This window comes from Centropristis striata, chromosome 1 (genome assembly GCF_030273125.1).
Source record: "Centropristis striata isolate RG_2023a ecotype Rhode Island chromosome 1, C.striata_1.0, whole genome shotgun sequence".
Classification (NCBI taxonomy): Eukaryota; Metazoa; Chordata; class Actinopteri; order Perciformes; family Serranidae; genus Centropristis; species Centropristis striata.
The window spans coordinates 1693111-1765199 of record NC_081517.1 but is presented as its reverse complement, the minus strand read 5'-3'; the positions used below and the strand labels follow the sequence as shown (position 1 = coordinate 1765199).

The 72089-nt window shown below is 37.2% G+C and overlaps 3 protein-coding genes across 3 annotated transcripts in view; all 3 read left to right on the top strand.

Annotated features, from left to right (window-relative positions):
• Positions 1-31999: 31999 nt before the first annotated feature.
• Positions 32000-38247, top strand: mafgb (v-maf avian musculoaponeurotic fibrosarcoma oncogene homolog Gb). The gene is given in 4 exon segments (XM_059348185.1): positions 32000-32111; positions 32516-32581; positions 32663-33028; positions 33030-38247. Coding segments are annotated over 4 exon segments (603 nt in total). The 5' UTR covers positions 32000-32060; the 3' UTR covers positions 33150-38247.
• Positions 38248-42892: 4645 nt separating this feature from the next.
• Positions 42893-62556, top strand: si:ch73-100l22.3 (uncharacterized). The gene is made up of 10 exons (XM_059327526.1): positions 42893-43021; positions 44858-44983; positions 45725-48248; positions 50331-50458; positions 55299-55400; positions 55882-55998; positions 58281-58385; positions 58544-58660; positions 60576-60658; positions 62397-62556. Exons 1-10 carry the CDS (start codon positions 42893-42895, stop codon positions 62554-62556), a joined length of 3591 nt encoding a protein of 1196 aa, XP_059183509.1.
• A 5387-nt stretch (positions 62557-67943) lies between these two features.
• The window catches only part of sirt7 (sirtuin 7), an 11163-nt gene continuing 7017 nt past the window's right edge, over positions 67944-72089 (top strand). Inside the window, exons 1-4 of the mRNA XM_059346807.1 lie at positions 67944-68085; positions 68226-68363; positions 71576-71680; positions 71761-71831. Of these exons, the coding sequence (XP_059202790.1) occupies positions 67981-68085; positions 68226-68363; positions 71576-71680; positions 71761-71831 (419 nt within the window). The 5' untranslated portion in view covers positions 67944-67980. The remainder of the gene's footprint in view (positions 68086-68225; positions 68364-71575; positions 71681-71760; positions 71832-72089) is intronic.

Below are 72089 nucleotides of genomic sequence, written 5' to 3'. Positions count from 1 at the left end.
GTATATATATATATATATGTGTGTGTATATATATGTGTATATGTGTGTGTATATATATGTATGTGTATATATGTATATATGTGTATATATATGTATATATGTGTATATATATCTATATATGTGTATATATATGTGTGTGTGTATATGTATATATGTGTATATGTATATATGTGTGTATATATATGTGTGTATATGTATATATGTGTATATATATATATATGTGTGTGTGTATATGTATATATGTGTATATGTATATATGTGTGTATATATATGTGTGTATATGTATATATGTGTATATATATGTGTGTGTATATGTATATATGTGTATATATATGTGTGTATATGTATATATGTATATATATATGTATATATATATGTGTATATATGTATATATGTGTATATATATATTTTTTTTTGTTTGTTTTTGTGTTTTTTTTTGTTTTTGTTTTTGTTTTTTTTCCTCTTTCCCATAGTATTTATCAATCTAGATTGTTTAGGTGTGAGTTGTAGAGATCAACTATAGAGATGTCTGAGTTTTTTCCAACATAATGGAACTAGAAGACTCTCAGCTTGTGTTGTTCAAAGCACCAAAAACTACATCTGAAAAGGAACTATGAACGTTTTGCTTTCTAGTACAGTTCCTACATGAAACTGCTGACAACGAGGTCTGTGGATTGTCTTGAGTAACTCGATCATGATTTCTGGAAAGAGACATTGCTGTTTATAGTTTTTCAATGCCGTCTAGTGAAGCCAAGCCAGACATCTCTACGGCCGATATCTCCATCCAGCACTTTGACACTCACACCAAACCTGTCAACACTGATGGATTTGCTGATTAACTGTCCCTTTAAGTACAGTACATGAATAAACATTTCCTCCACTGGCTGCTGTAAGCTTAGAAACTAAATATCACTGAGTTCTGAATTGGTGTGATAGTAGAGGACAGAAATGCAGTTACATTTTGGTGTGTTGTGAGATTGCAGTAGCTGCAGCAGACTTTAAGTCTTGAAGTACTCCAGTCTAGATATTTGGGCCCATTCCTACGCTCCAGGCTTTGCTTTTTTACATTTTACATTAACAGATGCCACTTTGTGTTGGAATGAGATAGGCCTGTGGGTCTATTCACACAACGCACAGGTGCATAATGGCGAAGTAAAAAATGATGGAAGAAAAGTGATGGTTTGTGAAGAGCCATGTCCTCATTATAATTGAACAATTTGTAGCTCTTGTAGGATTAGTTTATTTTCCTTAAACTAATACACACACCAGTGTCCCTTGATTAAATTGCGTCCCGCATGCTCTTACTGCACTCGGGCTGTTTATTTGTGCGTGCAATGGTCTTTCCTGCGCCGCTGAAGTGTCTCAGTAATCCCTCTTTTATTGTGAAAGGTTATTCTCCGCATGCTCCTGCCTCTGTCTGTTAAGATTAGCCATTCCTGGAGAGACTTCCATTTGCCTCTCATTATTAGTCTTCTGTTACCTTTCCGTCGGTCAGGCAGCTTGGAGCACCTCTCCTCCACCTCAGGTGAAGAGGAAGTGCTCTGTGTCAATCATCCTGACACCAGCAGAGGGTCTAGGATGGCAGTTCAATGGCAGATAATCCTGAGTGGAAAGTTTTGGACTGTGTATTCCTGTGTGAGTGTGTGTGTGTGTGTGTGTGTGTGTGTGTGTGTGTGTGTGTGTGTGTGTGTTTGTCTGTCTTCATATAGTTGTGAGGACCAACCCATGGCAGAATACCAACATTGTGAGGACATTTGTAGTTGTGAGGACATTTTTTCCAGTCCTCACAAAGAAAATGCTAGGATAGCCTCTAGAGCAGGGGTCTCAAACTCAAATTACCTGGGGGCCACTGGAGGCAGTATCAAAATGACCAAAAAAAGACACAAAATGACAGAAAAAACACTAAATTACTTAAAAAGACACAAAATGACCAAAAAAGACAACATTACTAAAAAAAAGACAAAATGACTAAAAAAAGACACAATGAACAAATAAAAACGACACAAAATTACAAAAAAAAGACACAAAAAATATTTTAAAAAGTCACAAAATTATTAAAAAAGACACAAAATGACCAAAAAAGACACAAAATTATTTTTAAAAAGACACAAAATTATTAAAAAAGACAAAATTACTGAAAAAAAGACACAAAATGACCAAAAAAGACACCAAATTATTTTTGAAAAGACACAAAATTATTTAAAAAAGACAATTATTAAAAAAGACACTAAATGACCAAAAAAGACACAAAATTATTTTAAATAAAGACACAAAATTATTTAAAAAAGACAATTATTAAAAAAGACACTAAATGACCAAAAAAGACACCAAATTATTTTAAATAAAGACACAAAATTATTAAAAAAGACACAAAATGACCAAAAAAGACACAAAATTATTTTAAAAAAGACACAAAATTATTAAAAAAGACAATTATTAAAAAAGACGCAAAATTATTTAAAAAAAGACACTAAATTACCAAACTCTCATATCAAGGTGGGGGCCACAAAATATCGTCACGAGGGCCGCAATTGGCCCGCGGGCCGCGAGTTTGAGACCCCTGCTCTAGAGGCCTTAATTAATCATCTCTATGAATTTCAGGGAAGGTCCTAACAGAGATGGTAAACCCTGAAATGTGTGTGTTGGGCTAGGGGAAGTGGTGGTCCTCACAACTATTAAAGACATGTATGTATGTGTATATGTGTGTTTGTCTTCATATAGTTGTGAGGACCAACCCATGGCAGAATACCAACATTGTGAGGACATTTGTAGTTGTGAGGACATTTTTTCCAGTCCTCACAAAGAAAATGCTAGGATAGCCTCTAAAGGCCTTAATTAATCATCTGTATGAATTTCAGGGAAGGTCCTAACAGAGATGGTAAACCCTGAAATGTGTGTGTTGGGCTAGGGGAAGTGGTGGTCCTCACAACTATTAAAGACATGTATGTGTGTGTGTGTGTGTGTGTGTGTGTGTGTGTGTGTGTGTGTGTGTGTGTTCGCGCTCCGGCCCAGCATGGGATTTCTATCCACAGGTAGGCCAGATGCTACCTGTCATCTCCATTCAATCAATGTAATCACTGACCTTTGCAGTAACATGGTTGTTTGCATATCGTATCAAGGCCAGAGGGAGCGCCAGAAACCAGGAAGAGTGACTAGATGGACTTTTTTTTATTTCTTCTTCTCGTCCATCACCACCACCAAACATCCACCTAATCCCCTCTAAGGATGAAAAACTTGAGGCAACCGAGCGACTGAGACAAAAGTTTTAGAACACACCAACTTTTCCAGAATTTAATTGAAAATGATGCAGTTTAATGTCTCAGTCTACTCTGAAATTAATGCACATTTAAAATTCTTTCTTGAGCATGATAGTGTTTTGAAAATAAAAAAAAGATTCAAAATCACATTTTATGTTGAACTAAAGGACAAAAAAAAAGACAAAAAATGACCAAAAGAAGACACAAAATGACAAAAAAAGACACCAAAAGACACAAAATGACAAAAAAGACACCAAAAGGACTAAAAAAAGACACAAAATGACCAAAAAAAGACACAAAATGACAAAAAAAGACACCAAAAGACACAAAATGACAAAAAAGACACCAAAAGGACTAAAAAAAGACACAAAATGACAAAAAAAAGACACAAAATGACTTACAAAGACATGAAAAGAATTCAAAAATGGACAAAATAGCCCAAGACTCCATAGAGTTAAGTTGTTAACCCATTTCTTGTTCCCTGAAAAAGGCCTACTTGTATAATTCTGAAATGTACATTATTTTTTAGTTTTGGTTAAGCTTACCTTTTTTTATTTACCTTTGTGAGAATATTCCTCTGTTTCACTGTTTGTGTACCACTGTATTGTCAGCCAGTGGCGGTTCTAGACCAGTTTTACTGTGGGGGCCAAGTAGGGGCCAGTGTTTAATCAGAGGGGCACATTAAAAAACGTCAGGATGATATTTAAGCATTCAAAACCTTTATTTTAGCTTATTGAAAAATCTCAGTTAAGTATATTTGGAAGACACAAATACATTGATTGCAGTGGTGGAATGTAACTAAGTACATTTACTCAAGTACTGTACTTAAGTACAAATTTGAGATATTTGTACTTTACTTGAGTATTTCCATTTGATGTTACTTTATACTTCTACTTCACTACATTTTGAGGCAAATATTGTACTTTTTACTCCACTATATTTAGCTGCCAGCTTTAGTTACTTTTCAGTTCAAGATTTAACATAAAAACATAATTAATATGAAATGTTTGCTAACATGTTAACATGTTTTAAATTGAACATCATAAGAGTATATTAAGTTGTTAAAATGAGCCCTACCTTGAGAAAATTAAAGCCGTCTGTACATAAATGCATCAAAAATAATAACCCAACAATATATTTTTAGAATATATGAAACAATCTGAGTGGGTCCATTCTGCATAATGAGTACTTTTACTTTTGATACTTTAAGTGCATTTTGATGCTGATACTTTTGTACTTTTACTTCAGTAAGTTCTGAATGCAGGACTTTTACTTGTAGTGGAGTAATTTAACAGTGTTGTATTAGTACTTTTACTTAAGTAAGGGATCTGAATACTTTTTCCACCACTGATTGATTGAAAAAATGAGACAGACTCACCAACAATAGCAGTTATTTTTGTACGACAATGACATTTCTCATTTTTGTGCTTTTATTTTGAAAGTGCAGTACAGTGAGAATGATCTTTATATATATATATATATATATACACACACACACACACACAAGCTTTTATTGCACTATTTAACTATTATAAAATGTACACATTCTGGATTCCTTTTGTCTACAATGAGATATTGTTTAAACAAAAAATAGGTAAGCATTGTTCCGACGTTCATCGTTCATTGTTCTAAATCAGGGGTCTCAAACTCAAATTACCTGGGGGCCGCTGGAGGCAGAATCAAAATGACCAAAAAAAAAGACAAAATTACAAAAAAGGACACAAAATGACTGAAAAAGATACAAAATGATTACAAAAAAGGACACAAAATGACTGAAAAAGATACAAAATGATTACAAAAAGAGACAAAATGACCAAAAAGAGACACAAAATTAAAAAAAAAAGACACAAAATGATCAAAAAAAGACACAGAATTACCAAAAAAGACACAACATTATAAAAAAACACTAAATTGCTTAAAAAAGACACAAAATTACAAAAAAGACACAAAATTATTTAAAAAAGACACAAAATTAACAAAAAAGTTAAAGAATTACCAAAAAAGACACAAAATTATTTTAAAAAAGACACAAAATTAACAAAAAAAAGACACAGAATTACCAAAAAAGATACAAAATTATTTTTAAAAAGACACAAAATTAACAAAAAAGACACAAAATTAACAAAAAAGACACAAAATTATTTAACAAAGACACAAAATTATTTAACAAAGACAAAATTACCAAAAAAAGACACAAAATTAACAAAAAAGTAATTAAAGGGACCTTCCACACACAACACAGTAAAGTGCCATTCATATAAAACTCACATTTAACTTTCATATCAAGGTGAGGGCCACAAAATATCGTCATGAGGGCCGCAATTGGCCCGCGGGCCGCGAATTTGAGACCCCTGTTCTAAATTGATAGTTTTATTATTAATTTGACACAGGGGCCACAGCAGGGGCCAAAGGCTTCTTCACAGGGGCAGTGGCCCCTGGAGGCCCCTGTGTAGAACCGCCACTGTATTATCAGCAGCATGTGTGTGTTTCAGAGAAATCCCACACCGCTCTGATCTCCTGGCTGATACAGTATCAGTTTGGTGCAGCTGTCTGGTGAAACGGTCGCAGAAAGAGGAAGTTCTGACAGTTACCACACAGAGGATGAATCTGCAGTCTGGGCTTCCCTCTCATGGAAACACGCCATGTACAGTACAAAGTTCAGAGGATTCTTTAGGGACACAGCTTTAATCTACTGATGCTTACCTTGGAATCAGACATGCACAGTGTTTAGGAGCGTGTGAATATTGTCATATTCACATCTTTTACTTTAGTAAAAACAGCAATCCAATCCCCTTTATTTATATAGCACAATTTTAGCAAACACAAGGTTTCCAAAGTGCTGCACAAACAATAAATACATAACACAATACAAAGGGATGTAGTAAACAATAGATCAATAAGATGCAATAAGATGCAATAAATTAAAAATGGGATAAAAATAAATAAAATAAAATGTAAAATGTACTGCCCGCACAAAATAAAATATGCATGAATATAATAAAAACAATACAAGTATGCTAAACTTGTACGTATACAAAGGCCTTTTGTCTGTCTTTGCTCCATTGTTAGTACAGTAAAATATAAAGAATATACAGCTGGATTCTTTTTTTTTGTGTGTATTTATTTTTATTGTTTTCATAACAGAAAAATATATACAAATTATGTATGCAAATTAGAGATAAATGGTGGAGCTACACAGAACAATACATGTTTTTTTGTTTTTTTTTGACAGTTTTTGACATTAGACAAACAAAACAAGGATATAACATAAATGGCACAGCAACAGAATAACACTCATTCAGTTTTTAGACATTAAATCAAGAAAAGGTTGCCATATTTTAAAAAAGATATCCTCTTTAGTAGATATTATGTACCTGATTTTCTCCAAGTGTAATACATCTCCCAGCTCTCTCAACCACATTTCAAACGTAACACTGGCCCCTCCTTGGTCCCCACAGTAAAATTGGTCTAGAACCGCCACTGAATATAAGCAATTCTTGAAAACCACACCAGTGGTATTTCAAATTGTATCTTGACTTTCAGCAGGCTGGCAGAGATTAACATTGATTTGTTAAAGGCTTGTGAATGCCAGAATGGAGACAGCAGTCATTGAATATGTGATAGCGGCTATTTTTCATAAAGTGAGTCGCATTATCCAGAAATAGGCTGCTAATATTGGTTGAGTGCTTTCACTTCTTCTATTGAAAGTCATTAGTTCCTTAGAAATTGATATGGAGTATTGATAAACGACTGTACATTTGTCCTAATAGTTTTGTTTTTAAATTGTACTGTAATTGAGAATGGATAGTGTATGCTGTATGATCAGTTTATATTGAAGTTTATGGCTTTCAGTCAGCTTCTGAACTAAAAACAGATTGGAGTGGGATTTTAAAGGTGTCAGGTAGCTGAACAGACAAACGGCAAAATTACTCTGAATAAAATTAAAACATTAGTTAGTATTGAGTATGAAATCTGAAAAGCATATTTTAATTTCACAGTGCTATACTGTTACATTGTAAAGGCATGTTATTTACCACTTGATGGCCTCAAAAAAATGTTAAACAAGCATTTTTTGTAACAGTAAAAAAGGTCATTATCAACCTGAGCCAGGAAATCAGCATTTTTTACTGCAATATCACGTCCTTGTTTTAGAGGAAGTACAACAGTGATATTAATCTGCATGTCAGTCAGATGTTTCTGGAGATAAGTTTAAAAAACAAGACCAATATCGTAAATTGTGTGTAGCAAATAACATCACTGTGTTAACAAATGTTTATTGATTGATTGATTGATTTTATTTGACCATTCTTGATATAAAAATATGAAACAGCAACCTGTGTCATACGTAATATAAATAGATAAAAAATAGTCAGGGATGACACAATAAAGCCCTAAGGCTTATTTCCATTGTGGTCCCTTATGATATCGACATTTTAATTCGATTTTTTAATACAAATAAGTAAAGATAGATCGATAGATAGATAGATAGATAGATAGATAGATAGATAGATAGATAGATAGATAGATAGATAGATACATAGATAGATAGATAGATAGATAGATAGATAGACTTTATTTAACTATCCCAAGCTGGGAAATGACAGTGTAGCAGCAGCATTACACACAGAGACAATAACAACACAATTAAGTAAAAAGAACAACCTAGGCATACTTCAAGCAATAAAATATAAAAATACAATAAAATATAATAAAAAATAAAGTGTCTAAAGAAGGAGTAGGCTATGTATTAAGGAGTAGAATAGAATTCCAGTGCAGAATAAATATGAATATACGGTATAAAAATGTTGGTGCTATGAAACAAATAAGGTGCAATGAACAAAAAAAACGGGGGAACAAATCAGGCCACATAATCTTCAACTCAGGTGTCATATTTATCTTAAAATATGTGTAGCTACATTTTCTAAAGCTGGTGGTGATCAGGAGGAATAACAGCATCAGATGTTTACTTATTAATCTGCATGTCAGTTAGATGTTTCTGGAGATAATTTTAAAAGACAAGACCAATATTGTAAATTGTGTCTAGCTAATAAGATCACTGTGTTAATAAATGTTTATTGATTGATTGATTGATTTTATTTGACCATTCTTGATATAAAAATATGAAACAGAAACCTGTGTCATACGTAATATAAATAGATAAAAAATAGTCAGGGATGACACAATAAAGCCCTAAGGCTTATTTCCATTGTGGTCCCTTATGACAGCTATTCTCAACCTTGGGGTCGGGACCCCAATTGGGGTCGCGAGATGATTTCTGGGGGTCGCCAAATCATTTTGTAAGTCAGCTCTGTCTCCACTGTGTTAAAGTGTTCATGTGTTTTACTCTTTTTTGTCACTTAATGTCTTTTTTTTCGTCATTTTGTGTGTGTTTTTCGTAATTTTGTGTCTTTTTTGGTCATTTTGTGGTCAATTTGTGTCTTTTTTGGTCATTTTGTTTCCTTTTTTTGGTCATTTTGTGTCTTTTTTTAGTAATTTGTGTCTTTTTTTGGTCATTTTGTTTCTTCTTTTTGGTCATTTTGTGTCTTTTTTGGTCATTTTGTGTCTTTTTTGGTCATTTTGTGTCTTTTTTTTGTCAATTTGTGTCTTTTTTGGTCATTTTGTTTCCTTTTTTTGTTCATTTTGTTTCTTTTTTGGGTGATCTGAACTGTGCATGTGAGATTCTGTTCAGTGAGCGGGGGTCACTGAACAACACAACATGCATGTTAAATTGGGGGTCGCCACTCAAAAAGGTTGAGAACTACTGCCTTACGATATTGACATTTTAATTATATTTTTTAAATACAAATAAGTAAAACAGGGGGAAAAAATCAGGCCACATAATCTTCAACTCAGGTGTCATATTTATCTTAAAATATGTGTAGGCTACATTTTGTAAAGCTGGTGGTGATCAGGAGGAATAACAGCATCAGATGTTTACTTAATAATTTCATCACTCTGTATGCTGCTATTGTTGGAGCCAATCAGGACTTCAAATGTTAGCTCTAAGTTTAGAAATGTGCACACAGAGGTGGGGCTGTCTCTTGTCACACTTTCCACACTGGCTGTTGTTCCAACAGTCCATCACACAGTAGTAGAGTCTCATGTCTCTTTAAATGCGGGTTGCGTAGATCCTTCATGAATGAAACCATGTGATCCAAACATCATTTGACGTCTGGCGCCTCCGACCATAGACTAAAACAAGCGAGGAAGGAGTGGATATATGTAGACCTGCGAGAAGGCGTGAGCGGAAAATAACATTTCTCCAACTGGCTCCGTCCGCACCGGGTCGAGCGGCCGTCGGAGAACCCAAAACCTTCGGAGGAGCGCAGGGCGAAAGGCGCCGGTTTGACTTGTGGTGAGTCAGCTCTGTCGGGATCAAAACTGAAATTGCTTTTTTTAAAAAGTGCTGAATATAGAGGTGTTGTTTTGCTGAGTGTGCACCGCTGCCATGCCGTTACCGCCGCCCGCCGCTTGTGTTGCCGCTCGTCCCGCTGCGCGCCGCTGCCGCTGCCGCTGTCCTGCTCAGCCGAACTCGCAGCACCGCCGCTCCGCCGTTTTTAAAGGGCAGCTGCAGACCGGTTTAGTGCTGAATCATCACGATCCAGCAGTCATCCAGACCCGCACATGCTGTTCCGACACCGGGTCGGTTGGAGCGAGCAGCCACGCCGACCCAGCAACCCGGAGGTTTCATAATAACACAGACAGACAAAGGGTGGAGGCTCCGGTGCGCACGGCTGTCAAGATTAAAAAAAACAAGCCATGTGTCGGAATTAGACCGAGCGGGGAGTCCGGGAGCCAGGCGGCTCTCTGAGCCGCTGGTGTGGCCGGGGATTCCCTTGTTCTGTCGCTTTATACATGGCGAGATATTTGGAAAGGTGAAAGTAAGGAAACCAGGACCGGTTCTAGGCAGCATATATGTGAGGGGGCAGTCAGGAATGTGAAGGGGGCATCATGTGGACACATCATGCTCCAGCACTTTGTTGTTTCTGTGCTTATAATAACAATGCTTTCTTAATTGAAAGGGGTTTTCTATGTGTCCAACCCCAACCTGGACAGGTGGATTACACTTTGTCAGGCCTTTATACCTGCAGACCTGTCCAGGTGTCCCACCTGAACACTGAGCTCCTGCTGCTTTTTTAGCTCTTAAGGGCACAGAAACCCCCTGACCACAATAAGGTGGCAACCCCTCAGGGGGAGGGGGGGCTGAAAAATAAAAATAGGCTAAAATAAAAAATCATCCAGATTTCAACCAACAATCTTATATCGTGTGTCACCTTTTCCGCTCCTGCAGATAATTTTCTAAGCTTATTAAAATGTGCTTTCTTAACTTCTAAAATTCAGATTTAAGGGGGTATAAGACATGCATTTCAGGGGGCTCTGCTCCCTCTTATTGCCCCTGCATAGAGCCGGCCTTGCCGTAGACTAGTAACAACTTAGGACAGAAGCAGAAACCCTCCAACAGCACCAGCTCCCTCCACTCTCCTCTTTCTTCCTGCGGGGTGCTGAAGCGGCAGCGGCGGATCAGACTGGGAGCTGCTGTCGCTTCACACACCGACTGGTCCGTCGCTCCTTCAGGTAAGATGAACCGGCAGCTGCTCGGTAAGTGTGCCGGGGGTAGTGATCTGTTCTGCGGGCGGTTTCACGGACTCTTTGGGGGTCTCTCTTAACCTTTTTGTCCAGTCGCTGCATGCATGCTGAGTTGGCAGTGTGACAGAAGTAAAATGTGTAACGGATACAAGCCGGCGACAACAATAAACAGCCCCGGCTGCCTGTCATTGTGGTGTATTTATAACTGTCAACGGTTCCAGGAGTTAGCCGGAGCCGGCAGATAGAAAAAGCAGGGGTGACTCCGCTCCAGAGACTGTTTTTGACATTTGCTTTGTGTCAGCGGCTGTTCCACCCACAGGCCTGTTATTATTATATGGTGTTAACATTTATACGTTTTAAATGACTTGTGTTGGAGCTTCAACACAGTGGGGCTGTCTATTTCCTGGCGTGTCCGGCTGTACGCCGGCTGGGCTCGCGGCAGAGATGCTGATTCATCACAACGTTGTTATTTCTCAACGTTAGCGCGAGCGGAGCGGAGGCATGAGGGAGCCATGGCAACATGGCACCGGCGGCACGCGGGCGGGCGGGCGGACAAAGGTCTGGCGGAGGGAAGGAGCGCTCGGTTTATATTGGGGGGGGGGGGGTTGTTTGGCTCCGAAACAAATAGGCCCGGTCATGTAGTGGATGCTGACGTGTTTATGGGATAATTAGAGCTCGTGTGGGCTGCGGAATGTGTGTTTAAGATGTCATTAGTGCTAAATTTGCTCATTTCTCTCCCAGTGAGGTTTGGTTATTCAGCCAGATCAAATAAGTCAAAGTGGATTTAAGAATGTGCACTCAGGCATGATGCATATAATACTGTAAATTATTCAGTTTATTAACATTTCTTTTTTTTTTTAAATATATATAAGTTTTGGTTATGACTATTTTTACAGTCACAAGTAGTGAACCAGTTGTATCCTGAGTTGATTAATTGGTCGTTTTGGTCATTGTCAACTAAGACTTCATAAGTCAATTACTCCTTTTTAATGCTTTTTTTTTTAATGCCAGATGACTTATTAAAAATATGAACACAGCTCTGGTAAACAACATGCTTTTTTCTTTAATTGACAACATCAAGTCAACTGAGATTTCTTTAGTCAATTACCCATTTTTTAAAAATGTTGCTTTGGCATTATTCTTTGTGGAAAAACAGCTAATCATTTAGTCAACAACATAGTCTGAATGTCAGTTGATTAAGGATTCCTTTAGTCATTTTGCTCATTTCTCTCCCAGTGAGGTTTGGTTATTCAGCGAGATCAAATAAGTCAAAGTGGATTTAAGAATGTGCACTCAGGCATGATGCATATAATACTGTAAATTATTCAGTTTATTAACATTTCTTTTTTTATATATATATAACTTTTGGTTATGACTGTTTTTACAGTCACAAGTAGTGAACCAGTTGTAGCCTTAGATGATTAATTGGTCGTTTTGGTCATTGTCAATTAAGACTTCATAAGTCAATTACTCCTTTTTAATGCTTTTTTTTTATGCCAGATGACTTATTAAAAATATGAACACAGCTCTGGTAAACAACATGCTTTTTTCTTTAATTGACAACATCAAGTCAACTAAGATTTCTTTAGTCAATTAGGCTACCTATTTTTTAAAATGTTGCTTTGGCATTATTCTTTGTGGAAAAACAGCTAATCATTTAGTCAACAACATAGTTTGAATGTCAGTTGATTAAGGATTCCTTTAGTCATTTTGCTCATTTATCTCCCAGTGAGGTTTGGTTATTCAGCGAGATCAAATACATTTAAAGTCAAAGTGGATTTAAGAATGTGCACTCAGGCATGATGCATATAATACTGTAAATTATTCAGTTTATTAACATTTCTTTTTTTATATATATATATAACTTTTGGTTATGACTGTTTTTACAGTCACAAGTAGTGAACCAGTTGTATCCTTAGTTGATTAATTGGTCGTTTTGGTCATTGTCAATTAAGACTTCATAAGTCAATTACTCCTTTTTAATGCTTTTTTCATGCCAGATGACTTATTGAAAATATGAAGTCAAGTCAAGTCAAGTCAAAGTTTATTTATAGAGCACATTTAAAAACAACCTCAGTTGACCAAAGTGCTGTACATTTATTAAAATAGAATAAATCATACACAACTGGGTATAAATAAAAACAATAAAAAGTAAAATACTAAAAACAGTAAAAACAATAGAATAAAATAGTAATAAAAACTCAATCCAAAACAGAGTTAGAGATACAAAAGAACACAGCTCTGGTAAACAACATGATTTTTTCTTTAATTGACAACATCAAGTCAACTGAGATTTCTTTAGTCAATTACCCATTTTTTAAAATGTTGCTTTGGCATTATTCTTTGTGGAAAAACAGCTAATCATTTAGTCAACAACATAGTTTGAATGTCAGTTGACTAAGGATTCCTTTAGTCCTACTTCATGTCTTGTAAATAAGCCTTGCACGTAAATATTAATTATATTTAGACAATAACAAATGAAAGCTGGAGGGGAAGGCATTCCCATGACAGTTAATGTTGAGGACTGACTGCTCATAAACCCACATAGAGAGTTGTGCTAAAAAAAGATTGAACTCTAATGTGTTGCAACAGAATCTCCTGTGATTGATCTCCTGTAGATGGGCCATTACCTGCTGCCTGCTAACAACCTATGAGCATTGCAACTCTTAAACACTGAAGAGTAATAGGGAAGCTCTGTGGGCTCAAGAAAAACAGAAACTTCACCCCCTAATGACTCCATATCAGCAGCTTTAGTTAGAGTCAGCACTCTGCGGAGTGTATCAAAAGTATGTAGTAAGCAAGTTGGCAAGTACTGTAATAGAGGGTCATAATGATGAAACAGTTGTATCAGTATTGGAGAGAAGAGCAACCCCCCCTTACTGTCTTTCTCTCTTACACACACACACACACACTTTCCCCCATTTCCTTTTCTCATTGTGCACACACACACACATTCTTGTTTTTCTATCTTTGTGAGGGCCCTCATTGGAATAGTAAATTCCCTGGCAAGGTTATAATAGTTTGGGATTTTTCATTAGTTTTGGTTTTAATTTTCGCTGTCAATTTTCGTTTTCAAATTCAGTTCGTTTTAATGAGTTTTTAGAGTGCGTTTGCTAGTTTTTGGTTAGTATTTTTATTTTTTAAATGCTTTAGTTTTAGTTTAGTTTTTATTAGTTTTAGTTTTTTTGTAATGGGGTTTTATTTGTTGGGTGGGAGATTAAAAGAGGTCACAGTAAATTTAGCCTTTATTTCCTTTGCTTCATTATGTATGAAAAAAGTTGACAAAGACGAAAACGAAGGACATTTTCACTATAATTTTAGTTCGTTTTGGAACCACACAATACAGTTTCAGTTAATTATCATTATCGTGTAACCTTTAACCCTTAAAACAAAGTCTGAAATCTCAAAAAAAAGCCTTTAAAGAAGTGAGGACCGGCCGAAATGTCCTCACTTTGCAAAAATGTCCTCACTCTGTTGGTTAAAAACGTGTTCCGGTCCTCACTATGTAGGAACACACACACACACACACACACACACACACACACACACACACACACACACACACACAACCAAGGGGCTAAACTTTTTTTATACTTGGTATCAGTATTTAATCAGTGCTTGAAGTGCATTTCTCTGTCAAGTACTTTCCCCATCCTTCCCTGGTGTTCGCGGTAATTGAACGCTGACCAATGCTTATGTGTGCAACTTTGCTGATGGTGGCGGAGCGGCAAGGCGCGCGGAGCAAGGGGGATGAAGGAAGAGGGAGGAAGAATGAGAGATGGGATTTGCGGAGAGATTGAGAACAAGGACCTTTTTGTCTTCAAGGCATTCCCCTGAAAATGCTGAGGCGAAGCAAATGCGCTCTCGCTTGACAGATGGCGTTTTCACTTGTTACTTACCACAGCTAGTTTCTTTGCCTTGCCTTGCTGTGAGCATGTGTGTGTGTGTAAGTGTGTGCATGTGAGAGAGCAGGAGATATAAAACACCTATAAGATGCTAAGATCTAGTTGCTTTAGGGGCTGTGTGTGTGTGTGTGTGTGTGTGTGTGTGTGTGTGTGTGTTCTTGTACTTCCTACATAGTGAGGACCAGAACACATTTTTAACCAACAGAGTGAGGACATTTTTGCAAAGTGAGGACATTTCGGCCGGTCCTCACTTCTTTAAAGGCTTTTTTTTTTTTAGATTTCAGACTTTGTTTTAAGGGTTAAAGGTTACATGATAATGATAATTAACTGAAACTGTATTGTGTGGTTACAAAACTAACTAAAATTATAGTGAAAATGTTCTTCGTTTTTGTCTTTGTCAATTTTTTTCATACATAATGAAGATGGATCAGACAAAGGAAATAAAGGCAAAATTGACAGTGACCTCTTTTAATCTCCCACCCAACAAATAAAACCCCATTACAAAAAACTACAACTAATGCATTTTTTAAAAAAAAATAAAAAAACCTAAAACTAGGAAACTCACTCTAAAATATCGTGAAAACGAACTGAATTTGAAAACAAAAATTCACAACAAAATTAAAACTAAAACTAATGAAAAATCAAAAACTATCATAGCCTTGGCAGGGAATTCACTATTACAATAAGGGTCCTCACAAACATAGAAGTACAAGAATGTGTGTGTGTGTGTGTGTGTGTGTGTGTGTGTGAGAGAAAGAGAGCACAGTAAGCACCAAGGTTAAAATGTGTGTGTGAGAGAGGGAGAGAGCTCATACACTGTAAAACCCAATGCTGCGTGTTTGTTATCATAACTAATTTTTCCTTTTCAATACAACAAAGATATGTGCGAAAAGTAATTTTAACTTAAAATATTGAGTCAAATATCACGATTCATTTGAGTTAACTCAATTATCTTTGTTGTCTTGACATAAAATTCTTTCGCAGCATCAACATTCGTTGATGTTTAAGTTGAAACAACAAGGTTTTACAGTGTAGCTGCACTTGCAAGATGTAGAAAAAAAATGTAGCAATGGGAAGTGATTTTACTATCAGTTGGCCATTACAACATTTTGCACTTGGCCCGTTGATTCCATCTTTTAACAATGTCTACCCGAAGCTTCTCTCTACATCACTGTTTCACCACATCAGAGCTGTGTGTGTGTGTGTGTGTGTGTGTGTAGTTGTGTGTGAGTGCTGGTATAAACTTGTTTGATTCTCTGCATGTACAGGGGTCAAGTTGATGTAACACTGTGTAAAACCTCCTCTAGGTGTGTGAGGAGAGGAAGATGGGACATGCAGGAGCTTCTGAGTTTCTGTTTTATCCCACTGGGAGGAAAAGATGCACTCATGTTGAGATCTGGAGCAATTAGTTGATTAATCAATTAGTTAGTTAGAGAATTAATTGGCGAACCATTGTTTAAGCCCCCCCAGCCCTCCCTTTTTTTTTTTTTTTTTAACCAAAAAGGTTTTAATAAATCCCTGGTTCAAGCTTGTAAACTGTAAATATTTGCTGTTTGTTTTTATCGCTGTTTTTTTTATTATATTAACTGAATATCTGTGGGTTTTATATTGTTGGTGAGAAGCTTTGAATATGGCAGCTCGGGGGAATTGTGATGGTGTTTTTCACTAATATTGGAGGCATTTTAGGCTAGTCCATTATGAAGAAAATAATTAATTACTGATAGAAATAATGGTTCATAAATCTGTATATCTTTAAACCTAGTATAGTCTGTCTTATTTTGACCAGAAACTCATTATTTTCATTATCAATGAATCCGACATGTCCTTTTGATAAACCGGTAATCGTTTAATCTATGAAAAGTGAAAAATTGCTCATCACTGAAGGTGATGTCTAGTTTTTACGTCGACCAAAAGTCAAAAATAAATAAATATTTGTTTTCCAATGATACAAGACAAAGAAAAACAGCAAATCCTCTCATTTGAGAAAGTGGAATCTAAGAATATTTGGCATATTTTCTTCAGTATTTTTGCTTAAAAAATGACTAAAAGTGAAACTTTGCATATTTTCAACCTAATTTGTGTCATTGCAGTGTTTGTAGTATATGCAGATTGTCAGTTGTCAGCAGGAGAGTGATGCCAAACAACCGTTTAATCTGCAAATACCACCACACTACACTACACTGACACTAAAACATAGTTGGATTAATTGATGAATGGTTAGAGCTCTAGTTCTATTAGAGGTTTCCAAGGGATAGACACTTAAAAACATGATAAAAAGAGTCTTGACAGAAATGTCATTCTTGTGAAACTTTTGTCTAACTCAGTAGTTCTCAACCTTTTTGAGTCGCGACCCCCAATTTAACATGCATGTTGTCCGCGACCCCCACTCACTGAACACAATCTCACATGCACAGTTCAGATCACCCAAAAAAGAAACAAAATGACCAAAAATAGGAAAGAAAATGACCAAAAAAGACACAAATTGACCACAAAATGACCAAAAAAGACACAAAATGACCCAAAAAAGAAACAAAATAACCAAAAAAAGACACAAAATGACCAAAAAAGAAACAAAATAACCAAAAAAAGTCACAAATGGACCACAAAATGATCAAAAAAGACACAAAATGACCACAAAAGACACAAATTGACCACAAAAGACACAAATTGACCACAAAATGATTTAAAAAAAAGACACAAAATGACAAAAAAACACACAAAATTACCAAAATGACTTCCAAAATGATTTGGCGACCCCCAGAAATCATCTCGTCCCGACCCCAAGGTTGAGAATAGCTGGTTTAACTGACTGCTGAAGGTTAAGATATCATCACTTTTTGATACCAGTGCCTTGGATATATACAGTACCTTCTAAAACACACACAAAGACAGTATTTAATCTGATAGTTTACTTTAATTATTATAAAAAATGTTAACAAAACAAGGTAAGAAATGCATCCTTTTTTAATTTGTCTTACCACTCACTAAGCAGCTGTACGGGAACTACCTAAATTAAAAATGTTTGACATTAGGAGAGTTGAAATGTCTCCCAGGAGAAGTCTAATTAAAGAATAAAAATAACAAGATGAAGAAACTGAGCAAAAACACTGCGGTAATTGACAGTTTTTGATATTTGGTATAATTTAGAGGTGGTTAATGATGTTTTGGTCTTAATGAACAGCACAACAGTGTAACATGCCTGTTGTATGGTTTCTCTTTCTATCGCCTGCATCATAGAAGAAACTTCATAAAGCCAGCCTTTATTGCAGAGCTATAGTACTGGATTGCAATAGATTGCAGGTGTTCACTATATTGTGTCCACCTCCTGTGTGTGTGTGTGTGTGTGTGTGTGTGTGTGTGTGTGTTTGTTTGTGTATGCGTGAGAGAGAGAGTTTGGTGTTTATGGAGATAATTTCTAAGTAGCGTCTGCATGTTTATGATCTTGTTTACTACTGGGATCCATTTCAGAAAAGTCTTGTTATGTTTGCAAATTTCCGAGAGTGGGAGAGAAGTAAAAAGAGATAAGTAAAAGCAGGAATAAAAGACGGGATGGGAGAGTGGGTGAGGGAGAGAGAGAGAGGCAGAGAAAAGGAAGCAGTGGGGCAGATCAATAGTTGAGTGTTTTTTCTCCACAGTAATGATGAAATATGGTGTAAGCAGATCTGGTGCATAATCATTGCTGTGCTCCACTGTTTTTTTCCGCTTCCGTGTGAGTGTGTTGCATGTCCTTGTGTTATTTTGACTTTGTGTGTGTGTGTGTGTGTTTGTGTGTTAAATTGTAACCTCCCTCCACAAGTGGCTTGACTCCTTATTTACATAACCTTTCTGAGAACCGAAAAATGTATGAAACTGAGATAAATCCCATTGCAACACACACGAGAATTCAAAAGGATTAGGAAATCGAAAACAGTTTTAAGTTCAGTTTAAGTGTCTCAAATGACACATGATCCAGCCTTCTGTCCTGAAATGTGTCCAAACACTGATATTATAATAAACCTGCTTTTTCTCTATCAATAATCACTCTGTGATCAGAATCCTCATGTATTCCCTCCAAGGACTTTTGCGCTTATTTTGGAGCTTTTTTGAGAAAAGCTCCGGTTAAAGGCGACTACTCATTCCCACACACACACAAAGAGACACATAAACTCTGTACCAGAGCAGTAATTTTGTTTTGCACGCAGTGTGGAGATATTGAGAATGTATCCGTGAAGATGCAAGGCCCTGGTAACAGGAGTATGTGGTTGTCTACCAGTTGCATCATCTCTATGCGCCAAATTGCCGCATTTTTTAACTGCAGTGTGACGATCCCAGAATTGTGGTATGAATTTCTGAACCTTTTTAAATAAAAAAACACATACGCACAAAGTGTGTGGATCAATGCCAAGGAGCAAAGAGAGGGAACAAAGATATAATGTGCCTCAAATGTGGAACCAGCTCTTTGCCTTCACCTGTGGCATGAAATGATTTCATGCAGCAACAGTTCTCCTGTTCAAACCAAAAGCTAACTTCAGAGAAACACAACAAAGTGGTGCATCTTTAACCCTATAAAGCCAAGTGTATCATATTTGATACACATGTTGTTGAGACCTCTACATCATTAGAGTGACATATTTTTTTCCTGAAAAACCTGATGTATACATGTGTTGGAGATTGAAAACAAACAAACTGAGCAACAAATTGCACAAAAATACCAGATATAGCAAAAATGATACAGGTTCATTGCTGGGTGAAAACTTCATATCAGCAGATAAATAATTTTTTTCTTGCATATTTGAATTAAATGTTAAAAGGAAAGTCTTAATAGGATAAAAATGTTAGGTTTTATATTTTTGTTAGTTCAAGTAAAACAAACTGTGAGCAACAAATTGTACAAAAAGACCTGATGTATCAAATATGATACAAAGTAGAATTCATATATGCAAATTGATTTATTTTTTTTGTCAGCAGGTTCAATAAATACTCAAGTTTTCACAATCAAATATCTCAGGAGCATTTTTACTCACACTGTAAAAAAACCCTGTTGTTTTTACGGTAAAAAAACGGCAGCTGTGGTTGCCAGAACTTTACCGTAATAAATACGGTAGAACTTTTTTTTAATATTACGGTAAAATGATATTAGCACTGTTGATTTCACATTTAAGATTGCCATTTTATTACATTTTTTATTGTATAGATAACGTTTTTCCTTTAAAAGAAACGCTGTTCTGCCATATAATTGACAAGAAAATACTTTATAAATGCTGCATAAATTAAAGATTTTACCATTAAATATTACAGTCTATTTCTGTTGGTGTTTAGTGCATTTAACAGTTAGGAAAAGTATTTTTTACAAAAGATAAATGCAAAAATTACAGTGATGACTAAAAATACTGTTTTGGCTGATACATTTAAGGTGTTTCATTGTTAGTGAAACTGAATTTATCATTTTACGGACTTTTACTGTCATGGTTTAGCAGTTTTTCACTGTAAAATCTACAGACATTTTTTAGAGTGCACCTTTTGTATGTCTGTTTGTCTCTGTAAACAAAAGCTGACTAGTGCTGCAGCTCATTATAATTTTCATTGTAGATTAATCTGCAGCTGCCAGAAAATACATTCATCACAAGTTGATCTTTAGATATCTGGTTTTGTACAACTTAAAACTCAAAGATACTCGACTTACTGCCAAAAAACCTGAAAATATTCACATAAAAGAAGCTGGAACCAGTTTTTTCCTACATTTTTTTCATCAACAATGAACTTAATTGAATGTCAAAACTGCTGTAGATGAACTTTCAATTGATTGACTCATGGACGATTATGAAAACAAGATAATAAAGATACTATTATTGTTACACATTGCATATGCCCTTCACAATGAAGCTCTTGTTTTGTCTTGTGCCATAAATCTAGTGAACTCTTTTCCTTTACGCTGCTGCACTTCAGCAGGTTTTAACCAACCGAATATATTGAATAAAGTTTACTAAAATGTCCGACATATGTTTAGGAGTTTTCAGTTGGTTGTGGCAGAGAACAATGACAAAGCTGATCATTATTTGTATATTATTCATTTAAATATGCATGTGCGTATCGTATCTATAGTTGTGTATACCGGTATATGTTAGCACTATATATTTAAAGCCCTATACAAATAAAACATATTATTATTATTATTATTATTATTAAAATAATAAAAAAAAATTAAAAAATTAATAAAAACAAGATAAATAAGATAAGTAAATAAAATTATATATATATTATATTTTTATCTTATTTATTTTATTATTACATTTTTATTTGTTTTTCAGTTGACCAAATAATATGTTTTATTTGTATAGCGCTTTAAAAGGTACTCAAAGACAATAAAAAAACGCAAGCAAACAAAACCCCAGTTAAACATACTCATAATCATATCATAATCAACAACTAACAACAGTAAAAGCAGTATTAATAAGCATTATAATATGTATATTTCCAGTAAATCCAGTATTAAAACACGATGACACAAAACAAAGTAACTCTACACTGTAAAAAAAAATCTGTAAAATACCGGCAGCTGTGGTTGCCAGAACTTCACCGTAAGAAATACAGTGAGCGTATGTAAATGTAAATATCAGCAAAAAAACTAATTTATACTGAATAATCCCATTACTTTTTGGATAATTGTGTCATCATGGTATTTCTCCATTCATTTTACATGAAAATTGTTTATTTTTACAGCAAAACTGTGTTTCCTACAGTTTATGACAGTAGAATTTAAAGTTTTATGCTATTCTTTGATTTACAGTAATTAAAAGTATCTACTACGGTGATGTACAATGTTCAATTTTACCACCTATTTCTGATGCAATTTGACAGTGTTTTACTGTCATTTCTACAAACATTTTTTACAGTGTATGGAGGAAGACAGACATTGTTAGGACAGCAGAACGTGCTCATCCTGAGCTCCGGTGTGTATTTCTGTGCCATAATGCCATGTGTCATACCATCTGAAATGAGCAGCAGCAAATGTGAAACCTTAAAATGGTCACCAGGAATGTCCCGGTGTAAAAGGCCAGCGCTCTCCATGACACGTCCACGAGCTGCCAACACACCTCCTCTTGTTTCTTTCTCTTTTAAATGTTTGTTTCCTCATTCATGTGACTGATCATGATGACTCCAACACCCCCGCAGAGTCACGTCATGTTGACTTTGCTGCTGCAATAAACCAGTAACACTTTCTATGAAGACTACATCTATAGTGCATTATGAGCGCATTCATAGTGAATTATAATACTCATTATAATCAATCATAATGCATTATGACTGCACTCATAAACACATATAAAGCTTCATGATGCACTATATCAACAGTTATAAATATAGCTTATAATGACTTATAAATCCAAGTGTCTTATGAGTGCTCTTGACTGGTTATAAACTACAGGCTGACTGATGAGGCTTATAATACATTACAACTACTCATACCCCTCTATACACACACCTCAACAATCAATTGTTATAAGGACTCATAGGATGCCATAAGTATAAATAAATGATCAATGTATGCTTTAAGTAAAGTGAGGGTCATATAGACGCATCTATAATGCATTATAGCTAATCATGATGTTTCATTGTTGGCGTTAAGTAATCATGATTAGCTATATATAGTGCATCATGAAGCTTTATATGTGTTTATGAGTGCAGTCATAATGCATTATGATTGATTATAATGAGCATTATAATTCACTATGAATGCGCTCATAATGCACTATAGATGTAGTCTTGAGTTGCTGACCGGAGATGTGCCACACAGCGTCTGAGGGAAATAACCCGAACATTAGCGGTGTGCCATATCGTATCGTTCACAATAATATCAGTATATTTTTTTTATGGTTAAAAAAAATGCATATCATGATATTGGCAACGTTCTTACTTCTTGATGTAGTGGTTAAAGTTGTTTTAATCACAAAAAGCTACTTACTCCCTGTCGCTAAACACATGCAGCTTTCAAAATAAGAGCACATGGATGTGTTAGCAGAATCCACCACAGAATTTACAAGAGGAATGTCAAAATAAAATGCCTTAAATAAAACATACAATAACCTTTATTCCCCTTTACAAAATGTCATTAAAATATGCCCCTGGAACCCCTAAATCAGGGGTCTCAAACTCAAATTACCTGGGGGCCACTGGAGGCAATATCAAAATGACCAAAAAAAGACACAAAATGACCAAAAAAGACACAAAATGGCAGGAAAAAAAACTAAATTACTTAAAGAAGAAACAAAATGACCAAAAAAAGACACAGAATTACCAAAAAAAGACACAAAATTATTAAAAAAGACAAAAAGTTATTAAAAAAAGACAAAATTATATTTAAAAAAAAAGACATAAAATTATATTTTAAAAAAAAAGACATAAAATTATGTATTTTTTAAAAAAGACACAAAACTATTTTAAAAAAGACACAAAATTACCAAAAAAAGGAGTCAAAATGACCAAAAAAGTAATTAAAGGGACCTTTCACACACAACACGGTAAAGTGCCATTCATATAAAACTCACATTAAACTTTCATATCAAGGTGGGGGCCACAAAATATCGTCACGAGGGCCGCAATTGGCCCGCGGGCTGCGAGTTTGAGACCCATGCCCTAAATGGTTATTTATTATTTGCTTGAGTCAAGAGTAACTTTTTTGTATTTGGCAACTGTTGAGATTTGCACTTCAAACTACATGTTAGATTTTTATTTATTCATACAGACTAAAAAAAATCATATTTTCTATATCTTTTTAAGTATTTCCCTACTATCCTCAAGAATATCGTTATCGCAAAAATAGCCTGAAATATCGTGATATTCTTTTAGGGCCATATCGCCCAGCCCTACCTAACATGTTGTTTAGCTTATCGCTGTCTGTTTGTTCCCCACACACACACACACACACACACACACACACACACACACACAAAGAGAGAACCAACTTAACCTACGCTACATGCTTTCCCTCCTCTTACAAAAAAAAAAAAAGCACTTATGAAAAAAAGGCAGCCAGAGCTCAATTGCCTGACAGTGCAGTTTTTTTTTGCTTGTGTTGGGAAATTTGTCATCACACTCCGACTTACTACCTGGAATGGGAAAAACGTGTCGACGCCAGGACTTTTTCTCGCCTTTAATAACACACTTGCACAAACACTGTCTCACGCACACGTTACCAGCGCGCACACACTCAATATCCCTTTTTTTGAACTATGAGAAAAGTGTGAAAGTGATCACTCTTCTCTCTCCATATATTATAATATGCATATGAGGGGCCAGGCGCTCCTTTGCTCCTTTTGCGAGCCTTTTCCTCGCCCTCTCCTTGTGTTTTCTTCATCTCCTCTGCTCCCCTCTCTGTCTGTGTTATCATGCTTATTTCACGCTCTGCATACCTCCCAGTTAATAGCCTCCTGCGCCTCCTCCACACACACACACATGGCTCAAACTGGGGTGTCTTTTCTCTTTTCTCCCCCTCTTCTTTCCAGCTCCTCACCCTCTCCCCATGGCCTCTCTGTGAGCCTGCCCCCTCTCTATACACAGGTTGCCATTATCGCTGATCTGATTCCTAATTCTCAATTAGCCTCCACACAGTGCTCATCGTTAATTATTTACCAACTCCCTCAACACCCTCGGCCCACGCTAGATCAATGCTCCCTCTCTTTTTTTCCCATTTTTTCTCTTAACAAACCCGAGGTGGACGGCAGCCAGGAGCCCAGTTTTGTGGCGCTCTGACGTTTTAATTCACGCTCCTAACATTTTTTTGCTCTCTTTGTGTCTTTCCATCATGTCCTCTCTGTGTCTTCCCCTCCTCACTCGGCTGCCTTCCTTTGTGTTCTCCATTATTGCTCAGAGAGTTGCCTGAGGGAGGAGGCGCAGTTAAGGCAGTTGTTATGTTGGGATTATTCAATAAAGACAGACTTGCCACTGCATCACAACCGACTTGTGACTCTCAGTCTATTCTTGATCGTTCTCTATATGCTAGCTTGTTTATGCTGGCGTACACCCACACACACACACCAGCCCCCGGGTCGTTTTTGAAGCGTCTAATCTGGCTGTTTATTTTCCTCTCTCTCTCTCTCTCTCTCTCTCTCTCTCTCTCTCTCTCTCTCTGTATGTGTGTATGCAGCATGCCACCAGCTTTAAGTAGGAAGACTCTTTCTAAGAAATTCCGCTCTGTGTGGCGGTAGTGGCTGGAGCAAAAGGTTCTCTCAAACAAGATTAATTAGAGCTCTGTCTGAAGCCAGACGTGCACACACACACACACACACACACACATACACACACACACACACACACACACACACACACACAGGGTTCATCATCCTGTTTGTCTGCACTACATGAAGAGAAAGGAGCTGTGCTGCGTGTCTTGTGCAGTTTCTTGTGCTCTTTAATCTATCTCTGTAAGCCCCATGATCGCTGTGTTCACCTTCTGCCACACGATTACTCTTGTTTTCATCTTTTCTTCAGGACTTGATTTGTCAAGAAGACTGGATGCGGAGCTTTTTCTCTGTGTGTGTGTGTGTGTGTGTGTGTGTGTGTGAGACAGAGAGCAGAAGGTTTTTTTTGGGGGGGGGGGGGGGGGTAGAGAGAGAGATGGTCAGCAGTAGTTTCATTGCACTGGATCAGCTTCAGAACTTTTCTAATTGGAGGTTTTAGTCGTGGTCGTTGCTGAGTTCAGGGTTTTTTTCGACCCCAATCCCCCTCCATCCATCCTCCCTCCCTACTCCTCTCTCTCTTTCTCTCTCTCCCTCCCCCCCCCCCCCCCCCCCCCATCCCCCCGTACCCAACAGCTAAGCTCTTACAAATGTGTTGAGGATGCATTTTCACCCAAACGCTTTCCCACCCCCTCTTCTTCCTCCTCTGCTCCCCCCCGTCCTGTTCCTCCTCATCGCCGTTCCTCCCTCCATCCCCACCTCGGTCCCCCTCCTCTCCTCTCCTCCTCCTCCGTACTCACTTGCCTCTCTCTTTTTCTTCTCTTCTTTCTCCCTTGTCATTTGCACCCCCCACCCCGTCCTCCCTCCATACTCAGCATTTTTCCCGGCTGTGGGTGTGATGTCTCCGCTGTAACGCTAATCAGCTCTGGAGACGTCAGCATTCTTTCAGTCCTCCTTCACCACCACCACCAGAACCCCTCCACCCCTCCTTTTCTCCTCCTTTCTTACCTTTCTGTCTCCACCTTGCTATCTGGCCAACTTCTCACCTTCTTTTCTCCTCACTTTTTATCTTTTCTTCTCTTCTAGCGGTGTTTTATTCATATCTACCACTTCTCACCTCTCTTTCCATCCCCGTCCCCATCCCGTCCTCTGTGTTTGAGAGGGTGTGTGTGTGTGTGTGTGTGTGTGTGTGTGTGTGTGTTGTCTCTCCACTGTAACCGTAAGCAGCTCTGCTCTTGAGTTGTCAGCGTTCTTTCGGTTGCTCCATAAAAATACAGCCTGCCACAGCAGAAAAGCTGTCTGTTGTAGCAACAGTGGCTGTGGCATTGACCACACCGCAGCGACCACCCCGCAAGCATTATGGGAAGGACACCTCTGGCACTGTGTGTGTGTGTGTGTGTGTGTGTGTGTGTGTGTGTGTGTGTGTGTGTGTGTGTGTGTGTGTGTGTGCCTAAAATGAATGGCGATGTCTTTGCTCAGCAGATGATCCTTAACCTGGGTGACTTTACATGTGGCCTAAGCTCTCAGACAACACTGACACACACATTAGTTTATTGCAGTTTGATGTTGTTGTGTAGGTCATGTTGTTGTTGTCTAACCTTGATTAAATAGCCCCAAACTTAATATACTGCCCTGTTTTCTGTAGTGCAGACTACCAGCACCACTGCTGCTGCTACTACTCTATGTACAACAAGTCATATTCCAAATCAAATCAATTAGTTCAAGCTCAAGTGTGAAGAAATCCATCTTTCTCTACGACAGGGATTCCCAAAGTGTGGTGCGTGGACCCCTGGGGTTGCGTGAGCTGCTGCTAGGGGGTGCGCGAGATGAAAAATGTAATGGCGGTCTGATAATGACACAATTAAATTTTTTCCCCCCACACAATAAAGACGTGTTATTGATTAATTAATAAATACAGGCTATTCAATTTTGTGTCATTTTTTGTTCATTTTTGCTTCTATTTTGGTCATTTTTGCATCAATTTTTTGGTTGTTTGGTAATTTTTACATTTATTTGTGGTCAATTTGTGTCTATTTTGATAATTTTGTGTCATCTTTGGTCATTTTTGCATCTATTTTTGGTTGTTTTTGATCTTATAATGAAGCGTAGAAGAAGTTATCTTCTTGTTCTTGTATCATTTTTCCAACCTGTGTTGTGATGACGGGGTTGTGTTCACTCCACGCTCATTTAAATTTGCTACAATTTTTGTTCAACGCAGCTCAAAATATTATAACATTTTCCCAACTGATCTGCTTTCTGCCTCTGATCATCATCCTCCACCTTTAATATGGCTGTAAAAACTCTTATTGCATTTTGTTTTTTTGAAGGTGTGGGGGATCGGGGGTGCGTCAACCCGGAAGAAGAAGGGGGTGCACGACTAAAAAAGTTTGGGAACCGCTGTTCTACGATATTAAAGGCACAATTAGTATGATTTGGCCATTGTGGTTTTTAAACGCATCTTTCAAAGGCCGTTCAGTGACACCTGAAGCCCTCGGCCCCTGACCACGCTCCCTGAACTCCAGGTTCACTCATAGTGGAATGAGCTTTGTTGCTTGGCTTCACTATATTTGTGTTTTTTTTCTGCACTGTGTCCACCATTTTCATCTTCTTGAATGCATGCTTACGATCTTGCACACTGTAAAAAATGTTTGTAGAAATAACAGTAAAACATTGTCAATTTGCATCAGAAATAGGTTGTAAAATTAAACATTGTACATCACCGTAGCAGATACTTTTAATTACTGTCAATCAAAGAATAGTAAAAAACTTTAAATTCTACCGCCATAAACTGTAGAAAACACACAGTTTTGCTGTAAAAATATACATTTTTCATGTAAAGTTAATGGAGAAATACCACGATGACACAATTATCCTGAAAGTAATGGGATTATTCTGTATAAATTACAGTTTTTGCTGATATTTACATTTACATACGCTCACTGTATTTTTTACGGTGATGTTCTGGCAACCACAGCTGCCGGTATTTTACCGTAATTTAAACAGATTTTTTTTTACAGTGCACCTTCAAGGGCTCACATGCTGCCAGCTCTGGCTGGGGGCAACACATCCAGAGCCCAAACATGCTTACCAAAAAGAGAATGCCTGAATGCAGAAAAATTAAAATAAAAGAGAAAAGACAGGCTGAGGGCAGGGTCTCTGCAGGTACAGACACTGCCACACATTTCTATTCAGTCATAGGTGATGTCTGAGAGGGAGTTAATACGTTTTTTAAGGAAAAATCCTACTTAATCTGCCTTTAAATTTAATATCTATAATATAGTAATATTTTAAAAATTAACATTGCAGTTTGAGATTAGCATTTTTCACACAACATTTTATCAGCCAACAACTGATCCTTAATTGAAAAAATAATTGTCAAACTTTAAAGATATTTCAGGGTATTTTATCTTTACTTGACAGGAAACAAAGGGACTGAGAGGGAATTATGACATGCAACAGCTGCCTGGAAACTGTCCCAAGGAGTTTGTGGTTATGTGGTATGCAGCTTGACCAATCCGCTACGAGGACGCCCTAATAAATGTCAGATGAATCTTTAAAGAGAGTAATCATTAGTTGTAGTCATAGCTTAGCTGGAATAACTTTACAAACCACACAGTGATTGTTGTCATTTAAAGAAAACCAAACTATTTGAAACTAAGTCATTTGCAGACACTAACTACAAGAGCACTCTGAGAACAGACAGAAAATATGATGGGTTCCTCCTTGGCCCATGGGTTAGGGTTAATAGTTTTTCTGTAATCCTGTTGACAAACAGAAAAAAACTAACTGAAAACCTACAGTGGTGGAATAAGTATTCAGATCCCTTACTTAAGTAAAAGTACTAATAGCAAACTGTGAAATTACTCCACTACAAGTAAAAGTCCTGCATTCAAAACTTACTGAAGTAAAAGTACAAAAGTATCAGCATCAAAATGCACTTGAAGTATCAAAAGTAAAAGTACTTGTTATGCAAAATAGACCAACTGAGACTGTTTTATATATTCCAAATATATTATTTCATTATTATTATTATTGATGCTTTTATGTAAACAGCCTTTTAATTTTCTTAAGCCAGGGCTCATTTAAACTACTTAATATACTGTTATGAGTCTAATCACTCTAAATTAATCACATTTTTTGCGTTAAATCTCAACCTGAAAAGTAACTAAAGCTGTCAGCTAAATGTAGTGGAGTAGAAGTATAAAGTTACATAAAATGGAAATACTCAAGTAAAGTACAAGTACCTCAAAATTGCACTTAAGTACAGTACTTGAGTAAATGTACATAGTTACATCCCACCACTGAAAACCTCTAGGTAAATATGGCTATGAAGGAGCTGTATCAGTATGTGTATCGATACTACAATTGCACTTTTGTGCACCTGCAGTAATTGTATTTGCTCGTTGCTTTTATCTAAGATATTATAATTATGTGTTGTCAAGTAAGGAATAAAACCTCTGAACCGTGCATGCACAGTAAGCTCAATTTCCGCTCGTATCAAGTATTGTTTAGCACTTTAAACATAACTACATTTGTGTACTTGCAGCCAAGCGTTTTACGTGTGGGTTTTATTGTGCCCCACTGGCATGGCGGCGGGGGAATGTGTATGTGTGCGTATGTGCTTGCTGGCATGCTTTTTGTTTGTATGTAGATGTAGATGGGGGTTATGGGGGGTTGGGGTTTGGGCACAGGGGAAATAAACCAGTGCCTGGCAGGGAAAAAACCTCCTTTTTGCCCCCTCTGTTTTCCCTCCTCTCTTCTGCACCCCCACCCCCACCAGCCACCCTCAGTCTTCATGTCTTTGATCCATCTATTGTGCGATGATGCACCTCCAGCTGTGGGAGGCTGCATCCCAACAAAATGCAAGACTGCAGTGGTACATGAGGATGAAAGACTGTTGTTTATTGAGAAGAAGCTCCACATGCACACAGATAAATGAAAGATCATATTAACCCTATAAAGCCTGAACCGTGAAATAATTGCCAGAAAATTCTAAATTTTCAAAACTGGAGTGTTTGTTGAACCGGCTAACATTTTTTCTAATTCAATATCAATTTTCATGTATGAATTTAATTTGGATCATATTTTTGATCTTTTTGTGCAATTTGTTGCTCACAATTTGCTTTTCTTGAACTCACATAATCACATAAAACCTAATGTTTCTAACCAAATAAAACTTTGACTTTCCTTTTAACAATTTCCTCAAACATACAAAATATTTTTTTCCATATAAAACAACATCATACATCTGCTGATATGAAGTTTTCACGCAGCAATGACAGATCCACCAGTGGAACCAGCAAATCTTTTTTGTTACATCTGGTATTTTTGTGAAATTTGTCGCTCAGTTTTTTTAATCATCAATTCATGTATTCATCAGGTTTTTCAGGAAAAGAAAATATCACACTGATGATGTAGAGGTCTCAAAAACATATGTATCAAATATGATACACTTGGCTTTATAGGGTTAAATGGTGTGTTTGAAGTCAAATACTTTAAGTGAAGCAGTGCTGTTCAACTCCTGGTGAAGTGTAGCTAGCATCACTCTTTTTTTTTCATATTCTTAATAATTCCTCGAAATTTCTGACAGAATTTTCTCTCGCTGTGCATTTGACACACATTATGTGCATGCCCATTACTTGTATGTGATTGTAGTGTAGGTTTTTCTTTGATCTACAGCTATTTATAACTGTAGGATTTGTGGCGGCGCTCGCACAAACACTCACGCAGCCTCACAGAGAGACAGACAGAGGTGCATTGTGGGGGAGGTTCGCTGGCACGCTCGGTGCCGTGTCTTCTGACAGAAACGAATAAGAATGAAAGGAGAACAGACGCGTTGCCTCATGTCATCACTTCCCTAAACAAGGAGCTTTTTAAATAAACTCCTGAGTACTTCTTAATCTTACAATGCGGCCCTGATGTGGAATACATAAGGGAGCATAAATGCATACAGGAAGACAACAGACTGTCTTTAATCAGCAAATTGGTTTTTCGCTAAAGTTCTGATTCAGCACTATCAGGTGTGGAGGTTTGGCTGAAAAGCAGGTGTTCTTCTGCTTTGAAGACAGCAGCGTTTCACTGTTCGTTACACAGCAAATCACATGCAAGCACGTCCTCTCATTGACCCCCTGGTGGCCTGGAGGCTTTTTTTTTTTTTTTTCTTTTTTTCAGCCTGCAGCTATATTTTAGGCAATCCCCTCACCTTTTAGGAAAGGATTTAGAGGGTTGTAAGTGGTGTAAAAAAAAAGGAATAAAAAAAAGGAAAGGGGGATAAAAAGTGACAGAGGAGAGCAGAAATTTGCGCGGCAGGAGAGGAGAGAGAGAGAGACAGACAGAGAGAGACAGAAAGAGAGAGAGAGAGAGAGAGACAGAGAGAGAGAGAGAGAGAGAGAAAGAGAGAGAGAGAGAGACAGAGAGAGAGAGAGAGAGGAGGGGGACGGTGAGAGAGTGAGATCAGGAATCTGCTGAGTCATCATGACTGGTCTCATGATGATCGCTCAGCAGCAGCAACAATAGCCGCCCTTTATCGAACACACACACACACACACACACACACACACACACACACACACACACACACACACGCACAGGTCTGAGAGATGAGAGCCAGACCAACGCACCACACAAAGCGTCTCATTGAGAGCTGGTGGAGATGCTCATCTGTGGAGCTGTGCGCTCTAAGGACTGATCTCATCTTTTGCACTTCCAGGCTCGCTCTTTGTTGACTTCTGATTCACACTGTTTTGTGTCCATCCCTTTGTTTCTTGTTTCCCCTTTGGTACAAACGCATATACATAATTTATTTCGGTTTGCCTTCATTTCTTATGCCTCGTAGGTGTCTGTTTTTCTACTTTGCTCTGCTGCCTCGACACTACATTCTTAGGTCAGGTGTGTGTGTGTGTGTGTGTGTGTGTGTGTGAGAGGTCTAACAGTTGGTTTTCCCCTGGAGTCCTTCCCATAAACTTTACCACTTCCTCTTCATTTTACGCTTATTTCATTCCTATTGGCCTGAAGCCAACCAATACGAGTTCAACAACACGAAGGTGGTGGGCACTGTCGGTGTAACCACCAGGAAACAGGAAGTCAGGGAAATTCTAAGAAAAGTTTTTGTGTCACTTTCACTCACACACTGTGACACGGATGCATGACACGCTAACATGCTCACACAACAGTGCTCCACCAGTAGATTAAAATCTGCACTGATGCCGGTGGGTATTATTGACACACACTCAGTATGTTGTTGTTCATCTCCGCTACCGTTTTAATCCTGAAACACAGTGATCGTCTTTTTTAACCCATTGAAGCCTGGAAAGCTGATACGTCGTTTTGTAGTATTTGTATAAGCTCTCAAATACTTTTTGAATTTCATTTCTATCTGCTACAGAGGCTGAAAAATCTATTATTTAGTAGAAGAGTTGACACTTCTGTTGAATTTCCAGAAAAACTTCAGGTTTTAGGGGCTTATTTTAAAATCACCCAGAGGTTTTACAGGCATTTTAGGCGTCAATGGGTTAAACACTATTACCCTGTTAAGTGGCTTTTTAAACAGGACTTTAGCTGTCTGTTATGATGTTTCCTTGCTTATGTTTTGTACTCTTCTGCGTCTCTGCAGGTCTGTTCAGAAGAGCAAGGCACTTGTGGCATGACGACGACTAACAAAGGAAATAAAGCCTTGAAGGTAAGAAGCTGCATGATTCTCTGTTTATGGTTTGTTGTTCCGTCTCCGTCTCACTCCTTGTCCTCCTCCTGTCTCCTCCAGGTGAAGCGTGAGCCGGGGGAGAATGGCACCAGCCTCACGGACGACGAGCTGGTGACCATGTCCGTGCGGGAGCTGAACCAGCACCTCAGAGGGCTCACCAAAGAAGAGATCCTGCAACTTAAACAACGGCGGCGCACCCTGAAGAACCGGGGCTACGCCGCCAGCTGCCGGGTGAAACGAGTCACCCAGAAGGAGGAGCTGGAGAAGCAGAAGACCCAGCTGCAGCAGGAGGTGGACAAACTGGCCAATGAGAATGCTTCCATGCGTATCGAGCTGGACGCTCTGAGGTCTAAGTACGAGGCGTTACAGACCTTCGCCAGGACTGTGGCACGGAGCCCCGCCGTCGGGGTCGGGGTGAGGGCCGGAGGGGGGGGGGGGAGGGGGGGGGATGGCCTCATCAGTCATTGGTCCACTCATACCAGGGAAGATGGCAACAGCCACCAGCGTGATTACAATAGTGAAGTCAAAAACAGATGCACGGTCTTGAGGGAGGGGAAGATAGATGAGGGAGTGTCTGGATGGAGTTCAGCTGCGACAGAGTCGTTCTTCTTCTCTGCTCGCCACCTATCCTCCACCTGCACCAACCACAAACAGCTGGCCAATCAGCATGCTGCTGCCAGCCGTCTCACATCTGTGCAGGTGGAGGAAAGGATGGAAGCAGAGGGAGATTATTGAGACTATAAAGATGCAAGTCCTTGGTCAGCGCATGATCATTTAGCACAGGACAGACACAGATAACAGGGTTCCTACGGCCACTGAAAGCCTGAAGAAAAAAAATCAAAGATTAGTTTAATTCCAGGCCAAGCAGAAGAAAAAAACAAAACATCAACGCCCTAAACACTTTTGGACAAATCATGCAATTTTGTTAATTTGCTATTTACATCAGTCAAGTGTTATCTAAGTGCATAATAATCCCACCACACATTTGCACGCTAGATTTGAAGTCATATCTATGAACAGAATTTAGGCAGCAGGACAAAATTTTGGTATCAGAAGTGTCTGCATTTGTAGTCTGAGCATTATTTACCAATCACGGCTTTGGTTGACTGCAGGTAAACTGTCTGTGTAGAGAGGAAAGAGGCAGAATGCATTGGCCGAAGGCAGTCTAGGAACCCACTGACTCTAGTCTGACAATGATTTACTTTTATAGTAGCTGCAAGCTAACTTAGTTGAACCGGCTAGTTGTTGAAGTTTAGCAACTCCATTCTCAAGTTGCTAATCTGACTGTAAACAATGGCCGACACACGGCAGAGAAAGTCTTTGCCCAGATATCGGCTGGCTGCACCGCAACCACAGAAATACCAACCTGGTCTCACAGAAATCTGTGAAATAGCCACGGATTTCGCTTAACTCAAAATCTGTGGAATAGCCACGGAATCACTCAAATTTCCGTCAAACTGACACGGATTTCGCTACAATGCAAGTTAATGACAGTCATATCCCGTGGCTATTCCATGGATATTTGTTCCTATTGGTTTGTTCCAAGTCACGTGACTTTCAAGGTTCCGGCGGTCAGAACAAAAAACATGGCGGACAGTTCTCTCACTTTTAGTGAAAAAATCAATATTTTGACTTTGTTTCTGCATAAAAATGGATTTTGATCACATTTCTAGCGAGAAATATATGTTTTATTTTCTAAATATTCACTCAGTGAATGTACATAATCACTTTGTGGTGAAGATCTCGCCAGAAAAATATGACTGTCATTAACTTGCATTGCAGCGAAATCCGTGTCAGTTTCACGGAAATTTGAGCGATTCCGTGGCTATTCCACGGATTTTGAGTTAAGCGAAATCTGTGGCTATTTCACGGATTTCTGTGAGACCAGGTTGGAAATATCTGTCTCCTTGTCCCCAGATGCTAAATCATTGTGAGACCGATAGCTGCTGGGTTCTGAGATCGCATTTTAATTGATTGTTTGCTTGAACCAAGTTGTAGATCATTTAAATTCGTCGCACCAACAAAAACATTACACAGGCTGACATTATTGTGTCAGCTAAAGAAAAGTCACTGGATTAGATTGACACAAAGAGCTCCCAGCAAAGAAAACTCCTGATTTCATGTGACCTGCTGGTTTCAGTGGCTGAAGAGAAGTCCCATCATCCTCCACCCAGGCCAAGAACTTTTTCAGAAAAGTACTATAGAAAATATATATATTACACAATGGTGGTAACTGTATTTCTACTGTTTTGTACTGTGTTGTCATTCACATGAGGTCCAAAGTGTATTCTCTGTGTGTCAATTGTTATATATCAGGAATTCTGTGAAATTCTGTGGCGAGTGTTCGTTTTGGTATTGCTATATTTAGTTAGCTGTATTTTTTCTACGGTCTCTTCACTTTCTATGTCCAACTCTCTTTCTCTTACCTATACTTTCTCTGTCCTTCCATTTTCCAATTCAAGCTGGTTTCCATCATTACACACAGAACTTCCTGGATCTAACAGAAAGAAGCGGGATATGGCAATTTGTACTTACCAAAAAAAAAAACACAACATACTATAGAGAAAAGGAGAAAAGTTACCGAAAGTCACTGATTTTATCTCAGTTTGTAGGAAATTTCAGGGAAATGGTCGTTTGAACACCAGAGCTGAATTAAGATAAATCGTCTTCTGTCTGTTTGAGCTTCTGTCTCAAAAGTACATCAAGAAAATTGGAAGGGCAAGTGCCTTGGTCTCCTAATGATACGCATCAAGAAGAGGATATGAGGAATTGTTAAAGGACGGTGGAGATTCAATGCAGGTGTTTGCTTAAACCTGTGCTTAATGTGAAACTCTGACCAATCAGGAATCAGGTCGTGGCAGCATTTAACTCGTTGTGTGTGAGCTGTGTAGTAGCAGGATTAATAATAATAATAATAATAATAACACCCATTTATGTGACTTGGCAGTTCATTCACTTCAAGAAAGAAACACAAATGTCAGTAAAACAATTTTCTTGCACAGAACACGCTTTTTGGAAAGGTGGTGTTCTGTTTTATGTTAATGACTTGGTTTGCATGGATTTGATTGGCTCCTGACTCAGAAATCTAGGTTATTACACCTACAGCCTCAAATCAAAGTGGTTTCATCCTTTTCTGCTTTCAACCACAATGCTCTCTTTGCAAGTGTGATTAGTAAGATTAAAGCCAGCCAGCAAAGGACAGCAAAGATATTTCTCTGAATTTCCAGTCACACAAATGGGATGTCATTTCACAAACCATAAAGTAGTCTTATACGTGGTGTTCTATACTCCAAGAATCGTTGTCTATGTACGGTAGAGTCTGGAATTTTATAAAGACAATTATCTTTGCATTGTTTGTAACGACCTGTAAAAAAAAAAAAAGAAAAAAAAAGGTATAACAAAGTCTGTTTGATATACAGTATCTCTCTATTTTGCAATTGTACCAAAAGTGGCTTAACTACTGAATAGCTTTGTTTTTTCTCTAGTGACTAGGCACGTGTGTGTAACCGTGAACTAGCGTGTGGTGTGCTGTGTAGGTATGTGACGAGGTATAACTATAACGTTCACTATTTCGTGGATATGACTTTGATCCTTGTTTGATTTCAGGCCGAAGCGGGTGATGACACTGTGGGTAACTGCACTCTTTCTCTAATCATAAGATCTTTGTCCTCCCGGGCCCCCATCATTCAGCTCCAGCACTGTTAGATCGTGGGTTTATCTGCTCCTAATCTGCATTCATGATTTGTACATTTTAATTTCACTCCGGCAGACCCATTTTCCCGTATTTCTGAACAGGTCTCTGTGGCTTTTTACTCTGGTCCTTGCAGCGGTGAAAGCTCGTGATTTGCAGATAGAAATGGCCGATAAATGAGGAAGTGTTCTGGTTAACCTCACCAGCTTCAAGGTATTGTGTATTCAGGTCATCTGGCAAAGTAACAGAGATGTGAAACTCACCCCTACCCCCTCGATAAGTTATTTTTGTAGTGTGTGATCAAAAAAAAATATTTGTTTTTGCTGTGTACATTTTATATAGTTCTGTATATATAATGTTCCTGTTTTGTTTGTTTTTGGAATTGTTCTGTAAGTGTCAGGGAAGTGAAGCAAATTTGTTAATGTATTTGGTGTTTTATGAAGTGAAAAAAATGTATTCTGCTATTTAATGGTTTGTCTGTCAAAGAGTTAGGTTTACTTCACAAAGTACAATTGCCTCAAATTGTTTTTTTTTGTTGTTTTTTTTTAACTAATGAACCTGATTTAAATAATTTAATGAAATAGAAGCAATTACATTATTTGAAAAAAAAAGGACATACATGCAGCCTTTCACCTGAACCGCTACTTTTCCACTGTGAAGAAAACGGGGTAACTACTGCTGTGCAGTTATTAAGATGAGCAAGGTGTGTCTCTATCTGTCTCCGATAATAATATGAAATCAAACAGGTGAACAATGAGCAAATGCATTGGAAGGGAAATGGCTTTTAGATTTAAAAATATTAATTATTACATTCAGTCGACCATGAAATCAGAGAGCTACAAATGTCATAAAAGAAAAAAAAAGAAATCAGATTTTTTTTTTTAAATGTGTTATCACAGGAATATACTCCATGGTATTCAGCTACAGGCAAATATAGCTATCACATCCAGTATATTAATGTATGTACTCTGTATTATTGTTTTTAATGTGACCTGTTTTGTATGGTCACAATTTCTACTTTATTTTTACTGTTTTTTTTCCACGTTTCTTTCCATTTGCTCGTTGAATGATGTGTTTTTGCTGGCAGGTCCTGTGTGGTGTGTGTGAAGTCATGGTGGTTAAAAATAGGAAGAAACACGACTAAGGTCTATTCGGTTGTGTCAAGTCGAAGCAAAAATATGAAACTTTGTGTCGTGCTGTATGTTTCCACCCAGTCTGTATTTCTCTGCTGCTCTTGTTTAAAAAAGGATGCATACTGTTTAAGCATACACGGTGGCTGCTGTTCAATAGACATCTTTAATTATGCAAAGTGTGTAGAGCAAAATTAGACCTCCTGCCGCACTGTAGCAGTGATGCTTTCCGTAGTCGTCGTGTCAAGTTGTCTGTTTTATAATTGCAGGTACTCGTGTGATGTGACAAGGTTAAAGAGCTTATATACAGAGTGTTTAGCAATTTATTCTTGGTTTAAAAATGTCACAACCAGTTTGTCTCTGTTGAAATTTGACTTACGTGTTAATTAACTGTGAAAACATAACATCATTTAAAGGTTTGATCCATTTCCAATTGAGACAAAGGCAAAAATAATATACTGTAGCTGTATGAAGGCCTGCAGTCAGACTGATAGAATCATTACGTTTGTCTTCCACACTTGAATATCTTGTTATTGTTGTATTTTTTTCAGTGTTTCAAGCCGTGTGTCGGGTCAGGGTGTTTAAAGTTTAACCCTATAAAGCCAAGTGTATCATATTTGATACATATGTTTTTGAGACCTCTACATCATCAGTGTGATATTTTTTTTCCTGAAAAACCTGATGAATACATGAATTGATGATTAAAAAAAACTGAGCAACAAATTTCACAAAAATACCAGATGTAACAAAAATGATTTGCTGGTTCCACTGGTGGATCTGTCATTGCTGCGTGAAAACTTCATATCAGCAGATGTATGATGTTGTTTTATATGGAAAAAAATATTTTGTAAGTTTGAGGAAAATGTTAAAAGGAAAGTTTTATTTGGTTAAAAATATTAGGTTTTATGTGATTATGTGAGTTCAAGAAAAGCAAATTGTGAGCAACAAATTGCACAAAAAGACCTGATGTATCAAATATGATCCAAATTAAATTCATATATGAAAATTGATATTGAATTTTAAAAAATGTTAGCCGGTTCAACAAACACTCAAGTTTTGAAAATTTAGAATTTTCTGGCATTTATTTCACGGTTCAGGCTTTATAGGGTTAAAAGTGAAGCATTACAGAAGTTTCTTCCTCATTTTCACCCTGCAGGCATCATCATCAGTTGAGAATCAGACAGTCAGGCCAGCTCGGTGGCTTTTCATAACAGAGTTTATGAGCTTGACCTTATTTCCTGCTGCCTGTACAGGGGTCATAGCCTCCTTATGAACAGGCATTTCATCACAAACCCAACAGCTCCTAAACCACATCTATAAATATTTTACCGAGGGAGAAAGGAGTGGTGGTGGAGCGGCACATCAGATAAAACTCTGTCCCACTACACTTATCCCATCCCCTTTTTATTTATTTTTTTACAAAGTGTCTGTGAGTTAACCCAGCAGGCTGCCGAGCCCTTCTTCAGAACATGCCATTCTTCTAGAAGATGCAAATCATTAACTCCTTATCGTGCTGCTTGACCAATCGGTATGCAGTCATTCAGTTGTTTTCCTGTCTGGTGAATCACGCCACTGGACTCTAAAAGCCCTTTCACCCACCTCCGATGCCGATCGATGAGAGTAAATGAACCGAGGATTCCTTTGATCGTTTGTTTGGTGTTTTCATCAATAATAATGTTGGTTTTTTTTTTTTTACCCCCTTCTGCTGCTCTCTTACTCTTCTCTGCTGCCCTTATCAGTTACACAGCCTCGAAAATTCTTACCCACATTAACCTTTTTTTGTTGTAAAAGTCTCCCTATTCTCTATTTGGCCAGTACTCGCAGAAATATTTTTGTGTTTCTAAAAGTATCAAACAGTCAGTTTAAAGCGATAGAAAAGTAGTGACTCTGTGTGAATATGGCATAGCCTATTCAGAAAAGCCCTTGTAATAGGAAATTCTGTGTTTTGTAATATTTCTGTATGGGGTGTAATAAATTATTCTACGACAGTACTTTATATGGGAAAATACTTAAAATGTGACAGTCTTTGTAAGTATTTATCTTCAACTAAATTATTGTACTTTTTTTTTTTTGCAATTTGCAGTTTGTAGATACGTAAGTGATGATGACAAGGTATTGGTAATCATGAAATTAACTGTTTCATCATCGGTCTGATGCATCTTTTAATTTATTGATGTATATACTGTATGTTTGTTGATAAACAGCTTACTTTATTTTGTATATGACCAATAAACATGTTTTGAAATGGAGCTGTTTGAATGTGTCTTGTCTAATTAATGAGCAATAGGGGTAATATTATATAATAGTTGATATTATCAGGGTGCTTAGGAAATATTAATATTTAAAATGTTTTAAACAAGTTAATATTACAACTTGGAGGCTACTAGTTAATTAAAGAAAGCCACTTAGGTCGATTATCTTTACTGGTATAATTAATATAGCCAAAGTAAAATATTTCGCAGATTTTATTCAGTCACATTCAATTAATCAGAAAAAGTTTTGTCATTCCTATGCATGAAAATATAAAGAATGAAAAATTTACCGCATAAAACGAGCCAATATAATACTGAATAGACACATTTTTCTAATATTTCATAAATGCACTACATGCTAAATAATCCTTCTAAATGATTCACAATTTAAAAAACCAGACACCTTATAGACTTTTGTGCTTTTTACTGCTTTGAAAACTTTTAATTTCTGGTGTAAATTTTTTTTATTTGGATGCATTAACTTGCTTTCATTTGAAACATGGAATGGTGCATGACAGTATGACAATACAAAACAATATTTTTAGAGAGACTAATGGTTTAAGAGATAAAGAAAATATGGAACCTACATATTTAAAATGATGTATGATTAATTATTTATATGAAAGATGTGGGCCAGAACTCAAGGCTGAACTGCAAAATTTGTAAGAAGATGTTTTATATTCAGTGTTACATAAAAAGCCACACACTAAGGTCAGTAAAAAGGTTTTTTTGTGACATAGATGGTAGCTGTTTAAAAAAAAAAGTATTACTATTTGTTTATATTTTTCTTTAAATCCCTTAAAATCAATTAAAATCTACGTTAAAAAAAGGATAAAGACTGAGCCTTCTGATCAAAGAAAAGATGCTGCAAGTCAATATAATGAGAAACTTTCTCAATAGAATTACTTAGTATATCAAAAAAGAATGACTATATGATATATTATTTCAAAATACTGAGAAACTGTCTCAATATTTCCACTTAGGCCGACCATGACACACTAGTGCACACTAGCTTATGTTTCTCATTCCAAGATATGCAAATCATTGTTTTTGTTAGTTTTTCATTATTTTGCTGCACTCTTTTTTCTCTTCTTCTTGTTTTGTCATTTATCCACTGTACAAAACACAATGCCATACATTCCTCTATATTTATTTATCTATATCCATCCTCCATACAGTTCTCTTCATGTATTTATCTGATCTTTTTTGACTTATTTACTTTAATAGTGTATTGTTTTGTTTACTGTCAATTGTTTATTTTAATTGCAATTGTATTTATATGCTACTGGAACTTCAATTTCCTTGAGGGAGTCATCCCAAAGGGATCAATAAAGTGCAGTCTAAGTCTAAGTCTAAGTCTTCTCAACACTACCATTTTGATAATTATATTATATTCTTACTTTGGGTACTGTACTATTTATTTCTTCCCCTTTTTTTGCAGTTTTTTTGCAGGGCGGGAGGGAGGTTGTCTATCTATTTTTCATTATTATTTTTATTATTATTATTATTATTATTATTATTATTATTATAATTTTTATTTTATTATTTTATTTTTTTTCTTATTTTTCAACACTCAATATTGTTGATATGTTTGGTTGGTAGTCTTGCCATTGTTATTTATTTATTTTTTGTTTGTTTGTTATGCTACACTACCATTTATCTTCTTTGTTGCTGTTGCTATTATTGCCCAATTGATGCTTGTTTGTTTGTTTTAAACTAAATGGAAAAACCAATAAAAATGATCACAAAAAATAATAATCCTAATAATATTATATAATTATATGATAATAATTACTTTTATTATGTCATCATCATCAGAAATGTTATTGAGTAGGATAAACCCCTTGAGAGGAATCCTCTCGTTTTCGAGGGGGTCCTAAAGTACATTACAAAACAAAACACTCAACAATTTACAGACATACAACAACAAAGACAACAGGCATCAACACAAACATAACAAACAAAAAATGAACACAAGAATAATCACAACCTCTCAATGGCCACAAGTTGGCCATAACATTAGCCTAGTAAAACTGAAAGAAGTAACATAATATTATTGTAAATCGAAAAAATAAAATAAATATGACATAATATTATCTGAAACATGTGCAGTTTAACTCAAAATAAGAAGACAGGGCATATTTAAAACTATGAAAAGACGTCAATGATCGTATGTTTAAAGGAAGATTATTCCAGTCCAATGGCGCTTTGAACTTAAATGTATATTTTTTTTATCACAAGGTTACATTTTCATGATCTTTTTTTCTTTTACTGGTGGCATTGGGCTTCCACAGCTCTGTGTTTAGCCAGTCGCGCCTGTAGGTGGCAGTATCAAGTTATCACCAGCTCCCTCCGGCTCCATCAGGTCTGGATCCAGTGAAAACATGGAACCCGGAGCATCTGAATCCTTAATAAAACAAGCTTCGAAGCCCCTTCATTGACACAGAAGAGGAGGCTTTATTTTTTAAAAAGTTATTCTGACATGAATCTTTGCGCATTAAAGTCGTTTGGTGTGTTTTAAATCGGCATTTTCGTTGTTTAATCTGCTAAATCCATCCGCGGAGCTTTAAATCCACTCCGGGTTTTCAGAGTGCTTCGGCGTTTTCCAAACTGTCACTGTGAAAACATGGAGCGCCGGAGCATCTGAATCCTTAATAATACAAGCTTCGAAGCACTTTCACTGACACAGAAGAGGAGGCTTTATTTTTTTAAAAGTTATTGTGACATGAATCTTTGCGCATTAAAGTCGTTTGGTGTGTTTTAAATCGGCATTTTCGTTGTTTAATCTGCTAAATCCATCCGCGGAGCTTTAAATCCACTCCGGGTTTTCAGAGCGTTTCGGCGGTTTCCAACTGTCACTGTGCTGTTGCTCCGGGAAGAGAGGCGGGTAAAAATGTAAACAAACATCCCTCCCAGCGGAGATAGTGTGTTTGCTAGCTCGCTAGACTTTGTTTTGTTGCTGTTTTATCAGAATAACCCTGCATAGCTGCTCTACGTTTGCTTTTCCAACCTCTTTTTTTAGTAAGCCTTGGATATTAGCGTTACTCTACCGTCAGTTTAGTTTCAACATAACAAACGGCAGCTAATGCTAAGTTAGCTAGCTAGCTAGGCATACATCTCAGCAGCTAGCATTTACAAAAACCTGTAACTTGAGATATCGTTAATATTTAGCTTTAGCTTTAACTAGTCTTTAATGCAACTGTCCTAATGCAGCTTGATGGAGGACTACGACAAGTTTGTGCAGCATCGTCTCTCCCATCTGAGGATCTGTGAGGAGGAAGACAACAGACCTCCACCTTCATCCTCTCTCATCTACTTCTATGGACGCCCCATCCTTCCTCCCCTGGTACCAGCTCACTTTTATCTCTTAAAGTCAATAACTGGGGTTTAGCTAACAAAAAAACAAACAATTGGAGGCTGTACAGTAGCACTTTCGTGTCTCTTTGTTGTGTGTTAGATAGTCTTGTTGTGCTGTCATCGTGTAGCTGAAGTTTTTTCTGGAAGTCATTTTTGGTCAAAATTGTTGTTGTTTTTGCCTAAATCATCTCCTCATAGCCACCTATGGTAAAATCTCCTCCATCCTCAGTTGATCAGATCATGTGATTTTACCCCTTTAACCCTCCTGTCGTCCTTCCGGGTCAAATTGACCCAATCTGTTTTGACGATTCCTTCTTTCCTCCCTCCTCCTGTCTTCCTCTCTTCTTTCCTCCTTCCTTCCTTCTTTCCTTCCCTCGCCCCTCCTTTCTTTCTTTCTTTCTTTCTTTCTTTCCTTCCTTTCCTCCCTCCTTCCCTTCTTTTCTTTCCTCCTTCCGCTATCTCCTTTCCTTTCTCTCTTCTTTCCTTCCTCCTGATTTCCTCTCCTTTCCTCCTTCCTTCCTTCTTTCATCCCTCCTGCCTCCATTCCTTCCTCTATCCTCCTTCCTTCTTCCCTTCCCTCGCCCCCCTTTCCTTTCTTTCTTTCTTTCTTTCTTTCTTTCTTTCTTTCTTTCTTTCTGCCCTCTTTCCTTCCTGCCTCCCTCCTTTTCTCCCTCCTTCCTTCTTTATTTTTTCCTTCCTTTCTCTCTCCTTTCCATTCTTTCTCCTTTTCCTCCTCTCTTCTTTCCTTCCTCCATCCTTCTTTCTTTCCTTCCTTCTTTCCTCCATCCTTTTTTACTTCCCTTTGCGTCCTTCCCTCTTCTTCCTTCCTTGACCCGAGGACAACAGGAGGGTTAAGATCATCACTTCTTTGACAATTTGCCACATTCATAGGCATCAGATAAGAACCCAGCAAAGAAGAGCTAGAGGGAGATTGTTTAGTTATCAGTTTAGTTTATCAGTGTTTTATTGTTGACACTAATATTGGTAACACTTTATTTTGAAGGTGTCTACATAAGAGTGACATGAGCGTGTCATAAACATGACATGGGATGTGTTATGAACATTAATGACACTTTGAAGTAACATTAATGCTCATGATACTTGTCATGTCATGTTTCTGACAGGCTTGTGTGACTCTTATGTAGACACCTTCAAAATAAAGTGTTACCATATCTTGCTTAAGTCACAAAGGCATGTTCAAAAAATTGCCTAAGTCATTTATTTCTCTTAAGTTACATAATTTACACACAGTGTTATTACTATGCCAATAGCCATCCTTTGTTACATCCTTTTTGAGTGAAATGATCAATAAATGTCATATGTTACACTTTTTGTGTTTCCTGTAAAACTGGAAAAAATGAGTTTGGCGATTATTTTAACAGGGCGACGATATGTTAGATGGTTTTCTTGTGCTGTCATCGTGTAGCTGAAGCTTTTTGGTAGACTTGTATTGACACAATCAGTCATTTCTCAGAAAAGTAAGACAAATGTGATGGTTAGTAATGCATATAAATTATCACACAAAAATGCTGCAGGTTCTTTCACCTTGTCAGATGTTAAGTTTGTTGTTTTCCCAGTTCTGTCTCACTGTAAAGTTAGGACAACATTATTTTGGTTTCATATCACTTTTATAGGTGGTGATGAACAAAAATAAAAATGTTAAGAAACCTCCTTAAAATTGACTGTGGGAATTCGTAATGGACTCTTTTCACTATTTTGGGAAAGTAATTGGTTTATCAGGGGGAAAAAACCACCAACAATCATTTGTGCCGGTGCTGTTATTCATCGTTTATGATGCATGATGTTTGCTTTCTGATTAAAACAGCTCTCAGGAGAGCAGAGAGAGGAGATGCAGCGACACAGAGATGCAGCACAAAAAGCTTCTGTCCACAGGAAGCTGAAGGATGATTCAAGACTGGCCCACGTGCAAACTATCCTGCACAGTGTTCAGGTAATATCAGCTCTGACTTTTGAGTTACTCTCTTGGCAGGCCTATCTTATCTTGCCAAAGGATACTTCGACATGTAGGCTGCCATGTTTAGCGATCGGACCACCAACCTTTAGATCAGTTGACCACTCTACCTATATATATATAGATAGATAGATAGATAGATAGATAGATAAATAGATAGATTTCTTTATTCATCCCCGAAGGGAAATTCGGTTGTCACAGCAGTCCGGAATTCAAGTACAATAAAATACAATAGAATAAAATACTGAGGTAGCATAAATAAAAACAACAATAGAAAAAAACACAGAATAGAACAAGAACACTTAAGAAGTTAAAAAAAGAACATCAGTTGGTAGGATGGTTGGCAAGATGATGGTAATTAAACTGGTGACATGATGGCAACAATGCTATGGTGACTAGACGGTATATAATAATAATAATAATAATAATAGTACAGTATATGAAATATATAATATAAAATATACTATATAATATGTAATAATAAATAATAAACAATATAAAAATAAAATGAAAAATATAAAAAAAGTAATTATATTTATATATCTATAATAATGTTCAATATGCTCTAAAATCGGTGTGGGTATCAGTGTCAAATATTCCATGTCAGTTGAGTCCTGATTGTCAAATATTATTTTCTGTGTTTTGTCATGCCCCACTTGGTTTTAAAGAAATGAGTAAACTCCTTTTCTCTGAACTCTTGATATTTGTTATGAATTGCAGCTGAGGAAGACGCCAACACTGGAGGAGTTGCTCCAAGAGTCAGAGACTACCACAAAATATTCATATTCCCATAACAGCAGTGGTGGATCAGTGTCGCAGAGCAAGTTTTCCTTGGAAACAAAGGATAGTCTTTCTTGCTCACCAACACCCGGAACAAAAGATAAAGACGGTGTTTCTCTCCCTCCGTTGACATCCACTACATATAGTGCCTACTTTGCATCTGATGTGACACGTCAGCAAAGTTACCAGGAAGAATGCCTTAATGACCAACATGACAGCCAACAGGGATCACAGCCAAGCCACCAGTCTGTGTCTTCAGGTTACGTGACCTACCAGAATGCTGAAAACACCACCAGTGTCTCTGGAAGGATTGATGCGGAGGGAGAAAGCCGTGACTTTGTCTCCTCGGAGGGAGCTTATAATAACAGTACGGGTGGCTTTTTCCTTCACAACACCTCAAACACAATCGCCAAGATGCCGGATATTATTAGCCACCCTCCAATAGATGGAGAAGAATTGGAAAGGAGTGGACTGGAGTCATCTTTTGGTAATGACTTTATTTTAGTAAAAGACAATAATTGTACCTTGCTCGAGGTGGATTCAGTCATATGTGACCATTTACCAGCAGAGAAGTGTGAAAGCAGTCTGGACAGCATGGAGGGTGGAGGTAACCCTCCCTTTACCACACTACTTGACCTTGATGAAGATCACAGTTTGGACAGAATTGAGAGCCCAATATCTTCATCTGAAAACAGTGGCCTTTGTGAAAACCCAGAGTTATCACAGATATTAAAAGCTCATCACAGTCCAACAACAGAGCTGCAAATTCAGCACGACACCTCAGAATCGGAAGCAGAACCAGCGGAGAGCCACGCAGACGAAGGAACGCCATCTGAGGAGCCTTATCGTCTGAGCCTCCAGGCCTTGCTGAAGAAATCTCAGGAGTATCGGCGGCGCCAGCGCATGCTTAGGAACCAAGCCAAAAACACTAAAATTCAGGAGAGGACGCAAGAACAGACGAGAGCAAGGGCGGAGGAGGAGCACAGCCTCTCTGATAAGGAGAATGACGAGTTCCCTTACAAGGGGACTGTGACCGCAGAAGGGAGGAAAAATAAAGAGAGAAAGGGCAATTTTATCTCTTCTGTGGCAACGTTGCCGAGGAAATCCTGGGAAAACGGGAGCGTGATTGAGAGGGAGTTTGTTGGAGAAAACTTTAAGTCTGAACATTTAACAGAAGATGGAAATAATAAGGACATTTCCAGTGTTGAGGAGGAAACGATCTTCAAAAACAATAAGCTTAATATTTCACCAGAGGTCATAACAGAGCCGAGACAAATCAGCACATTCCCCCAGCAACAGCCCACGTCGCCTGTTCAAGAAGCCTTTTTCTTGACCACCTGTCCTGCCGCTATTTATAATAAAGTAGGGAAATATAACACTATCCCAGCACCTTATTTCTGTAGGAGCCCTGTGCACTGCAAAAGCAAAGGCAGCATTCATGAGGGAGAAACTCTTAATGGGGCAGAAACCTTAGAAAAGATACTCGCTCCTGGTTTGAATGAAGGCCACGTGGTTGGAGAAGTGGATTTGGGACATCCAAACAGTCCCACAGTGGTCCCTTCCACTGTGAATCTCTTGGTTGAAGGTGATGCCAAGAGTTCACAGCAAATAGATCAGCTGGAGTCCAACCTGTCCAGTTTGAAAGTAGTAATCTTGGATCTGGAGTCCACACTGACAGAAAACTTGAAGAATCACAGCAAAACTGAGAGCAACACTCAAAATGAGCTCAGTTCTAAAGGCACCGAGCACTCTCTTCAAAGTCATCGTGACTATTTTGAGGGCAAACAGAGGAGTGATGATGATGAGCAAGACCAAAGGAACAGAGAGTGGCAGGGAAGACAATTATTAGACAATTTCAAGAACACACAGGCAGATACAGGACCTGAACCAAGCATCAGTGACACAGACCAGGGAAAGAAAGCTGATGAAATAAAGGTCAGTGAGCCCAGGCTGGTCCAAACCTCAGCTACAGACAGAGTAAAGGAACAAGTGGAGTGTAAAGAAGGACTTGCTCAGAGCTTGGGACAGCATGGCGGCTGTAGAAAGCCCACAGCTAAATGCGTCCTCTCTGTAACGCAGCAGCTGAGAATCCCCGACGTTTTCAGAACGGCTCCATCTGTAACCACGGCTGAACGTAACATCTCTGTGCTGTCGGACACCAGTAACCGTCCAGTGGAAAGTAGGAACGAGGCAGCTGCAGAAACTCACAACTCTACCCGCTCGCCGTCTCTCAACCAGTCGTATGATGTGGACGCACCATCGGGGCTGTGGCTCCTCGACGGGTCGGGGTCCGACCTGGGCTCAAAAGGTCACTACCTTCAGGAGAAACATCATCTGACTCCAGAGAGTGGCGGTGAAGACCAGGGTGGGGTCTCTAAAGTCAAACGGAGGCTGCTCATGCACACGACGGGGGAGACGAGGGAACGGAGAGCGCCAGTCAGACCCAACGCCAGCACCCCGACAGGTAAGACCAGGACATAATGAGGACGCATGTACAAAACACTGTTGTGTAAATGTACAGTACAGGCCAAAAGTTTGGACACACCTTCTCATTCAATGCGTTTCCTTTATTTTCATGACTATTTACATTGTAGATTCATCAAAACTATTAATGAACACATGTGGAATTATGTACTTAACAAAAAAGTGTGAAATAACTGAAAACATGTCTTATATTCTAGTAAGCAAAGGGTGGTTACTTTGAGGAATCTAAAATACAAGACATGTTTTCAGTTATTTCACACTTTTTTTATTAAGTACATAATTCCATATGTGTTCATTAATAGTTTTGATGAATCACAATGTCAATAGTCATGAAAATAAAGGAAAAACATTGAATGAGAAGGTGTGTCCAAACTTTTGGCCTGTACTGTAGGTCTGTCACGATAACACATTATTTAGGACAATATATTTTTCCCAGAAACTATTACGATAGTATTGTGGTATCAATGTTTTTTTAGTTTAACCCATCGAGGCCTAAAACGCCTGTGAAACCTCTGGGCGATTTTAAAATCAGCCCCTCAAACCTGAAGTTTTTCTGGAAATTCAGCAGAAGTGTCAACGCTTCTACTAAATAATAGATTTTTCAGCCTCTGTAGCAGATAGAAATGAAATTCAAAAAGTATTTGAGAGCTTATACAAATACTACAAAACGACGTATCCGCTTTCCAGGCGTCAATGGGTTGATAACTATATTAGAGCATAATAAGTACATCCTTTCCACAACAATGAGTTTTTTAATCTCAAGAATATTAAACATTGGAATTGAAATGTGGAAAAGAAATATTAAAATGTCCTCGATAAATAAAACAAATAAATAAACTACAACCAAAACAAATAAAATAGACATTCAGGCTCTGTTAACAAAACATTGCAATGAGATTATCATTATGTATTATATTATTTTATTATCAAAATAACATATAAACAGCTGGAATGGCTGTTTGGGATTTTTTTTTTCTTCTGCAATTCGTACTGCCTGTCAAACATTTGCAGCATTACTTTAAACACAACACAAAAAAGCATAAAATGTCAATATATTGAGTCTGGGTCTGAAAAGTGAAGCAAGTGTTGGTGTGTCCTTTGGTTGTTCTAAGAAACTCTAAGAAGTCGGACATTTTTTTAATAAGTACATTTTGTTTTAAGCCTCTTTATTTTAGCTCGCCAAAATTAGTATGCCAATTTATATTGATTAATATCCACTATGCTAATGGTGGCTGTTCCCGCCGGGCTGTTAACCGCTCTCTGGTCCAAATGTGGTCACTTATGGCTCCAAAAAAATAAGATGGCAACGATCAATATGCCCACTGGAAGCTTCACAATGATAGTCCACAAACCAATGGGTGATGTAACGTCCACTTTTTAATATATATATATATATTTAATATACAGTCTATGCTGGTTTCTTCGTTTTTGGCTAAATGTGCACGACACAGCTCTGTTATATATTGAAAATGTAAATATAAAATATCATATATAATCATGGAAAAAATGATTAGACCATTGATTTATTCAATTTCTTGTTAATTTTAATGTCTGGTTTCAACTATAGGTTCATCTGTTTGGACTAATATAATGGTAACACCAAAAACAGCTCATAAGAGTTTAATTAAAGAGCTGACATCTAGACATTTTCATTGTTTTTCTAGATAATAACCAAAATCATTATCAAGAAAATCCATGAAAAATGGTTAGATATCAGCTCTTAAATTAAACTCTTATGAGCTGTTTTTGTTGTTATCATTACATTTGTCCAAACAAATGTACCTTTAGTTGTACCAGACATCAAATGAACAAGAAACTGAAGAAAACAAGCGTGGTCTAATAATTTTTTCCATGACTGTAAGTGTATAAATAAATAAATGAAAAATGAATCTTATCAAACCCATCATACTCCTTGACTCCTTTTGAAATTGCTATATTAGTCCAGATTTCTTCTTGTCAACAGTTTTTATTGGCCACATATTGTCATACGTGTTCTCTGGTGTACTCACCGTTTCAGTGTGTGTGTAAAACTAAATCTTAATCTTAATATTTATTGACGTAGCTGCAGCGCGGTGGTACGAAGGCCACGGCAATCAAGAAGACAAGCAGGAACAACTGAAACAGGCTCACGCTGCTCAGGTCAGAGCGCTGCAGGAGGAGCACAGGAGACAACAGGAGGAGCTGCTGCAGGTGAGACATCAGATCGATTATTGGTGTTATTGGGTGGATAATTACATATAAATCCATGAAGGCCTAAAGCGCCTGGAAAAAAATGCCTGTAAAACCTCTGGGCGATTTTCAAATGACCCCCTAAAACCTGAAGTTTTTCTGGAAATTCAACAGAAGATTTTTCAGCCTCTGTAGCAGATAGAAATGAAATTAAAAAAGTATTTGAGAGCTTATACCCGTGGCTTTCATGAGAATGAGTTTATTTGTCCAAACCTTCAATACATTTTTTTTTTAAATCAACAAACTCAGCAAATGTTACATTTGACTGAATAAAAAATCCTATGCATAATACTAATACATGCCCATTAGCAAGATGCTAACATGATATGACCACTGGAAGAACAAGACATAGTTCTCATTAGTCTACTGTAATAATAAAAAAAATATAATAATAATAATAATAATAATAAATAATAATAATACATTTTATATATTGCACTTTTCAGGGTACTCAACGACGCATAAAGTAATATAAGACATAAACAGTCATGATTTCTTATATCATCATCACAATCAATTAGCCTATTATTATTATTAATTTTAATATATTATTAATAATATTATTATTATCTCCAGATGGCCACAAATCTGTCTGTTCTTCGGTGAAAATATGTCGTCTAAAAACATATTCCTCATCCATAAATGCCGGTCGATTGGTTCCGAGGGTTCAAAGTCCAGATCAGCAATAAAATCATCGGTGCTGTTTTCATCAGATCTCTTCCGTCACTTCCTGCTGAGCTCCTCCGCTATAGTCGTCTTCACCATGATTTATAAGTTCTGGAAAAGTCCCATGATGCATTGCGACACTCCCGCATGTATTCTGATCATGTTCTGATGCATTTCATTGTCCAAGAGACCGAAAATAGACACTAGAAATGCGGTAATGCTTTCCCGGCGTCAATGGGTTAATATCAGATGTGAAATATGAACCAAGATTCTGCTACTGGGATGCCTATTTCTTGCCTCAAATGTTTTCAAAAACATACTTTAGTGTAGTGTTTGGCTGTAAAACGAGAAAGTTTGCATCCACCAGGCCGCCATGTTTATCCTGATATGTTGCACTCTTTTGTTGCTCTGATTGGTTGGGAGTCACATTCTGTTGTTTTGATTAGTTGTAGGTTTATTCAGAGGCTTTTTGCTCCGCGCTTGTTGATAACACGCCTCGGAAATAAAAAAAGAATTGAGAGGTTCCAGACTAATACACAATTGCAAATGAATCCAGCAATGCCAGGCTAAATCACAACATCTGTCATACAGACTGAAATGTGACTTTTTTGCATATCGTTAGCCCTCATTTATAATTAATTGTGAATTTAATAAGCACTACAGAAACCCAGATAATAGTGCCAGACAAAAACACTATTTACTCCTGTTTGAGTAACGTTTTCCCAGCTGTTGTAGGAAGTTATTAAGCCTTTTTAATAACCAAGTTTACAGCTGTGAAGGCTGTGAGGAAAGAAAGGAAACGTGCAACAAAGGCCCCCAGCTGAAGCTGAATTGAAGACGTTGCGGGGTCATGCTTGGTATCTTAATCCCTAAACTGCAGGAGAGCCAATGGGATTTGTTGACAGTGAGAAAATATAGAATATTCACAGCTGTACCCTTTAAGTTTTCTCTTAACTTGTCATGCAAAAGCGTCCCGTTCATTGAGCATCTAAATCAGGGGTCTCAAACTCAAATTACCTGGGGGCCGCTGGAGGCAGTATCAAAATGACCAAAAAAAGACACAAAATGACCAAAAAAGACACAAAATTACCAAAAAAAGACACAAAATGACTAAAAAAAAGACACAAAATTATTAGAAAAAGACACAGAATTACCAAAAAAAGGACACAAAATTACCAAAAAAGACACAAAATTACCAAAAAAGACACAAAATTACCAAAAACAGACAAAATTACCCAAAAAAGACACAAAATAACTAAAAAAGACACAAAATTACCAGAAAAAGACACAAAATTACTAAAAAAAAAGACACAAAATTATTAGAAAAAGACACAAAATGACCAAAAAAGACACAAAATTACCAAAAAAGACACAAAATTACCAAAAAAAGACACAAAATTATTAAAAACAGACAAAATGACCCAAAAAAGACACAAAATAACTAAAAAAGACACAAAATTACCAGAAAAAGACACAAAATTACAAAAAAAAGACACAAAATGATTAGAAAAAGACACAAAATTACCAAAAAAAAAGACACAAAATTACATAACATTTCCACTTCTTCCGGTAACAACAACACGGCAGATAATAAACGCTCCGGTAGCAGCTGCCTTTCTTTTTGTTAACGTCGTCATAGAAACAAGTGAAACAAAGCTCCAGCTGGAGCAATAAAGGGACCTTCCACACACAACACGGTAAAGAGACATTCATATAAAACTCATATTAAACTTTCATATCAAGGTGGGGGCCACAAAATATCGTCACGAGGGCCACAATTGGCCCGCGGACCGCAAGTTTGAGACCCATGATCTAAAAACTGAAAATATAGAATATTCACAGCTGTACCCTTTAAGTTTTCTCTTGACTCGTCATGCAAAAGTGTCCCGTTCATTGAGCATCTAAATCAGGGGTCTCAAACTCAAATTACCTGGGGGCCGCTGGAGGCAGTATCAAAATGACCAAAAAAAGACACAAAATGACCAAAAAAGACACAAAATTACCAAAAAAAGACACAAAATTACCAAAAACAGACAAAATGACCCAAAAAAGACACAAAATAACTAAAAAAGACACAAAATTACCAGAAAAAGACACAAAATTACCAAAAAAAAAAGACACAAAATTACCAAAAAAGACACAAAATTACCAAAAAAAGACACAAAATTACCAAAAAAAAAGACACAAAATTATTAGGAAAAGACACAAAATTATTAGAAAAAGACACAAATTTACCCAAAAAAAAAGACACAAAATGACCAAAAAAGACACAAAATTACCAAAAACAGACAAAATGACCCAAAAAAGACACAAAATAACTAAAAAAGACACAAAATTACCAGAAAAAAACACAAAATTACTAAAAAAAAGACACAAAATTATTAGAAAAAGACACAAAAATTACCAAAAAAAAGACACAAAATTACATAACATTTCCACTTCTTCCGGCAACAACAACACGGCAGATAATAAACGCTCCGGTAGCAGCTGCCTTTCTTTTTGTTAAAGTCGTCATAGAAACAAGTGAAACAAACAATAAATAATAGTCCAATAAAGGGACCTTCCACACACAACACGGTAAAGAGACATTCATATAAAACTCACATTAAACTTTCATATCAAGGTGGGGGCCACAAAATATCGTCACGAGGGCCGCAATTGGCCCGCGGGCCGCAAGTTTGAGACCCATGATCTAAATAAAGAAACCACAAGAAACGAAAGGAAGTAAATGACATATTTCTAAAATCCACAAGACATTTATTATAACTCTAAACATGGTACAAAGACAGTCTTATTGATATTTCCTCTCATCCCATTGGCTCGCTTTCTTGCATTAAATTGCATCACCTATTGCTGTACAGATCTCACAACCATAATTCACTGTTTGACTCCACCCAAAGTCACCTATGAGAAATAAAAAAACATCCGTCTTTCTCAAAGTGAGAACAGGCGTTGAGTTTATAATCAATCCGCTAAGCTGTGATATACCGTTGACCCTAAATGTTCTTTTGAAACCAGCCGCAGACCTTTGAAAGGCTTTGGCGCCGTTCCATATGTGACCGCACACACACACGTGCTGTCGCCCTACCTGTTAGAGCGCACTTCTGGGGACCGGCCGGGGTCGTGGGCAGACTACAGACATCTGCTCATTACAAGAGACCTTCAGACTCTCCCCAGTAAAAAAAAATAGAAAAAACACAGAGGGATTCTACCATAAATGTTTCATTACATCCCTAAGAGGGAAGCTGGCATGGTCGCCCGTTTCTCTGTGTGTGTGTGTGTGTCTCTCTCTGTCTGTGTGTGTGTGTGTGTGTGTGTGCACATGCAAGACTTCAAGGACGCCTGCTGTTCTCTGGCAGCCAGTTCTTGTTTCTTCAGCTTGTGTCTGTATTTGTTCTTGGCCGGTGTCCTTGCCCTATTAATCACAGTCTCTGTTTAATTTATGTATCCTTAACAACAATATAATTAACATAAGCTGTTTAATAAAAAAGACTTCTTTCCGACTCCCCTCTGTCCTTCCATCATTGGTGATGTGATGAGAGAGAGAGCTGGCTGGACTCTCTGCTGGAGGAGGAGGAGGAGGGGACGAGGGAATTGACACAGAAAGGGAAAGGATAATTTGTTTAATTCATGAGCGTCTGTGGTTAAGTGCCAGATCGTCCCGTCGAGTGCCACCGCTAATGGTCCCTTCCCCTTCTCCTCTTTTTTTTTTTTTTTTCTCCTCCTCTCTCCTCGCATCCCTCTCTTTGTTTTGCCTCATGCCTGCTCTGCTCCAACGTCGTTTTTTGACTCTCTGGCTGTATTAATTTCCTCCATCTCTCCTGTCTCATCATCCCCGTCATCCCTCTCTTCCTCCTCCTCCTCCTCCTCCTCCTCCTCCTCCTCCTCCTGCTCCCTCTCTCATCTCATCCCTCTTGCCTCTGTGCCCCATCTCTCCCCTTCTGTCTCTTTCTCTCTACCCTCAATTAATTTCTTCCTCCTGCCTCATTTGCTGTCCTTTCCAATTCAATATTTTCCAACCTTGCCTGCTCCCAAATGCACACATGCGTGTCCGCAGCCACACACACACCCATGCACTAATGTCTCTTTCTCCTGTCTGTCTGTCTGTCTGTCTGTCTGTCTGTCTGTCTCTCAGGCTCTGGCAGAGCGTTACCGTCTCCTCCAGAGCGTGTCCTTCCCTTGCTCCATGTCAAGCTCACGTCTTGGGGACACGTTGACCTTTCCCACTCTCTCTCAGGTATCACCATCACATTTGTTGACTCACATCAGTGATGCGAAAAGCTTTTTCCTTGTACAAAATATTCTTTTTATTCATCACCTGTTAGCTGACACACTCAGGTGAAACAAATAGTTCCCTCTCGATGTCTTAATCCTTATCAGTAACCCCTCTCATCTGTTATTGCTCTCTAATATGTATGCTAAGCTTCAGGTAGACTATAATTGTTCAACAAACATGTCCCTTTAATGAAACATCTTTAGACTCAACAAGTGAGTGGCACATTATTATTCTGCTTATTATTCCCTATTATAATGATGAGCCGTGAGTCCACTTGTGTTGATGCGCTAAACAGATGCCAAGCAAAAGACCTTGAGAATCTGCGTGGGAAATTAATTGGTTGTCATTGATGGAATTAGCATTCTCCTCTCTCTTCCCCTCTGGTCCTCATTATTCACCCCTTCTCATCACTCCTTCTCCCCTATTTCCTCCTCTTCCTCAGCCCCTCAGCCCACTGTCAGAGCGCTACCGCCCCCTGCTGGCAGCAGCCGTGAAAGGTTTCCTCGCTCGCCGCCTGCTGAAGACGGAGAGAGTGGCGCAGCTGGTGCGCACCGTCAGGGTGAGTGGAGGCAGCAGGGTCACGTCCGTCACACACAGTTCAGTTACTGTCTAGGGAAATATCACAGTATACGATATAATACATTTATTATTACAACTCTGATTCCAAAAACATTACATTACATGTCATTTAACTCAGTAGTTCTCAACCTTTTTGAGTTGCGACCCCCAATTTAACATGCATGTTGTCCGTGACCCCCGCTCACTGAACACAATCTCACACGCACAGTTCAGATCACCCAAAAAGAAACAAAATGACCAAAAAAGACACAAATTGACAACAAAATGATCAAAAAAGACACAAAATGACCAAAAAAGACACAAAATGACCAGAAAAGACACAAATTGACCACAAAATGATCAAAAAAGACACAAAATGACCAGAAAAGACACAAAATGACCAAAAAAGACACAAATTGACCACAAAATGATCAAAAAAGACACAAAATGACCAAAAAAGACACAAAATGACCAGAAAAGACAAAATGACCAAAAAAAGACACAAAATGACTCAAAAAAGACACAAAATGACCAAAAAAGACACAAATTGACAACAAAATGATCAAAAAAGACACAAAATGACCAAAAAAGACACAAAATGACCAGAAAAGACACAAAATGACCAAAGAAAGACACAAATTGACCACAAAATGATCAAAAAAGACACAAAATGACCAGAAAAGACACAAAATGACCAAAAAAAGACATAAAATGACCCAAAAAAGACACAAAATGACTCAAAAAAGACATAAAATGACCAAAAAAGACACTAATTGACCGCAAAATGATCAAAAAAAGACACAAAATGAACAAAAAAAGACATTAAATGACCAAAAAGACTAAAACACATTGACACATGAACATTTTAACACAGTGGAGACAGAGCTGACTTCCAAAATGATTTGGAGACCCCCAGAAATCATCTTGGTTGAGAATAGCTGATTTAGCTGACACTTTTGTCCAAAGCGACTTACAATAAGTGCATTCAACCTTACGGTACTAGCTTTAGACCACAGGAATCGAGTTAGTACATAACTTTAAGAGCTAACGGTCATCGCTACAGGAGTACTATATGTTAAAGAAGAAAAGAAGAAGAGCATTGTGAAAATGTAGCAAAACAGAATGCAATGTTTGAGAAATCCTTTGCAACTTACAATCAATTGAATACAACATCACAGGTGATGTTTTCAAGGTCAAAAGTGCTTGTAATTTATTGAAATGCATCTTTTATAGGATGTCAAGCAGATTTACATTTTAAAACATGAGTTTTTTCTTTCACAAAATACATTTTTTGTTGTTTTTAGCTTAAGTACATCTCATTTAATGTGGTGAAGAAGTGAAATAATCAACGTGTATTGTATTACTTTAGACATTATGTTTTCAAGGTTAGGAATATACTTGAATTTGAATATTCTCCTTCAAAACTGCTTCATTTTCAACATTGGCTGGTTCTTCAACAACTGAAACACTCATATAAACAAAAACTCATAAAAAGTATTTAAATGAAAAGAATTTTTATTTTTTTTATAAAGCTGTATGAACCCTCATAATAGGAATATCCTTGACTAAATACATTCTTAGTCAACTAAGACTAAAACAATTTTGATGACTGACAAGTTGATTTAATCTTCAGAACTGTGAAACTGGGTTTCTCCATAAAGAATAATGTAAAAACATCACTTTAAATATTGTGTTTTTCAAAGAAGTGCTCATAGGTTTCTAAGAAATAAGTCGTTCAGCGTGAGAAAAACGACTAAAATACTTTAAAAATTCTTTGTGGACTAAGACAAAAACGTTTTTATTTTTTATTTTTTATTTTTTATTTTTTATTTTTTATTTTTTATTTTTTATTTTTTTATTTTTTTATTTAGACAAAACACAACTCAACTCAACTCAACTTTATTTGTAAATCACTTTAAAACAACAACAGCCGCAACAAAGTGCTGTACATAAACAAACAGAACAAGAAAACAGGAAATAAACACTAAAATAAATAGATTCATTGCTTTTTAAAAGACAACACAAATCACCAATGGACAAACACAGAGAGAAAAACAAAAACAAAACAAAAAACACAACAACAAAATCACAAAACCAACCCAAATAAATAAATAAAACCACAATAATAAACAAGAACCTTAACACATCAAAACTAAACAAGACACAAACAAACATCAAACATAATTACCACATAAAACATACAGTATATCAGTAAATAAAAAAGGTTTAAGTTAAGTGTGTGTGTGTGTGTGTGTGTGTGTGTGTGTGTGTTTGGACCTCCAGGACACACACCAGTTCCTGCAGGCCCTCCAGCAGCATCAGAGTCCTGGAAGAGGCGAGCTGTGCAGCAGACAGGACCTTTTACTGCAGGAGCGAGTCACCCTGCAGGTATTAAAGCAGCCACGTGTTGTAAAACATCTGTTAACCTTTCTCCTCTTCTCTGCTGCTCCAGTTATTACCTCCATTAGCAGTTAGCACAACAGAAACTGTGATTACCTGCATTCATTCAAGCCACCGTCTGCTCTGTAATTGTTTCCTCTCTCCAGCTGCGCGCCGCGCGTTATGAGGTCCACGACGTATTCTTCAGCCTGTCAGCCGGAGAGAAGATGCAGCTGATCAGCTGGGACAGAGAGCTGGTCAGGGAGAGGGAGCTCAAACGACAGGTAACCTTCTCTGAAGCTGTGTGTGACCTGAAAATGTCACATACGCTGGAGGAGTGGTGGTTTCTTACTATAGATCACTATCTTTAGTGGCAAAAAGGACACTAGAGGAGTTATTTGTGCGGAAAGTCCTGTTATGTGGTGGTGAGATTACAGGACTGTTGAGTCAAAGCAGTGACATCACAGCCAGCTGTAAACCACTGAGCCAAAACTAAACACTACACAGAATTAGGGGTGTGGCATATCGTATCGTTCACGATAATATCGGTATATTTTTTTTATGGTTAAAAAAAATGCATATCATGATATTGGCAACGTTCTTACTTCTTGATGTAGTGGTTAAAGTTGTTTTAATCACAAAAAGCTACTTACTCCCTGTTGCTAAACACATACAGCTTTCAAAATAAGAGCACAGTGTGTTAACAGAATCCACCACAGAACTTACAAGAAGACTGTCAAAATAAGATGCCTTAAATTAAACATACAATAACCTTTATTCTCCTTTACAAAATGTCATTAAATGTCATTAAATATGCCCCCAGAACCCCTAAATGGTTATTTTTATTATTTGCTCATACTCAAGAGTCAAGAGTAATTTTTTTGTATTTGGCAACTGTTGAGATTTGCACTTCACACTACATTTTAGATTTGTAATTATTTATACAGACTACAAAAAAAATCATATTTTCTATCTTTTTAAGTATTTCCTAATATCGTCAAGAATATCGTTATCGCAAAAATAGTCTGCAATATCATGATATTCTTTTAGGGCCGTATCGGCCAGCCCTACACAGAATTATCAGTATTTAATTAACCTCCTGGGACCCTGCATCCTCATATGTGGACATTTCATTTTAGGTTTTCTGGACCTTATACTTAATTCTGCTAAACTATAACATGTTGTCCTCATGTTGTACTCTAGAAAAAGCACAATACATCAATCAGTGTAAAAACTAGATGGCAGCATCTTGCTAAAGTCAATCAACAGCTTTTACCCAGACAAAAGTGGACCAGGTACAAAATCTGATCAGATTTTATGGTTAAAACTTGTTCATTTGTGCTTAATAATGTTTGTAGCTTGATATTCTGTGCAAGTTTGACTATTTTTAGCATTAGCAACAAGCTACGACTGCTAATCAGGAAGTACTCATTTGAGAACGAATAGACTTTTACTATCATTCTTCCAAAGAGAGGGAGTAAATGTAAGGAAATAAAAGTTTTATACACTGGTGAATTAATTGTGTTATACAGTAAAATTAACCGATTGGTTGTTTTTTTTTCAAAAACTACTTCCTGTTCAAAGACATTGCTTAGTTTTTGTACTTATCATGTCCTACAAATCCAAAATATCAAATATCTAGGAGAAACTAACAATACATACCAAACAAAAGCTTGGCTCTCAGGAGGTTAAAGCTGCTGTGATCCAGGTCTCGTTATTAAAATTCAAAATGCTTTCAGTACTGTCCAGACCTTCCAGAGCAGCAACATCTCTCAGTTTGGTAGATAATAATATTGTTGCTTTTTTTCCTAGTGCAGTAGTTCTAGTGTTGATTCAGTCAAGTTTCACTTTATTTTTGTCACCTGACTGTTGCTCTCATCTGACTCTTTTATGTCTTCCCAGTTGTGCTGAGCTGCACAGAATTTTTATGTTTTAAACAGACTCAGTCTGGTGCAAAAAACAGTTTATTTTTGGCAAATTTTTAAATGAAACCTGTAAGATAAAGTTATTTTTGAGAAAATATTACTATGTTAAGCTTAGATTTGGTTATTTTTCCTGATGGAAGCCTTTTTTCATACAATTAATTCAAGGACTGCCGGAAATTGGACATTTCCTTTCTCTTGATACATGTTCTGAGTATTATAATATACCTTGTGAGTAGTGCAAAGACTAATCTAATATATGTTTTTGGTTGTTTAGAGTGGGCACACCGGCCATCCCAGAGGAAAGAGTTCTCTGTCAGCTGCCACGCAGAAATCACTGGAGAGGAAGAGAGGAATGATGTGAGTTTTTACAGGATCAGTCCTGTTTTCTGTTTTGTTTAACCCTTTATCAAGCGAAGAACTATATTTGGTAACTTCAGTGGATATCAGAATGGGGTTGAGAAAAAAGTTGCAAATTTACTAGATTAAAGTGGCAAATCTACAAGAAAAAAAGTTGCAGATTTAAGAGATTTAAAGTGGCAAATCTACAAGAAAAAAAGTTGCACATTTTTAGAGATTTAAAGTGGCAAATCTGCCTGAAAAAAGTTGCAGATTTACGAGATTTAAAGTGGCAAATCTGCCTGAAAGAGTTGCAGATTTAAGAGATTTAAAGTGGCAAATCTGCCTGAAAAAAGTCGCAGATTTACGAGATTTAAAGTGGCAATTCTGCCTGAAAAAAGTTGCACATTTAAGAGATTTAAAGTGGCAAATCTGCCTGAAAAAAGTTGCAGATTTACGAGATTTAAAGTGGCAAATCTACAAGAAAAAAAGTTGCAGATTTAAGAGATTTAAAGTGGCAAATCTACAAGAAAAAAAGTCGCACATTTTTAGAGATTTAAAGTGGCAAATCTGCCTGAAAAAAGTTGCAGATTTACGAGATTTAAAGTGGCAAATCTGCCTGAAAAAAGTCGCAGATTTAAGAGATTTAAAGTGCCGAATCTGCGCGAAAAAAGTTGCAGATTTATGAGATTTAAAGTGGTGAATCTGCGTGAAAAAAGTCGCAGATTTAAGAGATTTAAAGTGGTGAATCTGCGAGAAAAAAGTAGCTTTTTTCCCACTTCTTTCTCGTTAATCTGTGACTTTTTTTCCACGAAGATTTGCCACTTTAATCTAGTAAATTTGCAACTTTTTCTCGAAATATTTTTATTTAGGATATCTGCTGAAGTTACCAAATACGGTTCTTCGCATGATAAAGGGTTAACCCTCTGAAATCTTGGGCTATTATGTCCGTCACCTATGTGTCCTGATAATTAATTTTTTACTTTGACTTACTTGATCAAAATTTTGAACCCAAAAGAAACAAAGGAAATCATAAAATCTGATGTTTAAAATGTGTGAAAACACAGAATTTTAAATGTTGCAAATATGAATACATAACAGGTAAAATGAGGATGATATTTAGTTCTATATTTTTATACTAAATATATTTTACATTATCGTACTTGGCCGAATATCATCAAAAAAAATCTTGCATGGAGTTTCAAGCCAGAACTGATGGCTGAAGGCTCGACGTTGCTTCATTTTTATTTTAAGTCATGTGCAGGTGGTTTCATGGACTCTAGAGGGTTAAATCTCTAAATGGAAGTGTTTTTCTGTGTATGTGCATTTATAAGAACACCTAGAGACACAATTACTTGCAATACAGGCACCATACAGGATGAAGGAACCAGCCAACTCAGAGCTTAAACTGGTGCCTCCACTCTAATTATAGACATGCTTTATGTTAAAACGCTACTGCTTTAACCTAAATAAAAGCTCTCTCTATAACTGTTACTAGCTCCACATCCCACCGTAACAGTACAGCATGAACTAAAACTATGAAAACCTTATAATCTGCACAGGATTATTGGTGGACTTTGCATGTACATTTTAATGCAATTAAAAAGGTTTTTCCAAAGTTTCCTGTCACGTTGCAGCCTGCTTAAAGAGCACTATTCAGCTTAAATCTTGTAATAAACTGAAAATCTTGCACCACAGGGTTTTTCAGTAACAAGCAGTACCTTTGTCGGTGGTTGAACCTGTCTTCTTTTCCCTCCAGGATCCAGAAAAAGACGGCAGAAAGGCACACGGGAGTAGTGACGAGGATCGGACACAATACTGGATTCTGTGCCAAGCAGCCGGTGGGAACCAAGCGAGGGCAGTTCAGAGCAAATCCTCAGAGGGTCCCCAAAAGCACTTACTCCTCGAGACCCCGATGACACTCTCCTAATTGGCCCCAGTGAGGACTCCTAATAAGGCCTCTAGCGATTACATAAATATTGTATAACTAATCATTTGAGAGTTTCCAAATCCAAATTTGACACAAAGTGGTGCCTGTTGCTGACGAATTTATTATTGCTGTGAAATCTTTCACATTGGGCAACCGGGGTATAATATAGTGATGGCAGCTCCACTCTTCATCTAGAGCAGGTGGGAATAAAACATCACTACAGCTGCTCTGTCACTAACACAAGTCTTTACATCTGCTGCGTTCCAAATCACATTTTGACTTTATTTTTTTTTACTTTTAGTGCGAACTGCAGCTGCCCTTTCAAAGTAAGTTCTGTTGATACACTCGGGACTTCCGACTTGACTGAGTTAACTTTGACCTTCTTGCTCAGAGATGCTGCACAGACCATTGTGGGTGGGAATAGCCAGCCAGGTTTGCAGGCTTCATACTGCATTGGATGTAGCTCATCCTGGTATTTGGCATACTGCATTAGAAGGTAATGGGACATATACCCATAATACCAAACTATTTAGTATGCCTGAAAAAAGCTTCAAATGTCCCAATAGATAGTTTGTCAAATGCAGTGTGCCAAATGTACCAGGATGTCCTGGTACATCTCATTGCATTTTGCAGTATGCAAGCCTGCATGCTTTTCTGGATATTCTTAGCCACAATTCTCTGTACAGCATGTACAGTAATGGAAAAAATTATTAGACCACCCTTGTTTTCTTCAATTTCTTGTTCATTTTAATGCCTAAAGTTACTAAAGGTACATTTGTTTGGACAGATCTAGACATTTCCAATGGTTTTCTTGTTAATAATTTAAAATCATTATGAAGAAAACCATGGAAAATGTCTAGATATCTGCTCTTGAATTACACTCTTATGAGCTATTTTTGTTGTTATCATTATATTTTTGCAAACAAATGCACCTTTAGTCGTACCAGGCATTAAACGAACAAGAAATTGAAGATTTTACAAGACTGTATACTAGCCAAACTTCAAGCCTCCATGTTATGATTAGAAGAAGTCTAAGTAGTGACACAGTTCTATGCATACTGTATGCATAAGTAGTATAATAAAAGTACATACTTTGTAAGGGCAACTGGAGTACATACTAAAAGTTAAAAGAACATGTATGATCTGTGAGGCTGTACTTAATGAGCTGAATGCTAATGTTAGTGTGCTAACATGCCATAGCATCAATGCTAAGATACTGATGTTGAAAAGGTTTAATGTTAATCATATTCACCTTGTTGTAGTGTGCTAGCTAAATGCTATGATTGCTGCAATGCACCAAAGGTCTGCTGCAAGTATTTTCCCCTTTCTTCTTCAGTGAACTTTGTTGCAGATGTTCATTGGACAAATGTTGAGTTGGCAAAAAACAAAAAACTCTTTAGTATCCTTTAGCTGAAAATCTCTTTGCACTGCACCTGAAAGATGATGTTGTTATGACTCCTTATGCAGGTATTGTGACATGTTATAGCAGGAAAAGCTCAGGTGTAATGAATAATATTAATTATGGCTCCATTCCATTTAGATATTCCAGTAAGCCAGTGGTTTATCGGAGGTATGAAGGATTACTCTTTTGCTGCAGTTTACAAACATGCAACCTGTGAGTCGTGGTTGGAAACTGGCATTGCATAATAGTCTAGACGGATTTCAGAATAAAGGCCTCCTATAAGAAGTGAGGAGCATTTATGGGTACAAGTCAGAAACCGGCCTACCTTACATATCTCAAGGGTGCTGAGCCCAAAAAAAATGGTTCCCAAGCGAAATTTTGAGTTTTTGACCTTCTAATTTGTATCAAATGGCCACCAAATTGCCCATCTTGCTCAGTCATTGGACCATTTCCCCTTAGTTTTATTGTAAGTAGGGAATCAAGACGAGGAAATTAAGTTTCTGGATCTATAGTCTAGAGTCAGAGCAAGAATATAGTGGAGGCTCAGTGTCTTTTTTATGTATATATATGTATGCAAAATACCAACTGGAACATTTAAAAGTGATATTGATTGAATATTTATGTCGGCCTTAAAAAAAACACACAAATAATGCTTAATTTCACCTTAAAAGTTGGTATTTTGCATATATATAAATATACATAAAAAAAGACACCAGGCCGGTTCCTGACTTGTACCCATAAATGCTCCTCACTTTCACTTTTTGGACAATTCCGTATAGACTATAAGTATGAAGGGAGCTTTGAAGCCAACATGCAGCAAACCAGGACTCAGGAAACAAAACTGGAATGCAGCCATGATTGAAGTTATTGATTACACTGCAAAATGTCACTTTTATGTCAGTGTTTTTCCTGTTTTCTGATTTTTAATCTGTGCTATGAAGGATGGACTTCAATGAATCATATAGTTCCTTCAAATGTTTGTGCCTAGACCATCCCCAGATTTATTAGCACATTTTAACTGTTAATATTAAATTTGCAGATATTTTTGTAGCTCTCGCTTGTAGAGAAATGTTCGTATCCAGCTCAGCTCTTAGTGTTACCGCTAATACTTGAATAGTGTGTTACTCCCAAGTGTTGCCTTAAATATTTCTCCTTGTGTTTTTAATAGGATCACATGTAAGCCAAAACACGTGTAAACTTTGCTTTTTTTTTATTCTTGGGGATTTTGGACCTGTTTTTATATGTTATTTATTTTTATGTGGTTGTTAATAAATGTTTCTTAATTCAAAAAGCTACTCTGAGGTTTGTGAAAGCTGACACCTCATTCTATTTCAACTATTTTGATTGAGCCAAAGAAGATGACACATGCAGTGTATTGCATCAATGCTCATTTCCATTTATTTAAAATGATTATAAAATTACATTCATGTACATTCACAGATGATATAAAAGGTCTGGGATTGTATTTTGAGATTGGACTGGTATCAAACATAGGGAAAAAATGTTTAAAGGGAAAAATTTAGAAATATAATAAATATTGCCAAAGATTTAAAAAAGGATATGTGGATACTAAATAAAATTAGTATAAGATAGATAGATAGATAGATAGATAGATAGATAGATTACTTTATTCATCCCCGAAGGGAAATTCGGTAATATAAATCTAAGAATATGAACATAACTCAGAATAGAATGGAATATAAAGACTTGTATAACAATATACATCGTTTTTTCCTAAATCATCTCCTCATAGCCACCTATGGTAAAATCTCCTCCATCCTCAGTTGATCAGATCATGTGATTTTACCCCTTTAAGATAATGGCCTATGTCAAGTGTGTGACTTAAGCAGATGCATTATGCCTAAGTCAAAATAAAATGTGACTTAGGCAATTTTTTGAACATGCCTTTGTGACTTAAGCAACATATGGTAACACTTTATTTTGAAGGTGTCTACATAAGAGTGACATGAGCGTGTCATAAACATGACATGGGATGTGTCATGAACATTAATGACACTTTGAAGTAACATTAATGCTCATGATACTTGTCATGTCATGTTTCTGACAGGCTTGTGTGACTCTTATGTAGACACCTTCAAAATAAAGTGTTACCATATCTTACTTAAGTCACAAAGGCATATTAAAAAAATTGCCTGTCATTTTTTTCTCTTAAGTTACATAATTTACACACAGTGTTATTACTATGCCAACAGCCATCCTTTGTTACATCCTTTTTGAGTGAAATGATCAATAAATGTCATATTATTATTATAAATGTTACACTTTTGGTGAAGTTTTTTGTGTTTCCTGCAAAACATTTATTACTGATTATTTTAACAGGGTGACGTTATTATTATTTGGTGGGAGTCTGCCCTCTCCCGCTTTATTACAGCATGAACTCTAGAACTAGCACTCTTAAAATGCAATCTAGCCTATCATGGCTCAATGTTGAAAAGAGGCTGGCCTCATGCACAGTGACATTTCTGAGCAACACATTAACAACACACAGACCTGAGTTCATGAAAGATAAAATAGTTTTTTGTAATACTGTGCATAAACATAACACCAGGAAGGCAGACAAGGGTGATATTGTGCAAGCTCATCCAAGAACTAATTCTCTGAAAAGAACAGAGCTTTATAGAGCGAGTAATATATGGAATGATTTACCACTAGATATCCGTCACGAAAAAAGCAAAATATCCTTCAAAAAGAAATTAAAGATGTACTTTGTCAGTGGTTAATGTTACGTGTTGGGCTTATTATATTTTTGGGGGGGGTTTATTTAATTTTTTTTTGTTTATTTTGGTTGAAAGGACGCTACTCTTTATAGAAGTGATGTTTGCCTGGATTCATGATGTCCAGGATTATAATCAATGATACTGGTTAAAGCTGTATTGTTTTTTTTTTTTTTTGTATTTTATTTGTTTTCTGATCAAATGCATTTGACCAATTATTCCTAAACATTTAATCCAAATGGCTATAATTCAATGGTTTGATTCTACAAACTGTCTTTTAAATTTGTGCTGCATTTTGTAATGAACTTTTGTGCTGCACTTTTCTAATGTATTTTCTAATGTATTTTTACTGTTAAAGTTGTTGTAGGACTGTTGAGTATTACTTGTTGGAATGTTTTGACCCCAGGAAGACTAGCCAACTGCCACGGCACAAGCTAATGGGGATCCTTTAATACAGCTATTCTCAACCTTGGGGTCGGGACCCCAATTGGGGTCGCGAGATGATTTCTGGGGGTCGCCAAATCATTTTGGAAGTCATATCTGTCTCCACTGTGTTAAAGTGTTCATGTGTTAATGTGTTTTAGTCTTTTTGGTCATTTAATGTCTTTTTCTGGTCATTTTGTGTCTTTTTTCGGTCATTTCATGTCTTTCTTTGGCCATTTTGTGTCTTTTTTTGGTCATTTTGTGTCTTTTTTGGTCATTTTGTTCCATTATTTGGTCATTTTGTGTCTGTTTTGGTCAATTTGTGTCTTTTTGTGGTCATTTTTTGCCATTTTGTGTCAATTTGAGTCCTTTTTTGCTTCATTTTATGTAATTTTTGGATCATTCTGTGTCTGTTTTTGATCATTTTGTGTCATTTTGTGGTCAATTTGATTCTTTTTGGGGTAATTTTGTGTCTTTTCTGACAAATCCCAAAATATCAAGTTGTTACTTTCCAAGGAGTCTCTGGCTTGAAGCTGACTGTTACACACTCAGGAGGTCAGAATGGACCTTTAAACTGATAGCAAAGGACTTAGATTAAAAGAAACAATAAAATATAAAGTGAGCGGGGGTCGCGGACAACATGTATGTTAAATTGGGGGTCGCGACTCAAAAAGGTTGAGAACTACTGGTTTAATAAAACAAAAACAAAACAAACAGCCTCCGGCCGGCAGGGGGCGCTGCTGCTGTCCGCCCTCAGCCTTACATGGACAACTTCCGGCCGGCTGTCGTTGGTCCTGGCGCTCTGCTCTGTGTTTTGAATAGATAGCTCTCTCTCTCAGCTGATTAAAACAGGATGGAAGAGGAGGCAGACACCGGCGGTTCCTCCCGGGCCGAGAGGAAAGCGGTAGAAAAAGCCAAAATACTCCAACGAGAAAGCGAGAGGAAGGTTTTCAGACTGGTAAGACGAGGCGACAACATATTTAGAGGCTGTTTCTCCAGCTAGCTGCCTGCACCAAGCTAACTGGCTAATCCACTCAGCATGTAGTTAGTGTGTATTGGCAGGTCTGACCAGCTGTTTCTGTCCTTTTTATAATGAAGGTTGGACGAGTCCTGAAGAAACCGGAGTCCGAGCGGTCGGAGGAGGAGGCCGCCGTGCTGCTCCTCCACAGAGAGACTGTGGAGGAGCTCTGCAGGAGACAAGTCCGCAGAAATGTGCTCAAGAGGAAGCAGGAGGAGGTGAGACTGCTGGTGTTGTGCCGTATTAAGCACCCCTGCCGTGAAAAGCACCCCCTCGTATATATATATATATATATATATATATATATATATATATATATATATATATACACACACACTCACATAAACACATACTTAGGAGTTTATATTCAATGATAAGTAGACCAAGAAAAAAAACAACACACTGACACTTCAATATACATATATATATATATATATATATATATATATACACTCACACAAACACATACTTAGGAGTTTATATTATATATATTTACAAATATTATGGAAGACAACACAGTAAGCAGGCTATTAATTAATGACATCAATAACCATTTACCCGATTTTTGTTATCTGTGACTGTGATTGTGGGAAAGTATGACTATTGTGGAATCCATGAGCGCATTTAAACATGAATCATTAACACAAAACTGGACGCTAAATAGAACGTGACATGGAATGAGAATATAATTTTTGTCATTGTGTGTACGTTGTCATTTGTAGTAAATTAAACATGAGCATTTAGTCCTTTTTGACATTTACTCGTGAATAAGAGATCTGTGTTATATTAAGAGATCTGAGGGGGTGCTTAATACGGCACAACACCGGGCTCAGTGAGGGGGAGCTGAGAGGCTCACTGGCTTGACAGACAGACAGACAGACAGACAGACAGACTTTATTTATCCCAAGCTGGGAAATTACAGTATAGCAGCAGCATTACACACAGAGACAATAACAACACAATTAAATAAAAAGAGCAACCTAGGCATACTTCAAGCAATAAAATATAAAAATACAATAAAAAATAAAGTGTCTAAAGAAGGAGTATGTATTAAGGAGTAGAATAGAATTCCAGTGCAGAATAAATATGAATATACAGTATAAAAATAAAAAATGTTGGTGCTATGAAACAAATAAGGTGCAATGAACAGTGTGCATAAAAAACACATTAAGTGCATAGCGACAGTATGTAATGAACCAGACTATTATTTGTTATTGTACAATGTGATGGCATGTGGCAGGAAAGATTTTTTGTATCTGTCACCTGAAATGGGTTAAGAGATGGTGAAAGAACCAGAGCGGGTTTAGGGTGAAAGACAAAGGCCTGGCGGGTTATTTCAGTGGTTTCACTTGGACTAACTTGTGCCACAGGGTCCCTCTACAAATCACGTCCTCAATGTGAAATGATGATGCAGGGCCGACCTTTTAAAGGCCCTTTTCACTTTAGGTTTGAGACTTGTGAACAGGTTTCCTACAGGTCCTCAAAACACTGGAATTTTATTGTGTTGCTTTCAAGGTTTGGACAGTGCTTGGGCTTGGAATAAAGAAAAATTACTTGAACTCTAGGTTATAAAGGTGATGACACACGTTGAGTCATGAAACTTTGCGATGAATGATAGAATGAACAAACCCTGATGTGGCTGTTGCTTGATGACATTAGTGCAAGGTCGTAAACTAACATCTTGTTGCCCTAAAAGCAAGACAGAAACTGGTACTCTAACTCAGTAGTTCTCAACCTTTTTGAGTCGTGACCCCCAATTTAACATGCATGTTGTCCGCGACCCCCGCTCACTGAACACAATCTCACACGCACAGTTCAGATCACCCAAAAAAGAAACAAAATGACCAAAAAAAGGAAACAAAATGACCAGAAAACACACAAAATTACCAAAAAAAGACACAAATTGACCAAAAAAGACACAAATTGACCAAAAAAGACACAAAATGGCCAAAAAGACACAAAATGACCAAAAAAATACACAAATTGACAAAAAAATACACAAAATGACCCAAAAAAGAAACTAAATAACCCAAAAAGAAAAAAAAGACCAATAAAAGACACAAAATGACCAAAAAAAGGAAACAAAATGACCAAAAAAGACACAAATTGACCACAAAATGACCCAAAAAAAAGACACAAAATGACCAGAAAAGACACAAAATGACTAAACAAGATACAAAATGACCAAAAAAAGACATTAAGTGACTAAAAAGACTTAAACACATTAACACATGAACACTTTAACACAGTGGAGACAGAGCTGACTTCCAAAATGATTTGACGACCCCCAGAAATCATCTCGCGACCCCAATTGGGGTCCCGACCCCAAGGTTGAGAACAGCTGCTCTAACTCATTGTCTTTGGTCATGTTCAAAACTGCAAATGTCCTGGTTTAGTGTGTTATCTGAAACAGAGAAGATATATAGATATATCGATATATAGACCCTGTGTCTCTCATACTGGGCCTCCCAAGCTGATGCTGAACATCCAAACATAATGAGAGGTTGTATTGTATTCTTACTTATGCAGCGAGGAAGAATATTTTTATTGCAGTGGATTAATGAAAAAGTACCAACTGTTAAAGGCTGGCAGAGAGTGGTGTTTGATCTCGTGCCATTAGAGAACCTTACATGTATATTGCATTCAAAAAAAGACCAATTCTATAAAGTGTGGGAGCTGTTTGAATTATGTAGAGCCTGATGTCTCTAATATCACACTGCAGGGGTCTTCTTGACTGTTCATATTACACATTTTTTTATTTTTTTTAAATATATTTTTATTGATTCACAGTTGCAGTAAACAGTACAATCGAAGAGACATATTTTCATTTTCTTATATAACCCAACACCCATTCCACTCCCCCCAGAGACCCTCACATCGCTGTATTAATAGGTTAATACACCAGATCAGTTAAAACAACAGTGTGTAGAAAATAAATATTAATAATAAAAATAAATATATATATATATACGCACACACCCATACATAAAATATATATAAAATAAAATAATTTAAAATAAATAAAACATACATATATATACACATACACACATACATATACAAAAATATATATATATAAGAAAATACATATCGACTTATATACACACACCCTTACACACAAATATACACACACCTATCCATATAAAACATAGTGTAATTTAGGTTGTTTGTTTGCTGCCTGCGCCTCAGCATGTTCAACATATTACACATTATTACTATCACCCCAAGTATTCTTTATATGGATCTGAGCTGATGTTCTGTTTTTTTTTGTTTTGTTTATGATTTCTTTGTCTTGTTTTGTTTACTTGTTTATTTGTTTTGCTTTTTATTTCAGTGAACCATATTATGTAACCATCCTTTACTTGTGAAAGTGAAAAAATCTTGTTAAAAAACAGCAGCTAACATTGTGTTTTGTGTGTGCTGTGTGCAGATGTTTGATGATGCTGATGAGCTGAAGAGTAAAGTCAGGCAGCTGGCTGCGGCGGTCAAACAAGCCAAACACCTGGTGGTTTACACCGGAGCTGGGATCAGTACGGTACGCCCAACGCTGTGTTTTCACTTTCCTTTTCTCTTTTTTTAAAACCTTCACAGGACTGATGATGTCTCTCATTTCAGGCAGCTTCTATCCCAGACTACAGGGGTCCTAACGGGGTGTGGACTCAGCTACAGAAGGGACGCACCGTTGGGTGAGAGATGTTGTCTTTCTATGCAGTAATCCAATCCACTTTATTTGTTTCGCACATTTAAACAACACAAACGTCTCCAAAGTGCTGTACATAAAATCAACAATAAAACAAACAATTCCGGTAAGACTTTACAATAACCATTATTTATAAATGGTAAACAGATTTATTACTTATTAATGTTTAATCATCATTTATAAACAGTTTATAGGCCATTTAGAATGGTAAATAGATAATTTATTGCTGTTTATCTAAGTAAAT

Coding starts and splice junctions, on each gene's coding strand:
- si:ch73-100l22.3 (XM_059327526.1), top strand. CDS start 42,893: ATGGAGGACTACGACAAGTTTGTGCAGCATCGTCTCTCCCATCTGAGG. Junction 44,984..45,724: donor CTATCCTGCACAGTGTTCAG/GTAATATCAGCT, acceptor TATGAATTGCAG/CTGAGGAAGACGCCAACACT. Junction 48,249..50,330: donor CAACGCCAGCACCCCGACAG/GTAAGACCAGGA, acceptor TTATTGACGTAG/CTGCAGCGCGGTGGTACGAA.